The sequence below is a fragment of the Pleurodeles waltl genome, chromosome 6, assembly GCF_031143425.1.
Source record: "Pleurodeles waltl isolate 20211129_DDA chromosome 6, aPleWal1.hap1.20221129, whole genome shotgun sequence".
NCBI classification, from domain to species: Eukaryota; Metazoa; Chordata; class Amphibia; order Caudata; family Salamandridae; genus Pleurodeles; species Pleurodeles waltl.
Window position 1 is genome coordinate 1,654,604,394 of NC_090445.1, and position 72,089 is coordinate 1,654,676,482.

A 72,089-nucleotide genomic window follows, 5' to 3' on the forward strand; every position below is an offset into this window, starting at 1 on the left:
TGGACTTGGATTTACGCAACGTGTTATAACAGCATATTTTTGGGAATTTTGCATAACCAGTGTAATGTGAACTGCTGGAAATTATGCAACATTAAATCAGCATAAAGAAATGTTGCTGGAGCTTAATTACTTTTAATTGGAAATAAGCATTGTTGGAGGTGGCACGCTCTGGTTGGCTGAGGCGAGGTCCTAGCCAGGCAGAGCCTACCACTCCTGTCAGGGGTGGGTGATTACACTCACCGTATAACCTGCGCTCAACCTTCGATAACTTAGCACAGAGCAATCAGGCTTATCACAGGGGCAATGTGTAAAGCAATGGCACAGCACAGCACTTCCACATAACAATTACACTGAGTGCCACAAAAAGACTTCACATGAGGTGTATTTAAATAAAATTTGCACTCAACAGACACATTATAACGCAGCATGATCATCATGTAATTCTGGGTATAAATCACATTTAGAATTATTACTCGCAGTATGTATCCATGAGAAAAACAATACTTTCCCTCCCAGCACCCTCATGTGATGCCAAATGTTGTCAGCATGAGACCCACCCTAGGGATTACCACTAGCAATATGTGCATACTAAGGGGCTGATTTAAGGAAAGTGGTGCTGCAACCAGTGCAGCGCCACTTTCCTTGTGCCTTAGCACCCCCTCTGCCACCACCGTGTGTGTCATATTTAAAATACGGCGCACCATGGTGCAGGGTAGAGGGCAAACAGCTTCATTATTTTTTACGCTATTTATGTACTCTGCAGGAGTAGCGCCAAAATGTTGGTGCTACTCCTGCAGAGTGCAAAAGGGCCTATTGTATTCTATGACATGCCCCTTTCAACGCCTTCTCTGAGCAGGCTCTAAAGGTGACAAAAAAAACTGCGCAAGGAAATATGTTAGATTTACTTGTGCCATGTTTTCAGCCCCCCTAACAGGGGATGTCCCCTTTGCATACATCATGCCTGGCGCAGGCATACAAAGTGGCACAATGCATGTATTGCACCACTTTGTAAATATGGTGTAGCATTTTAGGCCATCTAACGCCACATTAGCATCAAAAGAATTACGCTAATGCGTTGTTAGGATGGCACTAGGGGCTCTTAAATCAGCTCCTAAGACTTGCAGCACTTTTAATTAGCTCCACGGTCTGGACCGCACTAGTAAAACTCAATGTCAACCATGAGAGGCCTCTGGCAAGCAATATTGTGGTATTATTAACAAAACCACCTTTATCATGAGAAGGGAGTTGGCATGGTGAATCCAATGATAGTGAACATCATGAGGCTGCTCCATTGCAATCCACTATTGCAGCTGGGATTAATTATATACTTTCTCCCTTGTTAACCAATGGGCAGAGCAGCCCTCGTGGGCAGTGAGAACACATATGGGTATTCTGCACTTCCTGAGCACATGGGCACTGACACACGCACAAGCCTCCAGGGCAGGCTCAGAACCTTATTGAACACGATTGTGCAAGTGCATACACAGTGGCCTGCAACGACAGGCTGAGCACATAGTAAGAAGCTATTGTGCAAGTGTGCCTAGACTGGCCTGTGGCAGCAGGTCTGTATGCACTGGTATGTGCCACTTCCTAACCAGTGGTGAAAGGGCACACGTACTTCTGCCCTGTACACACAGTGGGATAGTGCCCAGGGCCCTAAGGCCACTACAGAGAATCAGCCCACCCTATAGTAAAAGTTAACCCCTAGGTAGGGAAAACCCACATGGGGGTTCTTCCCTACCAGGGCAATGCAAACCTTAGTGTATCTGCCCTGGGGTAGCATAAGGCCTGAGAGATTAATACCCTGAGCACAGGCGCACATGCCCCCCCACAGGCCTACACTGTCAGGCCTAAGACATGGTTGACAGTCTCTTCTAGTCGGTGGCACACTGTGCAGTGTTCCACTAGTATGGCCGAACCCACCCCGGGTATGTGGTGTACCTTTTTTCTGGGCACACCTGGGTACAGCATGCCAACCACACCCATGAGCTCCCCTTCCTGGCATGTGTAGGAAGTGTGCAACACTTTCCCACTGCTGTACAGTGGGAAAGTGCCCACAGTCCTAAGGCCACAAAGAGACAGCCAGCAAAAAAAAAAAAAAAACTGGGAGAAAAAAGCTAAAGGTTTCAGGAAAATTCCATAAGAAGACAATGTCTAACAAGCATAATTAATTGCATCGCATATACTGTGGTGAACTTGTCAGTCTATATCAGGCACTGGAATAAACTATCACCACTCAAGCTACACAGTCATCACAATCCCACCAATATGTGCTTTAAAACACACTCGTTCTGCCCTCTTTTCTTGACTATTCTTGGCATCCTATTGCGTTAGATATCTCTCTTTAGCCTACCTCCGACTTTTTTCCATTTTTTAAGGTGTATGTCACACTAGATGGCCCCTGTGGCCCTCTTGAGTTACTATATTGTAGTAAGGCTTAAGTGTCATATGCTTAGCATGGAGAATTATGAAAAAAATAGTTTTTTAATTAACGGGTCCAGGTAATGATGCATCCTAGGCTACGAAGAGACACCCTGGAATTCTCCTCCTACCCCATCATTCAGGGGCATTGGCCCTCCCAGTAGAACATATAAGCATGGCCATTTCGGAGACAATACTTGATCTAAAATGCGAGACCTCAGGTAGGCATTAGCTCTTTTCAGAGCCATAAACGCTAAATGTGTTTAATTATCACGAGCACGTTGTGTGGGCAGGCTACTGAAGGAATATCTAATGTATAACTGACACCTTTAATAAACAGTTTATTAGAAGGCAGACGCCCGTCTGTGTGCATAATTACCTTTCAGCATCACAGATTCTTTTATAATGCAATTTGTTCTTTAAAATGGTATTTTCTTTTTTTCCGTGATAATGATTTTTTTTTTTTGCATGTAATGCTGTTCACTGATTGGATTTTAAATAGTGTAGAAGTGATGCTAAATGAAATAAATGGAATTCAACTGAAACTCTGACACTGATTGGAAGACATAATCAAATGGATGGAGCAGTGTATGATTAGAAGGGAATTGTTATTGCTTCGAATGTGTCCGGAGAGAGATGGGAGTGCCTGCTTGAGAAGAGAGGCACAGAGCTTGAGTGAGAGAGAGAGTATGTATTTGTGTGTTATTGCGAGAGGTAACTAGACGTACGTGGAGATTAGTCAAGAATATCCATGTATGATTCATTTTCTGTGCAATTTATGTACTCTTCTACTTCCGACACTCCTGCAATTCCCATGATTAGATTTTGATTTGTGAGCTGTAATTATTTTTGTGTAATATTCCTTTAATATATTCTCTAGATACAATAGCACATTGATTAAAACCGGTCATAGGTGGGTGATTAATACAACAAACTAACCGTCAATCCCAAAATGTAAAATAACCCAACACAACATTCAGCAACACAACAGACCCAAAGTGTCCAATCGTCCTTGATTATTTATCACATATACATGCAAAGACCAAAAAATGAAAGCAGGCGGAGCTAACAGACTTTTTGGAACTTCCCACTCTGCCTGGTGCACAGAGTTATCCAAAAACTCCAGTAGCCCCGGCAGCAGAGCAGAGCTCACCTGGTGCGCACTGTGGGCTGCAGTGTGAACCAGAGCAGAGGCCAGAGGGAGGCAGCCTCTGTAGACTCGTCGCCGTCAGATGACAAGGAGAGGAGGCCCCCCTGGAAGATCCAGGTAAGTCCTTGTCTCTTTCTTTTGTTTTGTTGTCATTGTTTGTGCACACTGGTGCACAAACAAGGAATGAAAAGGTAGCTTTTGACGCCTATGGCCCTGGCCTGAGTTCAGGCAAGGGTCGTAGGCAGCAAAAACTGCTGTTTCAAGTCTCTTGTGCACCAGCCTGACCCGTTTATCCTGGGTCTTTTTTCAACTGCGTGGAATTCTGCAGATTCAGACTCCATTATCTCCACCTAGGCCTACCTGCTACATCTCTCTGCTTCTGCAACTTACCACAATCACCTAATTATTCTTTCACTTCTTTTTGCTGGACTCCCCTATTTCATTTCTGTTCCTCTCGAGCATGGTGCCCAGCAATTCTGTCTCAGGGGACTCCTTCAAATTAGTCTCCTCAACTTTCTCCTCCAGTTTCCTCGGAGAGCACTAGAACTACATTTCCCAGCTGCCCTAAGTGGTTCCAAGCCTGAGGCGAGATCAATACTAGCCAGCCTTCGTATTCTGCCTCATTTGAGGTGGTTACAGAAATATAGCTATTGTTAATGCCTTATGTGCAGAGGAACTGGGGCCTAGTTAGAGGCTGGTTATTGGTAGAGGTAAATATGAACCTACCACTTGCAATAGTGCCCCCACACAACATTAGGTCCAGTCAAGGTCTTAAAACATTAGTCCCTGGCTCAACCCATGGTAGGTTGGCAACAAGCAGGCAGGATTAACTTAGGAGACAGGGATGTAAAGCATTGAAATACACCAATAAAGTGAATAAGTAAGACACAACACACAATAAATGTCCCACACCAATTTATGCAAACAGTAAATATTTTTATCATTAAGATAACACCAAAATGTCAAAATTCCAATATATGGAACCAGAGTTATGAAGCTTAAATAAAAAATGTGCTTTCTAGTGCTTAGAAATCAATAGCGCCAAGCAGGAACATCTGGTCGTTCGTGACTGGAACAAAGTCAAAGTTTGGGGCTGACTGCGATGGAGTGCTGCTTGAATACACTGAGCGGGAGGCCTCGGTCAAAGTTTCACCTTCACACATAGAAACCTTTTTGGAGCTTTCCTCGTTCAACACGTGTGGTCCTCCTTAGCAAACCTATTTAGATGCAAAGTCATTAGACTCTTTTTGTGCGGGAACTTGATCAAATCCTGGAAGTCTGAGCTCCGGAGCTTTCAGCAGGATGAACCTGAAATCCTGCCTGGGTCGCGGTGAGGGTATTTGGCTTCACTCACGATGGTGAGTCAGTCCCCTTATGGAGCTTTTGGAGCCCCAGTTCAATGCTCTGAAGCATGTGTCTGAATCACAAATTCCTTTGTGTAGTCAGAGGCCAGTGACACTGGTGCTTACCACATAGCATAGATGGTCAAATTGCTCTAAACAAATCTTCTATAATATCCAGTCAGACCAAGGAAAGTCCTGGCCTGTGTCTGGGTTGTAGGAGCAGTCCAATCCAATATGGTTTGGATTTTAGCCTGGAGAGGTTGTACATGGCCTCCACTTACAAGGTGACCCACGTACCTAACAAAACTCTACCCTATTTGACACTAACTAGTCTAATAGTCAGGCCTGCCTGCAGCAGGACCTGAAGCACTTCCTTCAGGTGGGTCAGGTGATCTTCCCAGGTGGCACTGTACATAGCTATACCACCTAGATAAGCTGCACTGAACTGTTCCGGTCGAGACAGGACCCTGCTCACCAGCCCATGGAAGGTGGCAAGGGAATTACTTTAAATTGATAATGTACCTCTGGTGTGGAGAATGCTGACCTCTCCATTGCTCCTCTACTTAGGGCAATCTGTCAGTAGCCTGAAGTCAAATCAAATGTACTCAGGTACCCAGGAGCCCCTAACCTATCAATGAGCTCATCAGCTCTAGGTATAGGGTAAGCATCAGTCTTTGTGACTGCATTCAGTCCTATGTAGTCCACACAGAACATCAACTCCTTCTTTTCCCCTTGGGGATTAGGTTTGGGTAGCAGCACGACTGGGCTGGCCCATGGACTGCCAGAAGGCTCAATTACCTGCAATTCTAACATCACAGCTACCTCAGCTTTGATACTGGCTCTGACCTGGTTAGATAATCTGTTCCGCTTGCTTTTGACAGATAGGCTGTTGCCAGTACCAATGTCATGGACACACCAAGTGCTGAGTCCAGAGTTCAGGGAGAATAGACCATCAAACTTCCCCAGCACCTGTTCCCAGCCTCTGCACTGTTGGTCTGTAAATTTGGGAGAGAGTACAACTCACTTCACTGACTCATCCTTCACATTGTCGGAGAGGAGGTCTTGCAATGGCCCAGTTTCCTCTTCTCCTCCTTCATTCTGTGACCGTCAGCATGGTCATGTCTGTCCTGTCATAGTAAGGTTTCAACCTATTGACATGCAGGACCCAGTGAGGGTTCCTGGGGGTTCTTAAAGTCTAACAACTAGGTAACTTCACCATTCTCTTCTAGAATTGGATAGGGCCCAGTCCACTTGTCCTTGAGGGCCCTTGGAGCCACAGGCTCCAACACCCAAAGCAATTGTCCTAGTTTATACTCATGCATAGTAGTCTTCTGGTCATACCAGAGCTTCATGAGCTCTTGGCTGGCCTCCATTTTTCTGCTTGCTTGCTGTACATGTACTCTGAAATCTGAGATCTCAGGCCTTGAACATGGTCCAGTACATTGTCCTTCGCTTCCCTGAGAGGCTTTTCCCAAGACTCTCTCACCATGCACAATTGGCCTCTTACAGAGTGCCGAAACAACAGTTCAAAGGGACTAAAGTCAACTCATTTTTGTGCGACCTCCTTGTAGGCAAACAGTAAACAAGGGAGAGGAAACATCCCATATCCTCCTGAATTTGTCAGATAAACAATTGATCATGCCCTTCTGGGTTTTTTTTTTAACCTTTCAACCAGACCGTTAGTCTGGGGGTTATATGGGGTGGTGAACTTGAAAGTAACATCCAATTCATCTAACATCACCTTCGCACAGCTGGGAATGAAATCTGTGACCCTACTTGAAACAATCTCCTTTGGGAAACCCACTCTGATGAACACCCCTAGAAGGGCCCTAGTCACTGAAGGTGCAGTAAATGTTCTGAGGGGAATTGCCTCAGGGTATCTCGTGGCACTGTCTACTAACACCAAGATATACCTGTTCCCTGGAGTAGTTGGTGGGTCTAGGGGACCAGCAATGTTTACCCTCACCCTCTCAAAGGGAGTCCTGATCACTGGCAGTAGTATCAAAGGAGCCTTTGGCTTGCCCTCTGTCTTGCTACTGGCCTGACAGGTGGCACAGGAGCTGCAAAACACCTTCACTTTGGCAGACATGTTGGGCCAATAGAAATTGTACACCAACTGGTTCCAAATGACCTGCCAAGGGAAGTCATGGCTCAAAGTGAGGAAGAATTCTCTATACTTTTTAGGTACTATCAACCTCCTGGTGGCTCCCTCCTTGAGGTCCCTTAACTCAATCCCAGTAAACTTTATGGGATCCACTAAGATCACCTTCCTCTTGCCTAGAGGCAGTCTGCCTTGCGCTGTCAAGAGTGGGACACTCTCCTTGTACCTCCTCTCTGATGGGTCTACCAGCTCCTGTCAATTCTGCAAAGTTGGGCAGATCTTGCAGGTATGGAATTCCACCTTCAAAGGTCAGATCCTCCCCTCAGGGTTAGATTCCTCTTGCACCTCTCAAGTTCTCTGAGTTGGCTCACAAGACCCAGTGCCCTTTACTCTTCTCATTGGATGCTTGGACCTTTATTCCAGAGTTGAAATGTCCAGCCTTTCCCTGATGAGGAACCTGTGACCTGGTCACAACGCACGCCCACTCAGGGAAATCCAGCATCCTTGCATGGATCATTCTGTCTACCCCTGACCAGTCAAGCAAGGCAAACTCCTTAGGACTGTTGTTCCAGTGTGCAACAGGAGCAGTACTTCAGTGTGCCGTCCTTTGGGTTGCAGACCAGGGTTCCAGCCGGGCAGTTCTTCTTCTTTTTGGCTTCAGGCAGCATATCTGAGTTGCAATGCAGATCAGCCACTTTTATTCAATCATCTTGGGGGACAAACAGGGGGACCACCTTGCCCAATGAGCTGCAGGGTGCCACACAAAAGCATGACAGCTTCTTCCAAAGTGTGGCATTTTTCTTGTCTCATAAGGCTCTGCACTATAAAATTCCAAGATGGACGATTTTCCTTTAGCAGAGTAAGACCTGGTTAAACCAACCTACGGATGTGGCTCATTTTCATTAACACTCTCTCTCTGTGCATCTGCAAATTCCTTTCCTGAGCCTGCTATCTATCTGTGGGTACAGGGTGAGAGGGCAGGCCTGGCTGGAGTTCCTTCTCCTCCTGCTTCCCTTGAAGATCAGTTTGATTTACCCAGCCCCCTTCCTGACCTGGCCTCAGCATCTACCAACCTGCCCAAATCAGATAACCTCTGCTCAGTGCAGGCTAGTTTTCAACTCATCAAAGCAGGCTGGCTATTCCTGCTAAGACTGACCAATCAGGGGAGGCCACTAGCAGGCTGGAGTTTGGCTTACAGAAAAGAAAGTGTATAACTTATTTTCTGTGTTAGTCATGATAGGTTCAACAGTGGCAAGTTGTTGAATTTATCATTACGAAGCTTTTGAGTCCTTTCATGAGATATTTAGGTCCTTCCTAGCAATACCTATGCTTATGGAAAATACCCCCATGTTAGCCTATGGAGCTCAGTTTCTATAATGAGGAAAAAGAAAGGTGCAGTTTTTCCCTCACCAGGGCATATAAAACATTGTTTATAATGTCCCTGCTTATAGCTACATGGCCCCTTCCTCTGGTGCATTTAGGGGAGACCTTAGGAATGGCTTATATATAAAAACAAGGCAGATTATCACTTTGGAAGTACCTTAAATTCCAAAGTCGAATTTGCACACATTTTACTTTTTAAAGACAGCCTGCAAGACAGAGCTGCCTTTACAAATGACAGCAGGAAACATAGCAGGGCACACTCCAGTGCAGGAAATCTACGGTCCTCTAAACTTCCCTGCCCTATCATATATCAGGGACGTATATGTAGTCTGAATTCCCCTTGCCCTTGTATCTACTCTGGACAGGGGTTTGTCATTGCCAAATATAATTGTACCTTTTTACCATATACCTTTTATTCAGAGCCCTGGTCCTGGGCCATTGTGTTTGGTACACTAGCACTGGGCCAGTATAGCAGAGCCAGGGTACAGTCTGGGTCAATTACCACTAGTATCAGTCAGAAACAATGGGATGAACATGCTAAAAGGATGACTTTCTCACAGGCCTGGAACCCAAAGTGGACCCTAATTACTCTTTTTTTAACCCAACAGACAGGGGAAACTCCCCGTTTTCCCTAGTAACTGCTAAGAGGGTCAATAACCTAACTGTCACATATGTGCTAAAAGCTTATTGTAGACTGTCAGCAGTCACCAGAAGAAATTATACCACTATTTATTATGAAAGCACATTGCTGGAATCTGCTCTTAGCACATACCTGAGTGTCTTAGCGCACATTGGCTCACGTACATGCCAGTGCGGTGCCTTCAAAAATGCATATGCTGTCTCCATGTACTGTGGCACACACTGGCTAACGTAAATACCATTGTAGTGCACTAACACATACATGCTCAGTCTCGATGTACTGTTGAATACACTAGCTTGGGTACATATCATCATCATGGCGCACTCAGACATGCATGCGGTGTCTCCTCACATCAGTCATATTGTAGGCCTAGATTGAGCTGAGCACACAGTACTGGAACTTTCTATTAGTGCTCCAGTAGGCCCTACTCTCATGACATAGGTCAGAAGGCCTGTCCATATTACTTCATTACTTACTATAAAATTGTATTTTGCCATCACCATGCCCGTGCTACTCAGCTCCTGATTAAGACAATAGCATTCCATCTTTATGAGAGTAGTGTGTGGTGTGCCCTATAATCAGACTTCAATGTATGAGATAGTCCTAAAACATTTTGCATACACATGATCAGTGTTCTCTGAGGACCAACAATTTCTTACCAAGGATCCAGACATCACAGCAGCAGGGCAATCAGACTGAAGTTCACTTCTACTACAGTCCGAGATACTTTTCTCTCCAGATAATGTCAAACGTTGTCTTCTCCAATTTAGACAAATCCATGATTTGTTTGGAAGAGGAGTGGTCATGTCTATAAGAAACCGTTCTCAAAAGGGTGCAATTTCAAGAGTACTCTCTAGGAGACTTTCAATCCAAGACTAAGTAAGAGTTTTTCTGACAACTTCAGTTCCAGTTTATATAATACATAAAAGGAGGCAAACACAAAATGAAAATGCTTCTCAATGCATTTGTTTCCTATTTATTTCACCTTCGTTATCAACATGTTCTCCATTTTACTCCTTGATTTTTGTTTCTTGCAGCAAAATTCCTTTTTAATTGATCTTGTGGATTTGTTGGCCTTGATTTTTCTCCTTTTCTGATGTCAGTGGGCATTAATGTCTGGCTAACCTACTGCAATTTAGATCTCTATATTCTTGCCTTTGTTTAATTTTCCACGTGATTGAGACCATCTTAAGGAAACTCCTGACATCTTTCATTTGGGTTATACCTTGCAGGGTGAGAACATGGCTACAGAGGGGAGTTGCCTTTTTCTCTGACAGTCAAGAAGAAAAATGAACACACCATCACCACGTCCATTGAGTGCTTGCTGCTAGATGGCTACATTGTTCTTTGTAAACTAGCTGCACCCAGATATCAGGTGTTTACAAAAAAAAATTCACTGCTCTCTGATGTAGGAGGCTGGTCCTCTATGTAGTGTGCAAAACCAGGCACACTGTGTAGAGAGTCCGAGCAACCACTTGTTGGTTTACAGAGGCAAAAACTAGACCACCTAATGCTAATGGAGAAGTGCAAAGCATTTTTTTGTACTCACAATATCAATAAATGAAGACACACACACAAAATAATAATTTGAGATCAATTTACAAAAATAATTCAGATTTTTATAAAACTCTTTAACACCAAGCTCATCAAAATCAGGTAAGTACTTTTTAAGTTATGAATTTTTAAAGTTTAGAAAATGTCTCAGTTATGTGCTTAATTACACACCATAGGAATCAATAAAGAAAGACTTTACAAATGCATATAAAATGAAGCAATGTGTTTACCAATATCTCCTTTTGCATATAGGTTGAGGTCATCAGTGGGCCTTTTGGACCATTTGGAGAAGTTTGGGTGGCTCCTGGTTTCAGCAAGAGCAGCTGCAGAAAGTTGGTGGAGCTGGTGCAAGGCCCACTGCGGGGGACCACTTGGACAAGAACTGCACAGGTGGACTTCAAGGTTAGTCGGTGGGTCCCTTTGGACTGTTGAGGCTGCAAGGGGTGGCGGACCCTTAGAACACAGCTGGATTTTTTGTGCAGGGCAAGGGGTGGCCAGGTGCAGAGCAAATCGGTGAGCCAGGAGCTGTGCTTGGAAGCAGGAGGTAGGTTACTTTGAGGGTCGCTTGCAGGTCAGCAGTGGCACTCTGGTCGGGGGACCTGGTGTTTTCTGAAGTCACTTGACTGGGGATTCCTTTTGGTCCTTTTTCAGTCCAGAGTAGACTGTCCTTCTGGGTGTCCGATGTGAGGTGACCAGCACCTAGGGCCCAGCCAATTTAGGGCGCAGTGCCAACACACTTGGCACACAACAAAGGTTTGTCCTCATGGTCTGATAGGAGGAGGTTGGTCTGGCTGCGGTGTCCAGTTCCTTGGTCAGCAGTTAGTCAGTGAACTGGACTTCACTGGTGTTTTGGTCTTTGTTTCAGGAGAGTGATGTCTTCACTCTGAAGGGGGATCTTCTGTGAAGAGTGGAGGTCCTCTGAGGGTTGGTAGAGTCTAGCCGATGTCCGAACAACCCCTCAATGGCGATTGTCAAGTCCTGGGTGCAGCAGGCAGGGTTTGGCACCTTCATCTTGGTGCAACCGAACTTCAGTTTAGAGCCTTGGATCTCCTTTGTTGCTGGTCTTCTTTTGTCTTTGGAATCTAAACCTCTGGTCTAGGGGTGCCCACTAATTACTGTATTTAGTGGGCGTTTAGGGGAGTACCTTGTTGTGGCCAATGGGTCATCTACCTTTGGGTGGCTACACCCACTAAGTGCCCACTTCCTGTTGACAGAGTTCACTTCCCTACACCTGATTGGCTATTTTCTTTCCAAAGATATAGTAAAATGAAATGGAGGGGTTACCTCACCTGCAACACCTTAGGGGTATTGCAAGCTGGGGCTGACCACTCCTTATGTCCTTTGTGTGTTTTCCCACTGTTGCTCCCACCAAAAGTGGGGGTTTGAAATGAGGGTGGCCATCTGCTGCTCTCACCCCAGGGATCCAGAATCATGTCTAGTGGTGACAGGCTGGGTGTGACCGGCCAGCAACCATGTCAATGTTATTTAAGTTTGCATGGGTCACCTATAAGGTGGCCCCTTGGTACATTTTGCAATACATCCAATACTGGCACCAGTTTGGAATTATCATTCTCAATTGTTTGATACCAAACAACCCAGGGTTCAGAGTAGCCATTGTGTAGCTGTGAAACTCGTACTGACCAGTGTCCAGCACATGTATTTAAAATGGCTGCTCTTTTCACTTACTATGTCCTAGGTTTGGCAAGGACACAGTAGGGGTATATTGCTGATGCATCTATGCCCACATACACAGTATAGTGCATCCTGCCTTAAGGCTAGAAGGCCTGTCAGAGGGGTGAATTACCTATATTGCATGCAGTATTTAGTGGACAGGGCACACAGGCTGTGTGCCATGTCGAGTTTGTATTTTAAGATTGCATAAGGGCACTCAGCCTGCAATGGGAGTGCTGAGTACATCTAGATGCATGGCCCTAGAGGGTGGCACAATCCGTGCTGCTTCCAACAGGGGCCTACCCTTAGTACCCCATGCCCTCGGTACCTAAGTACCGTTTACTAGGTACTTAAAGTGGCAGCTACAGGTGTTCCCTATTGTGCCAGTGCATCACAAGAGTTTTGGGAAATAGATTGGACCCAGGGAACCTGGTTATCAAGGGCCCTTGTCACTAACAGCTTTGAGACCACATCAAATACCTGGAAAAACGTGGGGCTAACCATGACAAAAGAGGCCTTTTCTCACATCAGAACAAAGCATTCAATACCAGTGCGTGCAAGAGGGAAGGAATTGTAATCTAGAGCAGTCAGAAAATACTTGCAATTGGTCACCACAAGTGCTTTTTCTTTTCCGTTTGTGAAGATTCTGAATTCATGTACCAGAAAAAAAATCTTGTGCACACATTCTTGATTGTAGTTTACACAGTCTTGAAATACCTGCAAAAGAAACACCCCAGTGAATACAGGAAATGGCAGAAGACTTACTCCCCAGTTATTAAATGTTAGAATGTCAAGGGGAAAAATAATGTAATACAACATTTTTGTGGCTGCTAGAAAAATGTCCTGAAGGTAGCTACATGCAGGTGAGCATGGATTTTTTGTTTACATCTCCACATCTATGTATGTTGAAGATGTACATATTATTAATGTACATGATTTGATTATAGTAATCCAACTCTTATAAATACGCACTTCCCTATACCATTATTTTTTACAGTATATTTACGCAATAGTATCACTATATTCTTCCCATGATATTCTGGTATAAATCCTCCCACCCCAATGACCTGGACCACTACAAGAGCCAGCGAAAAATTTGCTTTCTGCCATTCATAATTCACACATTTAAGTGCTTATTGACAAGCCCCTTAAGCTGCTTTAGTGCATTTTTTTGACGCTACAGCGACGCAGAACAGCCCCCCTTCCCACTCCATATATACAAACTGGTACAATGGTATCATTGCGCCAGTTTGTAAACCCTTGTGCCACATTATACCTGCACCTGGTATATTGTATGCAGGGGAGGCGTTCCTCCGCTAGGAGGCCCGCAGGAATGGCGCAGTGAAATCTACAAGATTTCACTGTGGCATTCCAGTGTCATTTTTTAATGCCTGCTCAAGGGTTAAACTGAGGCTAGGCTATTTTCAATGGGCCTCCCCAAGCTTTGCTGGTCTAGCATCAACATTTTGTACGCTAGTCCAGCAAAGGGCCACAACTGCATCAGAAATTCTGATGCAGCTGTGCTAACGAGCGCCATGGTGTGCTGTATTATAAATTCAGTGTTACCATGGTGTCATTAAGAGGGACGCAGGGCGGCACAAGCAAACTGGCGCATTGTGATTGATGCTCCAGTTTGTTATAAATGAGGCCCTCAGTTTCTGGAAGGAGGGGATTCAGTGAAGCTTCCTTGATAAGCTAGAAGCCAACAATAAACATTTAGAGGCATATTTACAAGAAAGTTGTGCATCTTCTATAATGCGCCACTTTTCTTGTGTCGCCCTGCACCCCCTAACGTCACTGTGGTAGTGCTGTGTTTACTATACAGTGCACCAAGGTGCACGTTAGCACAAAAGTGTCATAATTTATGACACAATTGTGACACTTTACTGGATTAGCACCATAATTTATGGCGCAAGTCCAGCAAAGCACAGGGAGGCCCCTAGGTTATTATGGGAGCATCAGTTTAATGCCTGCCCTGAGCAGGTGTTAAAAATGATGAAGAAATGGAGCAGTGAAACCTTGTAAATTTCACTGCGCCACGTTTTTTGGGCCTCCTTGCGTGGGAACTCCTTCCCTTGCATACACTATACCTGGCGCAGGTATAATGTGCAGCAAGGGGTTACAAAGTGGGGCAATGCTTGCATTGCCCCACTTTGTAAATATGCCACACGGTGGGGACCTCCTTAACGCCTCCTTAGCATAAGAAAAATACGCTAGGGCGGCGCAAGGAGGCGCAAGTGTCTTTTAAATATGCCCCTTACTTTTTGCTTCATTACACTTGGTTTGGATATGATACATGCAATTGAACTGAAGGTCCTCCGGTACCCACCACAGCAGGCAACGTTGGGCAGTGAGTCAGCCCACTTCGTCCATTGGCTCTTGAGTGTGACTGTCTGCATTTTCCCTTTGCACATGTCCACATCTGCTTTTGCAATGGTTTGCCGTGGGCGAGTTTCTCACCACACATCTACTAGCCCACTCGCTCCCTACGCGGACCTTTGCAGTGCTGCACTTCCTGCACGAGCACTGCTTTCATTGACGGCCATCTCTTAAAGGCAGCCGCAGCCCGTCCTTTAGGGCGAAGGGGCCACCCCCCCCCCCCACCTTTTGCCCCTCATGAAGAGTGTCTGTCAGGCTGAGCAAACGTCAGCCTGACAGACACTCTTAATCTTCAGGTCAGGCAGCCAGGAGCTAGACATGCACGATTTACACAAACTCCTGGCTGCCTGAGCTGACCTTTGCTGGGCTGAAGAGGTCACAGCTCCTATGGGCGTGACCTCCTCGGGTCAGCAAAAGTGCCTCGAGGCCCTTCCCCTCGATGACGTGGGGAAGCATCACCAATTGACTTTGACTTGGGTGCTTCAGGTTTAAGCCCTGAAGCGCCCAGGGCGAGTGTCAATCAATGACACCTCGTCACAGAGTGGGGAGGGGTCAGAAGTCTCACTGACCCCATCCCACGCTGTGACGAGGTTGGGACTGCTGCCTTCCCTCACTGGCTGACCTAAGGTCAGCCAGTGAGGGAAGGCAGCAGTCTCAACCCTCCTGGGACCTCCAAGCTGAAGGTGTGTGTGTGTGTTTTTTTTTAATGAATGTTTGGTGCATGCGTGTATGTTTGAATATTTGATGAGTGTTGTGAATGGATGTGCGTGTGTGATTGAATGAGTGTGAGTGTGCTTCCCACCCGCCCCCCTCCCTCCTAAAATTACTGACCGCCACTGCTTAAAGTTTATCAATAATTTATTGTAGATCGACAATTCCAAATAGGCCGGCAACTTACTTCTAAATGAGTGAACCGTCTTGCAATAATAAAGTATTAATAAATTATACTAAAATGTTAAAATATTACTATGTGCATATGTAACCATGGACTGTGATCATTTAAACGTTTTACAATGTTTTGTTATTGGTATACTCTCCCTGGCAAAGCCCATAGCTCAGCGATGTATTAGTAAATTAAAGACCAGAGCTATTGGGTTTGCTAGTGCTTGTTTAGTAGAAGTACATAATTCGTTAAAGTTTATCCTCAGCTTAAATCAGAGGGGATACATTCACAAAATTCGTTGTAGCAGTAATAGAGCAAGTGTGGCAAAGCTGTTTAAAAGAGGACAATAAACAAATGCAGTTTCATAGCTGGAGAAGGACTCTCCAGCCAAGCATGCCGCACAGATGACTGCAGCAGCAATTGCCAGTTGGATAGATGTGATCTTTAGTATAAGGAACTAATTAAGGAATTCACAGAGGGATAGGAAATAGCCTTTGGTGGCTAGCGAGAGAATAGTTGATTAGCGAAAGGGCATAGTTTTAAAGAAAATATTAATTTCCATAAATTGGCGCATTTAAACTCTTGCTTAAGACAGTCAAAATTTGCAAATCCTCTGGAAGAAGAGCGAGTAGGGCCCCTCACCCCTCCATTGTGAAAAAACCTTACTGGACAATACTGCTGATGATAAGGGCACACAGGTCACTAAACAATGCCTCATTTACAAAGGGACAATGAAGCGATGTCAGGAAATGAATTTTTAGACATGTCAGGCATTGTTCATTGTAGCTAACATGTATCAAGGCTAAACGCACCTGATGTTCGAGCTCAGTGGCTTACACTATCAATCACCTGACATGTCTGTTTAATTAGGATCCAATAATGTTATCAAATCACTTTTTATGCATAGGACGCTGAGAAATTATTATTCTGTTGTGAAATGATTACTGGACGACACATCTAGCACTAACAATTTGAGCAAAAAACACATTCAAAAAGTCTAGGCTCAACATTTTCATGTGTGCACACATCCACACTGACACCAGCATTCCCAAAGACACTGATGTTATGTTTTCTAATCAGCTGTCTAGCTTCCATTTGTGCAGCAGGTGCAGTGGCACCTGGGCCAAAAGACCTGAAGGTCTCACGGCACCCAGATTATTTCTGTAAATTAAAATGCAGCCAAGATGGGGAGGTTGCATTTCTTTCCTTGCTCTTGGGGCCTTGCCTCACTGTATATCCTACTGGTATACCACTGGTTTTAATGTCAATGGAAGGCAATTCCAAAGATGTCTGCCACCCCTTACAAAGCTCTTTCCCCAGTGCAGCATTTAAGTGACGCTGAAATGTCCTGCAAATTGTACGCCAAGTAATCATGAGAAGGTTGCATGAAAGGTTCAGATCTGTTCACAGTGCTGCAGAGAGGTTGAAAGCCACTCTGCCTAAAGTTTAGCTGCACTTCAGTTTGTGATGCTTCCCATGCACAGGTATCCTGTGCAATGCATTAATTCCCAGTGTAGTTCTAGTGAAGTATTCACGTGCCCAGCCGAGAGAGCATATTTATCAAGCTTTCACACAACATAGCAAGCCAGCTTGCTGTGCTGCGCTGTTTGAAAGGGAAAGGACAGGAATACACAGTATTAGACAATATACAGTGCATTTCCTGCCCTTTCCTTGCGCTGGTGCCCTTTTGGCTACCCAGAACCAATGCAGGAACCCTTGCATGATGGTGCAAAGGTGCCCGTATTGTAGGCAGGATTGTTCTTGTGCAGAAAGGGATTCCTTCTTGCACAAAATTAATCTCCAATGGCATTTTCCTCTTTCTATGTGTGCTGAGGAATGAGGAAAAAAACAAGGAGAAAGATAGAAATTTCTCCTTGTTAATCCTCCCTGGGGAGTTGTAGCATTTTTACTCATTCCCAGTTCACTACTAACAGTAAATCTGTGAATGCACCAAAATTCATGAGTGGATGTGTGGGAACACCCATCTTCCACCCATGGAATGCCTTCCTGAGGCAGTGTAATGCAACACAGCAATTCCTGTTGCGTTGCATTACTCTAGATTTATCAAGCCACTCAGAGACATGCAAATCTGACTTAGTAGATGTGTCGCCCTTGCGTCCCCTTGCCTGGTGCAAGGGTGACTCAACTCAATGGTGAATAAGCCCCTAGATGTTTACCACAGTCTTGTAAAATGAAAAAGTAAATGTAAGTGACTGTGAATTAAAAGCATGAGCACAGGTACTCATAGGTGTTTGAAAATATTTGAGAGTAAATGAGGTGAGGATTAAAGTATCCTAGATTTAAGAAGGGAATTGGTTTTCTGGGGATCTAGTCATGCTTGTCAAGTTAATTGAGCCTTTGTGTATTACGTAATTTAAGTTCTGAAGAAGAAAATTACTGGCCAGAATGTACCGAGTTGAATGGGCAGGATTATTGGCATGTCATAAATTCTCAGGTCTTGGATCTGAAAACATTGCAACAGGTAAGATTGCTAAGGAGGTCGGTAATCCTCTGAGAGTCATCCAGGTCACAAGAGGGTGACTTCATTTCAAATTAAAAGGGATGCTACTTCCAGTCCTGAAGGTTCGTGTTTTGATTTTCCTAGTCTTGCTGTGCCTCCTTTGGACGAATTAGGCAAAGACACCTGCAAACAATGATATGTAAGAGAAAAGGTGAGACCTGGAAACAGTGTCCATAATGGCCTATGTGGAGGGGGGCTCACCCTAGTCCACAGGCTCATCTACTGGAATGGCTACCTCAGCTATTTCACAATCAGACTTTGATATGATAACAATAAGACCTAATGCAATAGGAGTTTACTGCTAACTTTGTTGGAATTCTGTGGTGGCCCACAGTGTAGGTGGAAGACAGCAACTGGGGTCCTGTTCTCAATCTGATAGGTGCACTACCAGAATATCAAGCTTTCACAATGATATCCCAAAAATATCAGCTACAGAACATTAGCTATCACTCTAATGCCAAAGTAAGTTCTTATTTAGGGAATTATGAACTTTCAAGTGTAAGAAATTGTAGTCATTTCCTCTCAATTATTCGAAATTTAGGCAAAACTGCTCAAAATTATGCTTAAATATGTGAAATGCAAATGTCATCATTTCATATTATATTTTAGTGTGAACTGAATCCTCTCATAATTTTTTGGTACAAGGACAAAAAGTGCTGCGAACAACAGCCACTCGCATTCTGTTGTTCCTATGCTTTTGCAATAACGTTTTACTGCAAACAACATGTTTGCAGTAAATTCTTACTGTCAATGGCACATAAGTATGTGAAGTAGTTTAATGGAATAATTTCCGTAATTTCACATAACAAACTCCCAAAATTACTCGAATTTTGTCGTGCTAATGTAAATTTCGTCCAGGCCTATTTAATATTCTTTACTCTGAGGCTAAGTATTTTGAGGAGATTTGTATCATATAGGATATCAGAAGCAGAGCTGAGAATACTAAATCTATACTTACCTGTATATAGTTACCTTAACACCTTAACAATTTAGAGGTAATTTGTGACCTCTGTATTCTCATATACACCTTACTAGTAGGCAAGATCCATGTTTTATTACGTTGCTTGATTTTAAGGATATAGCTTGAAAGTATGCTAGCAAGTGGACCTAAGCTTAGTGAACCATTATATTAAAAAAGTGTAATCCGTCTTGTGAACACCATGGAAATCTCTTGGTTTAACCTCGGACCTCTCTCTTCCACTCCCACCACATTGCAAATGTCTTCCTCTGCTTCTTGAAAAACTGTGTCCCGCACCCTAGCGACCTTGAGGCTAGATTTTGGAAATTACATCCCGGGTGGCATTCTGCAGCCGCGTTTAGCCCCACTCTAGACTATTCTTCAGCCTTCAGCCAGAACAGTCTACCACACTTCCTACATTTTCCAAGCGCTCCACTCGCTACCTCTGAATGTCAAGAACACATTCACGATATGCTGCATCGCCTTCAAGCCAATCAAATTGAACAGCTCTCGGTCCTGCTCTTCATTATTGAACAGGTCTGGTTGTGTGAGAAATCTGTGTAGGAGGAACACCCTATTGAATGAGGTGCCCAAGTTCAAAATGTTATTAGATGAGAATTGTCGCAGTGGTGATAGAGCGTTCCGTACTAATAATTTACCTGTATTCGGACGCTCTTTAGGCCGATGAATCTTTTGACTAAGTGGGACTCTCCGTACTCTATATCGGTTAATTTTAACCAAATCAATAATCAATAACGAACATAAGCAATACCTTGATCAACATAACACTTAACAATTAATCCAGAATACATTTCGGCGAACCCTGACCTTTCAGCCAGGAATAACCACACCAGTTTATTCAAAGTTAGTGAATTTTATTTCCCTATATTAACAAAGCTAGCACAATATAGATGTGTCTCAACACCAAATGATAAACGTAAATGAACATTAATAGCTGTCCATAACGGCGAAACAGGTGCAATCTATGCAGCATTTGAATAACAAGGCATTCGATAATAGCAATGCAAATCACTAAAACTATAATCTGTAATGAGCTAATTGCATACATTTAGTCAGCATAACAAGATTTCAAATTGCATCGTGTGACAAAAGGAATCCTCGTCTAACCTCAAATTAGCATCGGCATGTGGGACTTCATGCAAAACAATTTAGCAACATTAATTTAGAAAACTCCTAACTAGGGCTCTTATCAAAATCAGCAGTTGGTTACCTAAAAGAAACACAATGCAATTGTACAATTTCCTTTCATATTTACCAATTACGATCAGCATTCAAGGAAGTCTTCGTCTCGCAGGTACCGTTTCAATCAGCATGGGACGGGGCAAAGGGGGCAAGGGTGGACGGGGCAATTGCCTCACGGCGGCAAAATAAAACTACTACTTCATGCAAAGGGATCAAAGTTAAAGTCTCTAGGGCCAGAATCATATAAAGTCTCTTTCTCTCGATTAGAGAAAGCATCAAAGTCTCTTTCAAAATGGCGTCGCAGCAAAGTGGGCTATAGTAGCTGCAAAGTCTACAAAATGGCGGGATGTCCAATAATGGCTGCTTTCCTCTCGTGCACCTGGTTTAAATAGACAACAGTTCAAATCCAGTAGGGTCTTCCATTGGAGGGTTCATAGGTTAGCTTCAAATTATCCAATCAAAAACAACAGTTCTCAAGCTTTTACTTAAGCATACATTATCCTTGGAGACGGGTACGTAAGTTGCAACATTTTATACCAATTAACTCACTTTCAGAGCTTCCATTGTCCGCACCTGCAGATCGACCTTGGAGTAAAGAGAAAATATGCCAGGCTGGCACGAAACCTTAAGATAAGCATGTGAACGATCTCAGTGGAAAAGTACAGCTTCAAGCAGAAATACACGTTTAATAGCACATTGGAAAAATACGAGCATCTAAACCGTGAGACCAGGCAACTAGGCCGAAGCCTGCACTAAAGTAATGCTAAGCTAAAACATTTTAAACAAGCAAATCATAGCACACGTTTACGATTATGTCGGATTAGTGCAATTCTAATACACCACGTTATATAAAGCACGCTTATAAATGTTGGCAAACTACTCTGAGGGCACATTTTGTCCCCGTACAATCTTTATTAGTTCGGTTAAAGTCACACATGATTATTCCACACTACGTTTATGCGTTAATAAATGTAAAACCTTCATTTTCTGCTTCATCAATCCCTCCTCTGATGACTACTTGTCATCACACCAAATCATGCCCACAAATTTTATTCCATTAAAATTCTGTCAGTTCTTTTTTCCTTTTAATTCCCCTAGTTTTCGCTTTGTAATTCTTCTGCCATTCTCTTCATAATTTTCTCTTCCTTCCTTCTTCTAATTCTTTCCATAATCATTATTATTCCCCTTTTTATTCCCCAAATTCCAAATATGCAAATTAATACTATTAAAATTCCCTGTATTATTTTTAGTAATATTCCCTTCCAAATTCCCCCAATCCAATGTCCCACTGAAGCAAGTCCTTTTCCAACCTTCTCCCACACTCCTGGTTCTTTCAGTTCCTTCAAATCTGCACTCTCTTTTGTTAGATTAGCAAGCATAGTTTTAATTTTCACACTATTGTCTGGAATATACGTACAACAGTGTCGTGCACACAGCATTTTGCAAACGCCGCCATCCTTTGCTAAAAGAATGTCTAAGGCAAGCCTGTTTTGAAGAGTCATAGCTCTTTCCGCTGCAAGTTCAACATCTAACAGTATTATAGCACCTGAAAACTTTGTCAACATGTTATCCACTATAGTAGACAACTTTCTTATTTTGATGGAATTCAACACGACTCCCAACGAAGGAATCATGGCTCCAAATATATCTCCTACCACAGCAGCTGCGGTCTCTCTTTTCTGGATACGATGGGATCCAGGTGTCTTTTGAATCATCGATAGGTCATCCAGTTGATAAACCTTTGGGAACACTATACCCAAATAACATCTCCCCCACCATCCCTTTGGAAGACGATAATAGGCATTATACCCACAAATGTAATATACCCCTAGAATGACAGGGTCAAGTCCGATCATCATGAATGTCCATTTGGCCTTAAAAATAAACGTATGTTTACACTCACTCGTTCCTACAAAAATGTTATCATAATAAGATTCACCTCGATATATACAAAATTTCCCTACATGCCAAGCATCTAAAGCTATTCTCACTTGTGTCTTTATTGCGGCAAAATCATAATTATCTACTGAAGTCCTCTTATGTAGCTCTTTTTCTAATTTCGCATTCATTTGTGCTCTTCTATCATCTGTGCGATCTAAAAAGCTTATTTCTATTGCAGAGAGCGAGCAGGTAAGGTTTTCCCTATGAGCGTGAGCCGTTTCAAAAGGTTGCATTGGCTCGAAAAATTCCCTCATTATTTTAGCATCCCAATCTTTAGCAATCTGACTTAGCTGCGCTATTATAGGAACATATGCAAAGGTAACATCATAATTTGAGTAAAAATACTGTATGTTAGTCTGACCATAAAACCTAGACATTACTATACTACATGTAATCCCGTATGTAAGAGGCATGTGGTGATAAGTCACCCCTTCCTTTACTGATGTCGGTATCTGTGTACACACATAACAATCTTTTGCATCCATAGTCTCAACATATTCTGTTAGCAAGCGATAGAAAACATTATATGAAAGTTCTTTCTTATCATGCAAGAGCCTCTCATCTAATTCTAATCTTTTTAATGCGGTTAGTTCAGTGACAGTAACAGGAGCAAAAGTAGAAGCATCAATCTTCTCATTCTCACCCTTTCCATGCATTCCAAGCACTATTGCAATTATTATTAGTACACATGCAATTACCAAGCCTACACACACATATTTACAATATTTCTTTCTACTATTTTGCGTCATGATCTGTATAGAATCAGAGAGCTGGAAGCACCTGTAAAAGAAACTATTTAGCAATTCAGTTACAAAGCTGAGCGAGCGCAATGTTCACACCGTCTTCTTCAAGAGGCCAGTCACTTATCGGTTAGCAGCATTTGTCTCAATTCGGCAATAACTCAGTCTCAATTCTGCAATAACTCAAAATATTGTTTTTTTTTTTGTTTTTTTTTCCCAAAGTTCAATAACTTACTCTCTCTTTGTTTTTTTCTCTTCAGTTGGCACGTTGTCAAATCGTGTTTAAGAGTCAATCAGGTTTTCAAAAGTCTTATCAGGTTAGCAAATGTCTCATCCGGTTTAGCAATGTCTCAGCTGGTTGTTTCGTATCACGTTAGATTGTAGCAAGCAATATCATTTATTACCCTTTCAATCGACAGAGTCCATAAAACTTTTCTTTTCTATTGGTATCTCTTCTTCTTCGTTCTCGAGGCTAAGAGATACAAATTCGTCAGTCCAATCGTCATTGACTACATATGCCCATTCTGGACCGGAATATCTCCTGTTTGGTATCCTTTTCCTTTTCAATTTTGCTTCTCTTTTCGATTCTGCCTCGCTGGTACTTTCCTCTTTGGCCAAGTCTTTTCCTTCACTTGAGGATGGTACCACAACAGTCACTTCCTTTCTTTTCTCTTTCACTTTTGGCCTTTCTCCGTCGTTCAAACTTTCTTTAGTCCTTTCTTTTATTGGTGATATACTTAGTCTCCTCTTTGCACCGTGTCCATTTGATGGACCTGCGATCTTTTCTGTGGAAGCTTGAACTTTTTCGTTCTGTTCTGCCTTGTCCCCTCCTTCTGGGGAATCAATCACGTTCTCCTTTTCTTTTTCTGTATCGTCTGCTTCTGGGAAAGCCCTCCTCTGATCAGGCTCTCCTTCTTTTTCGCCTTTTTCGAGCCCTTCGTCACTGTTACTTTCGTCAGGCTCTTTATCACTTTCAGCTGCTTCAGGTTCTTTGTCACCTTCAGCTGCTTCAGGCTCTTTGCTACCCTCAGCTGCTTCAGGTTCTTTGTCACCTTCAGCTGCTTCGTCGCTGTCTGAGGATTCTCCTTGGTCTTCCCCAAGCGAGTTGGTCTCTTCGTCCTCAGAGAATATCTCTCTCTCTCCCGTTTCTGCCTGTTCGCTTTCAGTTCGGTTTTGCTCTGTCTCAGCACTCAGCACTGTTTTATCAGGCACTGGCAGTTTCAGTGCTTCAACTTCCTCATCTGTGGGACACAACACTTTCTTTGTGTGACTGGCGTGAATCCAGTTGGGAACTCCCGCACACTTCACAGCGGTAGTTGTCGTCAGGATCACTTGGAAAGGGCCTTTCCAACGGGGTTCCAGATACGACTTTCTCACGTGCTTCTTTACCACGACCCAGTCACCTGCTTTCAGTGTGTGTCCTGGACCTTGAATCGGTGGCAAGGTGGTCGCTTCCACCTGGTGAGAGAAAGAGCGAACCACGTCAGCTAGACTCTTGCAGTAGTCTAACACCATATCATCTGTAATATTCAAAAGCGCGTTTGCGGGAACTGCAGGAAGTCTCATAGCCCTGCCCATGAGAATTTCGTGCGGAGACAAACCAGTCTTTCTATCAGGGGTGTTTCTCATTGACATTAGCACCAAGGGCAATGCGTCAGGCCATTTCAAATTTGTCGATGCACATATTTTCGCCATTCTCGATTTCAGTGTACCATTCATCTGTTCCACCAGTCCTGAGGCTTCAGGGCGATAGCTACAATGCAGCTTTTGCTCAATGTTCAGCGCTTCGCAAAGTAACTTTATCACCTCGTTATTGAAGTGACTTCCCCTATCTGATTCTAAAGAGATCGGGAATCCGAAACGTGGTATTAACTCCCTCAACAATAGCTTTGCAACTGTAAGGCTGTCATTTCTACGTGTGGGGTATGCTTCAATCCAGTGACTAAAAATGCACACAATCACCAACACATACTTCAGACCTCCATGCACAGGTATCTCAATGAAGTCCATTTGCATTCGACTAAATGGGCCACTGGCTCTGCCAATGTGGCTCGCGCTCACAACTGTTCCCTTTCCTGGGTTCATCTGCTGGCAAGTGACACATCGATGGCAAACTGCTTCTGCAGCTTGACGGAATCTGGGTTTAAACCAATCAGTTTTGAACAATCTTATCATGGCATCTCTCCCTAGGTGAGCCTGCCCATGATAGAACCTCGCTAGCTGCGATAAGAGACTATTTGGCAAAACAAATTTTCCCTCATTTGAAACCCATAACTCATCTGGTCTTTTTATACATTGTGATTTAATCCAGGAATCTCTTTCATCCTCACTGACATTATTCTGTAATGCTTTTAGTTCATCTATTGTATCTACGACCTTCAAGGCAAATGCTTCAGCTGGTTCGAGTTCTGGTTCACTTATCGAATTCCATTCATCTCTGAGTAATATACAGTTCAAGGCACAAAATCTTGCAACTTGATCCGCATATGCATTTCCCAGAGAAACATAGTCCTGTCCTTTTGTATGAGCACTACACTTTACCACTGCAACTTCGGCTGGCATTTGAATGGCGTGTAACAATTCCCTTATTCTCTCCCCATTTTTCACTGGGGATCCTGAAGAAGTCAGGAAACCTCTCTGTGACCATAGTTGTCCAAAGTCATGCACAATCCCAAACCCGTACTGACTATCAGTGTAAATGGTGACTTTCATCAATGCAGACAGTTGACATGCTCTTGTAAGGGCTACAAGTTCTGCTACTTGTGCAGAATAGACTCCTTGAAGCCAGGCCGCTTCCAAGACACCTGTTACAGTACATACAGCATATCCTGCTTTCAAAATTCCCATCCCATCTCTTAGACATGAACCATCAACGAAAACAATTTGGTCATTTTCATCAAGCTTAGTATCCTTAATGTCAGGTCGAGGTTTTGTGCAAAATTCAGTCACCTGAAGGCAGTCATGCTCGACGTCTTCAGCGTTCTCAATTTCAGCATTTTCTCCAGGAAGCAAGGTTGCTGGATTCAACGTAGTGCACCTTTTCAGCTGCACGTTCGGTGAGCCCAGAATTATCGTTTCATACCTTGTGAGTCTTGCTCCAGTCATGTGCTGCGTTCGGGAGCGGGTCAAAAGTATCTCAACTGAGTGAGGGACCATGACTGTTACTGGGTGTCCCATCACTATTCCTTCACTCTAAGTGAGGCTGATACCAACTGCTGCTACGGCGCGCAAACACCCTGGAAGTGCTGCTGCGACCGGATCCAAGGTAGCTGAAAAATATGCTACTGGTCTGTTTACGCCACCATGGGCTTGGGTCAAGACAGACAAAGAACATGCATCACGTTCATGACAAAACAATGTGAAAGGCTTTGTGTAATCAGGCATACCTAAAGCTGGAGCCCTGCACATGCATTCCTTCAATTCAACAAAAGCATCCATCTCGTCTCCTTTCAGCTAAGTTTGATCCAAGGCATCCTTCTGGGTCAACTTCAGTAAAGGCTTTGCTAGAGTCGAGAAGTTGGGAATCCACTGGCGACAATAACCCACCATTCCCAAAAACGTCCTCACCTCCCTCCTTGTCTTTGGTGGACTCATTTGAAGTACACTCGTTATTCTTTCCTTCATTATTCTCCGTGACCCTTTCTCTATCTGGTGACCCAAGTATTTCACTTTCTTCTGACAGAACTGCAATTTGGAAGGAGACACCTTATGTCCATTCCTTCCCAAATGGTTCAACAGAGCAATGGTATCGGCTGTGCAGTCACTTTCTGTCTTTGATGCAATCAGCAAGTCATCAATGTACTGTACTAGAGTTGACTCGAATGGCAATTCTAATGCTTCCAAATCTTTCTTTAGGATCTGATTGAAGATTGACGGTGACTCAGAAAACCCTTGAGGAATTCGACACCAACTGTACACTCTGTCTAGGAATTTGAAACAAAAGAGGAATTGGCTGTCCTCATGAAGAGGCACCGAGAAGAACGCTTGTGACAAATCGATGACTGAGAACCATTCGGCCTCGCAAGGGACCTGGAACATTATCACAGCTGGATTAGGTACGACAGGGCAGCATTTGACTATGATGTCGTTTATTTTCCTCAAGTCCTGCACTAGTCGGACCTTTCCACTCGGCTTTATTAGTCCCATGATTGGTGAATTACATGGACTGCTCAACACCTCCTTCAGCACTCCCTGCTTTACAAATTCGGCAATGAGTTGGGCAACTTTCATGGGGGTGTCTTGTGCCATGTGGTATTGTGGGGTCTGGGGAAAGATTGCATTGGGCTTTACAGTCAATTTCACTGGTTCCACTCCTTTCATCAATCCCACCTCTTTCCCTGTCATATCCCACACTTCCCTTCCGACTGTTTCCCGTAATTCAGCTGGGATATCTTCTTCAGTTATCATTGGGAACAGACAAATCAGAGGATAATCTTCATCGACAGTTTCCATCTCCTCCCCCTCTACACTGTCCTCTTCTTCCCCATCACTGCTCGTCTGAATTTTGATTCCCTCGTTCGAACACATAATCGAACATCCCAATTTGCACAATAGGTCTCTCCCTAATAGTGCTATCGGGCTTGAGTCACATACCACAAATTTGTGTAACCCTTGATAGTTACCAATGCTGACTGGTACCGGATCTGTAATCGGGTTTGTCAGGTGCCTGTTTGCTACTCCCACCACTTGAACTGTACTCCCTGAGAGTGGCAGATTTGGTACTTCACTGCTCTTAACAGTTGAACGTGTGGCTCCCGTGTCAACCAAGAATGAGACACGATGACCCATTACTCTTCCCTCCACGTACGGACCCTTTTGATCAACTTCCAAGGATGCTGCAAGCACACAATCTCCTTCTTCTTCTGAACTTTCACTCTCCCATACATTGTTTATTCCACTCTCACTGTGCAATGGGAACTATTGTACGGTGCCATTTGTACTCATTACCTGACCCGAGACCTGTGGAGGAACCATCACTTGCTGCTGACTCATTGGTGCCAAAGGTATTTGCATTTGCTGATTAAGTACCATGGGTAACTGCTGTTGCATTGGCTGCATTTGCGTCATCTGCATACGAGGCATCTGCATCTGCTGCGGCTGCATAGGTTGTAATCCCTGCAACTGATTTACGGTCTGAAAATTTGGGTTTGGACCTCTCATTTTCGGTCCCCTCATTGTCTGAAATGCATTGACATCATTGTTTTGCTGACCGACACCTGCACCTGCACCTTCCTGCACCACCATCGGGCACTCGCGTTTCCAATGACCGACGATCCCGCACACGTGACACGGCATCGCCTTCTTCATTGCCTGCACACCATTCACAACAGTGTTCAAATCCGGACCATTATTCACAAAACCTCCTCTGCCTCTGCCTCTCCCCTGTGGCTGAAACGCCATGGTTCCCTGCAACTGCGGCTGCGGTTGCGGTACCTGTTGTTGGAACCCTTGCAACCCCTGCAGACCTTGCAAACCTGTCTGAGCTGCCTTAAGCTGCATCATCATCACCTTCTCTTTCAACCTTTTCTGTTTCACCTCAATTTCGTCGCTGCAGTATTTCGCATAATTCAATACTTCGTCAATAGGTTTCGACTGCCAGCAAATCAAATGCGACTTTATCATCTGACTTATCTCTGGCCTCAGCCCTTCCACAAATCTAAACACAAAATGAAGCATGTCCTTCGCCTCTATTGTTTCCGTGCCACTGTAGTTTTTGAACGCCTTCAACAACCTCTCATAGTAACTATGAATCGATTCTTTAGCCTCTTGGGCAGTTCGATCAATCTTCTGCCAATCCACATTTTTCGCGGCAACCTTCGTCTTCAAATGCTCAATCACCTTATAGTACAAGCTCATCACCATAGGTGATGGTGCACCCGTATCCCTATCTCTCTCCGGTTCACTTGTCGGCCAACCTACCGCTCTTTTGCAATCCTCCCACAAATCTGCCGGAACCACAATCTCAAATAGAGTGTTCAGGTCTTCCCAGAGACATTTTGCAAGCTTCACAAACCTATCAGTCTGTTGATACCATTCAATCGGCTTCTCTCTCAGTTTGGGAAAATCGTCCGTAAAAGACTGAATATCGCTTCTGTGCCATGGTACATGTATTAATTTTCCCCCTGCTGTTTCCCTCATTGGTAACATGGTTACTGCCTCGCTGCTCTGTGGTCTTTTCTCATTGTGCTCTGTAGCACTGTCCCTCCTCTTTTCCTTTCTCTTTACCCACCTGCTTTCCCACTTGTCTAAGCACCTCCACACTTGTGCACTCTGTAGCAGTTCTCTAAGGTGCGCCTTCATGCCTGCTGACCTCATATGTTCAAAATCTGTGGTCCCAAAATCCAACCTGTAGCTCCTGCTCAAGTGTTTTGTCTTGTCTATATCAACCCCGTTTTTGTCGGCTATTTCCTGCAAGCTCTTATGTACCTTGTTCACTTCCTTCGTAATCCTGGGACATAGATACCTCAGTTCTTCTTCCGAGTAGGATTCTAACCTATTCACACCCATAGTCCCTTCCACCAATTCTTGTGCTTCCATGTTCAGCCTCATCCTATTCATATAATCTTCTCCCTTCCCACTGGCTGAGCTTTGTGTGGAATTCAGACTGTTGAACCACTGTGTCAGCTGTTGCGCATTCAACCCCATAAGTGTAGCATTTACATCGACTGCCATTGATGGTTGCGGCAACTTTTCAGTGTTCGATGTTAGAGGTATTATCAGTGGGGGGCTCGACCTCACCAGTGTTGACTGAGCACATATGGGACTAAACTCCATCAAGGATCTGGATCCAGTTGGCTGAGCCGCTATCGGAGTTATCCCTGGAGTGTTTTCTATGCACCTTCTTTCTGTCCCATTCTGCAGCATTGATCCTTGACTGCTCATACCTAAGTTAGGCTGACTATACAAAGGTACTGGTGGACCTACAGTAATGGGCAGTGATATCGCGTCTGGGTTCTGTCCATTTCCCATGTTCTGAGATATGTTCATTCCCATATTATGGGTCATCATTGCCGGCATGCCCATCTGACTCCCCGTCATTTGAGCATGTGCTGTTACCCCCTGCATCTGCTTTTGAAGCATCAAAAACTGGGTTGATTCAGCTTGTGCCATTGTTGGGTTGTGACCATTCTGTACTCCCCTTACGGTTGGATCTAGAATCATTCCTGCACTGTTGTCACTGCTGTAGTACCCTGGCATCTGCGGCTGATAATTTTCTGCTGGTTTCAACATGGGTACATCTGGATATATTCTCCTGACCGGCGGTATCTGCGGGGTGAACAGTAAACTCGGGTCCTTAGATCCCGATGATGCTCCTGAACTCTGAGTTTCGCTGTTCTGTACCGGTGCCGGAGGGGCAGAACTGGTACTTGGACCTTGTCCACTCTCCGCATAAGGTGGTGGACGGTCGTTCAGCAATTGCATTATTAGCTCCTCATCCTCTAACTCCTCTTCTCTTCTCAACTTTTCCTCGTCCTCTCTATCCTTGGAACACCTCCTGTTTGTCTTACAGGTAGCTTTCTTACCTGCCTCCCCTTCTTCCTTAGTAATTGCGGGAAACAATTTTATCCCCTGCAATACATCTGACCTCCACACCTTCTGTGCATTATCATACCTAGCGTCCGCTGGTGTCTTTTCTACCTTCCTCATCCTGGTCTCGAACTTATTTTGCTGCTGCTGTCTAGCCATTAGTTCCCAAATTGCTAGAGCCTCAAACTGTGCTGGCCTTGGAGGTACCTTCATGTCGTACATCGTGAATCTCAAATTCTCTAGGATCCTTATATTGAATGTCCCATGTATCGGGAACGCTACGCTCCCATGTTTCTCTGTCAGTTTGTGCCATTGCTTTAGCCAAAGACACGGAGCTACCCCCTTCTCTTCCATTACAATGTAAGCTGGTGGGCCTTCGGGCGGCGTTTCCTCTCCTACGCTCGCTTTAATGTATGTCTCCCCCTTCATCGCACTCCTTAATGCTTTAAAAAATTTCATTTTCTCGTCTTTTATTTCACAAAGTTTGTAATCAATAGGTGACTTTAATTCCCGGAATACTCTTCGCTTGCCTTTCCCCTTCCAATCGAGCCCCACGGACTGCGTCCAATCCATGCACGACCCTTCTCTGCAACCAACCTATCCCAGCGCGGCTCCTAGTGACGTCACACTCACACACACTGCGGCTGACAAAGCCTCGCGGCTAGTCCTCCTTCACTCAGCTCTTTTCGTAACAACTTCTTGCATGTATCGCGAGCTACCAAAAATATAAAACAGATCTGTCGGTTTACTACAGGAAGGGTAACACAGTCGCTTCAGGACCTTAGGGATTTTTCACTAGCCTCGGCAGTTATTCCATCTTTCTCGGTCCCCACGTTCGCAAGCAAATCTGACCCGCAGACTCTGCTCTCAACTTGTCAGTGATCTATGCTAGTGCACTTAGAATTTTGTCAAACCCCGAAGTCGAAGTTTCTTTCACTCCCTAACACACGTACCAACTTGTTGACCACGCCCGATCAACCTACGAAACCGCCCAGACCACAACATAAAACAACATACTCCGGAGTCTCTTGACCTCGCAGGGCCCGTCTCAACAACAACAACCACGTGGACCTTTTTTATGCACGAAGCGCCACATGCACATGAAGTTCGACGACTTCCCTACTCTCACACTCGGAGTCGCACCTCCGCTATTTCTATGAAGTTCGACGACTTCCCTACTTCTACACTCGGAGTCGCACCTCCGCTATCCTCTAAAAAGAAAAAAAATTCCTCGCAACCTTCTCACACATCTGCGGCAGTAAGCTGTGCAAGCGCAAAACCCTAACTTCTCTCATACCGTCACTAGTACCACCAACGCCGATTCCACACCTCCATTCTCTTCATTCGCAAGCTCCGAGATCCCGGGAAAGTCGCGGTGGACCTAGCCCATCATCATTCTGTCAATCTATTTTACCCAAGAAAAATCTAATTCAACTTCTCGAATGGGGTCTCAAAGGGCGTAACCGTTAATTCAACACCATGTACTTTAAGAGTACGGGGTCCCAAAAGACAAAACCGTCCTCTGCTACCATCTACTGATAGAGCGTTCCGTACTAATAATTTACCTGTATTCGGACGCTCTTTAGGCCGATGAATCTTTTGACTAAGTGGGACTCTCCGTACTCTATATCGGTTAATTTTAATCAAATCAATAATCAATAACGAACATAAGCAATACCTTGATCAACATAACACTTAACAATTAATCCAGAATACATTTCGGCGAACCCTGACCTTTCAGCCAGGAATAACCACACCAGTTTATTCAAAGTTAGTGAATTTTATTTCCCTATATTAACAAAGCTAGCACAATATAGATGTGTCTCAACACCAAATGATAAACGTAAATGAACATTAATAGCTGTCCATAACGGCGAAACAGGTGCAATCTATGCAGCATTTGAATAACAAGGCATTCGATAATAGCAATGCAAATTACTAAAACTATAATCTGTAATGAGCTAATTGCATACATTTAGTCAGCATAACAAGATCTCAAATTGCATCGTGTGACAAAAGGAATCCTCGTCTAACCTCAAATTAGCATCGGCATGTGGGACTTCATGCAAAACAATTTAGCAACATTAATTTAGAAAACTCCTAACTAGGGCTCTTATCAAAATCAGCAGTTGGTTACCTAAAAGAAACACAATGCAATTGTACAATTTCCTTTCATATTTACCAATTACGATCAGCATTCAAGGAAGTCTTCGTCTCGCAGGTACCGTTTCGATCAGCATGGGACGGGGCAAAGGGGGCAAGGGTGGACGGGGCAATTGCCTCACGGCGGCAAAATAAAACTACTACTTCATGCAAAGGGATCAAAGTTAAAGTCTCTAGGGCCAGAATCATATAAAGTCTCTTTCTCTCGATTAGAGAAAGCATCAAAGTCTCTTTCAAAATGGCGTCGCAGCAAAGTGGGCCATAGTAGCTGCAAAGTCTACAAAATGGCGGGATGTCCAATAATGGCTGCTTTCCTCTCGTGCACCTGGTTTAAATAGACAACAGTTCAAATCCAGTAGGGTCTTCCATTGGAGGGTTCATAGGTTAGCTTCAAATTATCCAATCAAAAACAACAGTTCTCAAGCTTTTACTTAAGCATACATTATCCTTGGAGACGGGTACGTAAGTTGCAACATTGTATACCAATTAACTCACTTTCAGAGCTTCCATTGTCCGCACCTGCAGATCGACCTTGGAGTAAAGAGAAAATATGCCAGGCTGGCACGAAACCTTAAGATAAGCATGTGAACGATCTCAGTGGAAAAGTACAGCTTCAAGCAGAAATACACGTTTAATAGCACATTGGAAAAATACGAGCATCTAAACCGTGAGACCAGGCAACTAGGCCGAAGCCTGCACTAAAGTAATGCTAAGCTAAAACATTTTAAACAAGCAAATCATAGCACACGTTTACGATTATGTCGGATTAGTGCAATTCTAATACACCACGTTATATAAAGCACGCTTATAAATGTTGGCAAACTACTCTGAGGGCACATTTTGTCCCCGTACAATCTTTATTAGTTCGGTTAAAGTCACACATGATTATTCCACACTACGTTTATGCGTTAATAAATGTAAAACCTTCATTTTCTGCTTCATCAGTGGCTCAGCTTGGTATTCACTTCTCAACGCCATCAAATTCTAGTCTTTGTGCTTCATCTTCCGGAATCTACTTAAGACGCAGCTCTTCAGTGTTTTGCTGGACTGAATCAGACTTCTCACTACTTGTTCTTTTTCTCTGTTTTATTAGCCTCCTTCACTTCCCTCTTGCTAGGTACCATTGACTTCTGGAAGCTACCTAAAATGCATCTATGCATCCACTTCACATCATCCCTCACTGTATCAATTTGCTATCTCTATTTTTCCATCCTTCAGCCCCTCTTGCCTCTGCCAAACCTCTATTCACTCTCTTGTCCTTCGTGATTTCTATTTTGTTTCCTTCCATCAGTTCGTTTGTCTATTTTGTGCTATGCATATTGGTTCTGTTTTCCGGTAAAGCGCTTAATTATCCTCTGGTGCTAAAGGACAATAAGGAAGAATAAATACATTAACTGCATCTCATGCATGTACTAACAACAGATACAACCTTGTCTGACCATAAGAGAGTGGCCACTCTGTGTGCATACGCCAGCACGTGTCACCTGCCAAAATGGCGGTCAAGGCACGTGATAGGGCCTGCTCAATTAATCTCAGTTGTAATTCCTGGTCTGCATGCAAGCCTGCTCTCGGCCTTAGATGTCAGATAGGCTTATAAGAGATCAAACTACCTGGGATAAAATGACACCAGTTTCGCTAGTGTTTGCCCTGCCTTTCTGGATGTTGTTTTGAGTCTGGTCCGTCAGTGCCAACACAACTGCAAAATCGCCCAACACCGGTTATTCAGCCGCTAGTTCCTAATTCTATTCAATGCTTTCTCCCTGGGCGGCTGACCTGATGCTGCAGGAGAGCTATTTCTAAACTGAAATAATGGAAATCATACCTCTTCCTGAGGAAATCTGGATCATCCGAGCCTCAGTCGCGATGAAAATGTAAGGTCTAATGCATTTTTCATCATCTTAATGAGCACATGCTTGTCTCAAACCAGTTTATGCAAAGAGAATGCCGTCCCTTTCCCTCCCCCATCCAAATCCCTCACGGGGTTTAGAATGGGTCATTAAATTGCTTCTAATCTGAGCACTTGTCTGTGCCATCAGCAAATTATAAAGGCAGTGCGGACATCTCCACGGGACTCAGGAATGTTAACGGGTGGGCATACATCTCTTCCATCTGTGCATTCATGGGAAAGTGTTGGTTTTACAAAAAACAGGAGCGTTGTGGCAGCACCATGCCTGTTTCAGACTGCTAATTCACTAGTTTGCTGTGGGAAAGAACTATTGTTGTCAGTTCATGTCTAACATGACAGCGCAGGTGTCTGCTGCTAATTCTTTAAAATATACATAGAATGGGCCATTGCTCTTTATAGACAAAAAATGTTTGGACTTGGGCCTTTCTGCAGGGTCATCCCCAAATTTTTGCCTTCTCTCTTCTTTTTTTCTAAACTTGCTTTTGTTGGCTTTTGGGACTTTACTATTTCTAACCAGTCCTAAAGTACTTGTGCTCCCTCCTCTAAAAATGGTAAAATTGGCCAACACCCAATCACCGATTTATTTTCTGTGTAAGTCACTAGTAAAGTGGTACTGCTTATACCCAGGGCCTATAAATTAAATGCTACTACAGGACCTGCAGCACTGATAGGACCAAACATTTAATTAGCTCTTTAAACATGTCCCTGGCTTGCCATTGCAGCCTGTGCATGCAGTTTTAAACTATCATTTAGACCTGGCAAAATATACAATTTGTCATGCCAAAACGTTCCTTTTTAATACATATAATCCACCCCTAGCATAGACTCGAGCAGCCCAGAGGGAAGGGAGCAGTGTATTTAAAAAGTAGGACATGTACTTTTAAGTTTTACATGTCCTGGTATCGAAAATGTCCTCAAGTTATTTTTCACTACTGGAAGGCCTATCTCTCCCATCGGATAACACTGGAGTTTAATAAGCAGTATCCTTCCAATTGGGAACAGGGAGACAGGCTGAGGTTGATGTCTAAAGAATTTTTAATCACAATTCTAAAATTGCCAATTTTAGAAAGTTGACATTTTCTTGTACTAATAATTTAGTGCCTGAAGCCTGTTCCTGGGTCACATCACTATGTGTTGCTGGCGGTTAGTATTTCTGTATTGCTCCCAGACACTGAGACAAAGAGAAGGTAGCTGTAGACAGGATGGGCCACTCCAAGTTAAGGAGTAGTGGGAGGAGCTGTCATATATCACACTTGCACATCACAAAAGCACTGCCTGAGTACTCTCAAAAAAGGATTTTCACTAGTTTATTGTGACTCTAGATAAACAGGGTGAGGACAGTGAGGAAGGGGATGCCTAACACCTCAGGGGGTAGAAACTTATGGAAGCCTTTTCCACTTCAGAGTCAGCACCAGGTAGAAATATCGGGCCTCAGACCTTCAACTTTTCAGGACCTGTGGGCTTTGCCAGGAAGAAGAACTACTGTGCTGCTGTAAGGACGAACACTCTGCTACACTGCTGCTCTGCTCTGAAGGACTGCTGCCTTGCTGTGGTGTCCTGCTGCCTGCTTCTCTCTTGCCAGGATGAGAAGGACTAGACCTGCATCGTTGAACCTAGGACCCCAGAGTGAGTCAAAGGGCTAGTTGGCTGACTTCCTGACTAGAGCCTCAGGGATAGAGGGCTCCAACAACCTTGAACCCAGCACCTGCCATCTGTGCATCCTGCCCTGCTAAGTGGTGCCACTGCAACCCTGGATCATTGGAAGTGCACCTGAATATGCTCAACTAGCCCACCGGTGGTTCCAGCAGAACCAACACATCTCTTCTCCTGCATGGCGCAACCGTGAGCAGAACTAACACATCGCCTCTGCTGTATGGACTTTCCCCATATCAAGGACGTAGCATTGCAGCCCACACCCCATCAACCTGCTGCTGCACAACACATCCCCAATGCAGGCCCTTGGATCACAAGAATGTAATTAACAGCATGGTAAACGATGACGCAGGACCTCGCATTGCTGCCTCGCAGCTCCTTGTCAACGGACACTGAAAAAGGGCTTCGCATCGCCATGACTGTACAATACATACTTGACTTGTGACTACGCAAATCTTCACAACCAATAATTAAGGTACTCTTGCTCAGCAAGCCTAGCTAGGTCCTTGTATCCAACCCACACTCCATCGCAGTTGGGTTCAACTTGTGACTTTGTCCGGTCTAACTTGACCAGATATTCACAGATGGTTCTTTGTACTTTTTGACACTATCTTAATGATTTTTTTAAATTACATATCTCTGGTTCTACTGATTGGATTTTGTTGTTTTGGTACTGATTTATTTACTAAAATGTACTCAATTTTTCTAAATTGGTATGGGATTTTTCTTTTTTTGCACTTTCACTTTATTACTGTTTAAAGTGCTGCTTAAATACTTTAAATGTTGCCTTTAAGTTAAGCTTGATTGCTTTTTGTCGAACTACCAGATGGTTGAGCATAGGTTAATTTGAGGTTTGCTTGTGGCTTCACTCGGACAAGGCCTTCCCTTGCTGCTTGGGTAGTGTTTTACCGCTTGCAACCAATAACCCAATTTCTTATAAATATACTATCATACCTCATGTTATGAGTATCATTCTTCTACTATACAATCTCTACATTGCAACGCATGAAAGGCTATTTTACAGCTCAAAAGTAAGCTGAAACTTCACTCAGACATTGTTTTATTTCGCATATAATATATACATGGAGCAGCCTTTTTGTTTGTTTAGTTATTACATCAGAGGGCACAAGCACACACTCACAAATACATATCTGTGCATGCATAAACATAGACACATAAACACACACTCCCTCTGCTCTTCCCTATACATCACAATAGGGCAATGATGTAAAGGTGAAGGGGAACAAAACAACAGAAAGGCATTCGTCACTGTCTGTGAAACCAGCTCAGCATCTTTGAAGGCATACAGGGGTTCTCAGAGTGTGTGGGCCTCAGAAATGCTTTTGTGGCCACACACACCTACCAATTTTAATGCACATGGAATTTTTCTGTAAAAGAAGGTTACATGATCTGCACACAACCGACTGGAAGGTGCCTTCTGGTGCAACCGCACATGTCCCAAGAAGATGCCAAAGTGCAACATAAGTCGCTGTTGCTAGTGGAAAGAAGGTGATTAAATGTCAAAATAGCATTGAGCTTGGGATACACAAATCCCCTTCACGCTCAGAAGCATTGACAAAGACAATAGGGCTTCCTTTAATGTCCTAAACCACCCAAATAGCATTTGTGCATGTTTGTGTTTTCATGTGCTAGTGCATTAGAGCCAGATTTATTGCCGTTTCAAATGCTTGTTTTTATGTTGTCAACCTGTTATACAGATCAATAACACATGGCAATTAAGAGCTAAGTCCACTGCAAAAAACAAGAGCGAACAATAATGAAGTAAACATTGAGTTGCATCACGTGATCTGTGAATTTTCTGGGTCATTCTCACAACTGAGCACACATTTTCATAACACCACTTGGGGCCAAACAATTAAAGTGTCCTTAGAGTGCAGAGGGTGTTATTAGCTGCGTTTCAACTCACAGATGCAGTTTCATGTCACAGGAAGGCAGCAGCTCCTGTGCTACCCTCCTTTAAATCCACAATGGGTACTTTATTCGCATGCAAGAAGGGACCGCCAAAGCTCATATGCTTACGCTACAGTAAAGATGCAGGGATGTGGTGTGTCAAAATGACTGTGGGGATAGGCCTCCGATGCTTATGCAGCCCCTTCTGTAGTACCCATTGCCAATGATACATATCTTACACTTGCAAGTGTAAACAGAGACTTCCTTTGTTTGCAAGGGAATGAGGTCCTATGGAAAGGAGAAACGTAGTCACTCACCTATGCAATACAACAGATGTGGATGCAAGGGGCAGGTACTCCTGGAAGCACATTAACCATGCGCCATCTAGGAAGGGGTAAATAATAAAGGGTGAGAGTAATGCCAAATTCATGAATCAGACCATAAAAATGTTGAGAAACTGATTAGAAGGGTTAATATGCAGAAGAGGCTAACTCAGTTTTAAATGCTTCTGTCTTTTGAGTTATCTTAACTTTTTTATACATTGAGTTAAAATACCAGGTAGTCATGTAGCAATAATCAAAAAATACCAGTGATAGGGCAGAACTGAAACTTAACTTACAATTTCAAATCACCGTAGGCCCTGCTGCTGCCTAACATCGTGTGGACTTTGTGTGGTTAGGATCTGGTATGGAACTTTTAATGCTTCTATTATGGCATAGCATTAATCGGTTATCACTCGAAATGATATATAAAATTATGCCTACTCACTCTTGATGGTATATTGCATGAAAAATGTGTGTTCAATGGTCATGCTAGAGACCAACTAGGAGACTGAGTTGAGGAAAACTGTCTTACGCAAAGTCATTTTCTACATGAACTAGTCCCTAGCAAGTCATTTTCTTATCAAAACTATGAAATGTGTATAATATAGCAACAAAACTGGATAACACCCAACAGAGACCTGTGAAGGATCACAGTAGGCGTAAAGCCCACCCAACGAGGGGCTAACATACTACACTCCCCTTCCAAAGGTAGGCTGAGCATGTCTACTATGAAAGAATAGCAGACTGCTCGAGTCACCACTTCATCCTGTACTACTGCATTCTCATCAGTGCATTGAGTAAATATGTGATGGACAGGGCACACTTCTTTGTGTAGTTAGGTTATTGTCCTAATCTGCAATAGAAAGTCCCAGCGAGGGTGCAGCGACTGGAACTATGCACCTAATTGGTAATTAGGAAGCCTGGGTGGAGTTCGCGGAGATCCGGGGAACTCTGGGAAGTTACCAAAAAACTCTGCTGCACTAAGGGGAGTACCGCAGGTGGTGGAGTGCATTAGGTTGTGCTGTTTGTAATGATTTTTTTAGCACCGGTTATTTGTCTCGTGATGTAAAATCAGCACAAATGGCACCCCGTGCAGCACAAAAGGACGCTTCTTCTTTTCTACTGCTCAAGTAGATTTTATACTCGAGCAGCAGCTTCCTCAACGTGAACAGAAGGTTCCTCTACGCAAGCAGTAGCAACCATCCACAACGTCCCGCATTCAGAAATCCTGCAGGGAGGTGGTCTGGGGTAAGATTTTCCTCATTCGTGGTAGCCAACTTAATTGCGAGTGCGAACAAGGAAAAAAACTCTGCTACTCTGAGTTTTCAGTTTTCACAACTCTACACTCTACGTGGAGCGCAGAGTGGGAAAAACTACACAAACTCAGTGAGGGGAGTGGAGTTCACTGCCCACCCCTAGTAATTAGGCACCTGAAAGCCACATTACCATGAGGGTGCAGTGTTCTCACCGCTGCTCACCTTTGTGCCAGTAGCAGACCAGGACAATGCACCCTTTTAGAGTGCTCAGCTTATAGGTGCACATTTGCGCCTGTGCACTGAACAGTAGATTAGTGAAAGGTGGGCAGGTTGTGTAAAGCCGCCAGTATGCCTTTCACTGAAGACAGAGACGCGTCCTCACATTTAAACAGGGAGTGTCCCGCTGCAGGCGTGCGTAGTGGGTGACTGCACCTGCCTGCAGAGAGATGCATGGGAGGCCGTATGACCCCCTATACCCATTCAAGGGTTGCAATCAGGGACACACCCAGGGGCATATTTAACCAACAATCACGCAATGCAGCAAGTCTCCTTGCATGCTGCATGACAGGGAAAGGGCAGGAATGTGCTGTACTTAACACAGTATGGTGCATTCCTGTCTTTCCCTGCACTGGCACAAAATGGTCTGCCTAGTGCTAATACGGGCAGCCTTGCACAATGGTTGTTTTACATGGGAAGAGGCATCTTCTGAGACAAAAACAATCCTGAGAGGCATTTTCCCCTTTCCACATGTGCTGCATTTCGCAGACTGCAGCGCACGCAGAAAGAGGAACTAATGAGGAGAAATAAAGACATTTCTCCTGGTTACGCCTCTCCTGGATAGACGTAGGACTTTGCAGCATTCCCAGCCCTACCAGTAATGGGAAATCTGGGAATGCACCAAAATCCGTGGGTGGATGTGTGGGAACACACACTCTCCACCCATAAAATGCCTTCCAGGGGTAGAGCAATGCAATGCAGCAATTTGTGCTGTGCTGTGTTCTTTATCAAGCCAGGCAAGGCCATGCAAGGTGGAATACAAACAAAAAATCAGTAGCTCTGACACATATTTCATTTGTGCCCTGCATGGAGATGTTAATAATAATTTTTCCTGTCCAGTTTGCCACACTATGTATAGCGCCCTATCTGAATAGAAAGGGCCTTCTGATGCATTGACCCATTGGCCCTGTGGCGGATGGGCCACTGAGTCAGAGGTGTCTGAAAGTGGAGCTAGCTAATACTCAGTCATTGGAAAAATACTAGCGCGGTCCTCTCCAAATGAGGCAGAGGAAATACAGACTTAGCACCAAATGCTAAAGTAAGACGTGTCTAATTAATGTGTTCCATATATCAGGACAACACCTTAGGAAAATTATGAAATAATCTGATATTTATGAAAGAGGTTTTCGACTTTTAAATTGATATCAAAAGGGGTGAGCATATTGGCAAGACTTTCAGTGAGGAATGAAGGCCCAGATTTACAAGGAGTTGATGTAACACAGGACATCAAATAGCAGTGCTGCATGACAAGAATTGAGAACTGTGTCATATATGTAAAATAGTGGTACATTTCATCTTTCTATCTGCACTGGTGCACTTTCAGCAGCCATACACCAACACAGGTGCCCTTGAGCCATAGTTCTAGGGTGTCTGCATTGTGGTCAGCATAGTTCTTTTGCAGTAAGGGATCCCTTCTTGCGCGAGAACTATGCTATAAGGCAATTGCACTTTTCTCTGCTGTAGAAGGCCCTTCTCAACTTCATTAACACATTTAATGTGGTACAGCACATCACCCAACCACCAGGCTTTAAAGGTCACATCCTCAAGCTATTCACCTAATCATCACAAACAATCCACTTCAAACCATCCATAACCATGGACTGGACCAACCATCTCGTCATCACTATCTTCCTGCTTAGCATTCTACCAAAAAGCCAAAGTCAACCCAACACAGAAGAACCACAGCTTCTAAGATTTTCACAGGAAATCAGCATGCTTGGAACTAATATCCAAAAGTGCTCTAGAAACTGTACCAGTGCAGCAGCTGCAGGCTATACTCTCAAAACAAGAGACCTTGACCACACTCATAAGCATAAGTATTGAAATGTCACTCTTTAGGACGTGGTGGAGATCAGGAAACAAGGATTCTAGATGGATATGAAAGATATCCATCTTTTAATTGCAAAACATGCAAACCTACTTCAAATCTGCCTGCACTTAAATGTATGAAAGATAAAATCTGTTTTGAATCAAAACTTCAGACTGCATGTATACCAGTAAAGTTGCACTAGGAAATATAGCAACAGACGCAGAACGATAGGGGATACCGCCTCCTGCCATGTTGCTAGAAAACTAAGGGGCATATTTACAAGAAAGTGGTGCATCATAAATGATGCATCACTTTTCATGTGCCCCGTCCCCCCCACGGCATCTAACAACACCATGGTTGTGCCGTATTTAAAAAAATACAGCGCACCATGGCAGTTGTTAGAACAATAGCGCCAACATTTTTTACGCTATTTTGGCTCTTTGCTACACTAGCGTTAAAAATGTTGACGCTAGTGCAGCAAAGCACAAGGAGGCCCACTGACTATAATGGGTGCGTCATTTTAACACCTGCTCTAAGCAGGCGTTACAAATGACGGAAAAAATGGAGCAGTGAATATTGTAAATTTCACTGCGCCATTTTTTCTGGCCTCCCTGCGCCAAAATGCCCTCTCTTGCATACAATATGCCTGACACTGGCATAATTTGGTGCAAGAGTGCCACCTTAACGTCAAAAACATGACACTATGGTGGCGCTAAGGTGGCGCAAGGAGCTTGTAAATATGTCCCTTAGTTTCAGGACTTGCGCATTCCTTTTCCAAATCATTATCAAGAATTTTAGGCCAATTGTTTCAAGGCAAATAAATCATGACTACAACTCCCAGAATGCACTCCGCTGTCACCTGAAAGCCCTGGACTAGAAATATGGTATCCTGTCAACATGGCGTGAAGTGAATCAAAAATACAACTCCCAGAATGCATTAGGTTGTTACACTAAGCCACAGACGTGGCGCACTGTTCAGGTGCTGTAGTTTTCAAACAAAAGGTCCAAATGTGCCCAAAACCACTGAGGCATTGCCTTCATTACATATAATAAAGACTGTTGTTGACAGTGCGTTACTCATAATTCCATATTCTTGAACTATTTTAAATAAGAAAAATACCTCTTCATCACATGTATGTCAGACATTTTCTAAAGTATCAGTTTCCTGGTTTATGCTTCTTTTGATTCTTAAATTGTGTTAGAAAAATGCATGTGCATAAGTGACAGTCCATTAGGATGTAGCCATCAAAAGCTGAAACGGTGAGCACGAACCGTATTCTTAGCTCTGCTGTTCCTGGGTGAAGACAGATGCTAATGCATCGCCTTTTAAGAGATCCATTGATGCTTAATTCCATTGCACTGACACAGATTAGCTTAAAAAAATCGACTCTGCTGTAATTTTGCAAATGGGCGTGTGTTCTTTTTTATTTGCTTTCTATCAGAGGAAAAAGCTGAATTAATTTTGAATCAATGCAGTAAAGTTAGATTGATTCCTTTATTAGCAATGTTATGGACAGAGCCTTATGCTCAGGCACCACTTCACATCTCCTGCATCCGTTCGCCATTTTCGAGCCATTCCCTGACTGTGGTGTGTGCAATTGGTGGCAATAAAATTGGAAATTTGCAGTTTCGTTTCTTTAATAGACAATAAATGAATCACAGCCCAGGGGATTGTGCTGGCGGAGCTCCTAATAAACCACCTGATACTGATGACTTATTTTCAGACAGAAAAGAAGAGGGATAAATAAACTTGGGTTACTAAGTGCCTCCGTGTTACCAGGGTGCCGCTTTCCCAGTCCTAAACATGTCTTTTAAAGAACATTGTTTTCGGGTCTGTTTGACACATTTAGCTGAAGCCAAGCCACAATTCTGCGAATGCACTGCTTTTTTAATGGCCGTCCAGTAGTGGAAGTAAGATGCCCCAGTGCCGTGCACTATTTGAACAACCTGGAGAAGGATGGAATCAGTTGTGTGCCCTACCATCGTCTGTGGAACTGTACAATTTTGGACATCACTGCTGTTAGACCTCACATCTTTGCCGTGGTATTCCCCCTGACTTTTTGCCTTCGCTCCCCTTTTTTTGCTGAATTATTTTTTTAGGTTTTAGGACTTTCTGCGCTTTACCCCTGCGACAGGTGATACAGCGCTTGTGCGCTCTCCCTTAAACATGGTAAAACTGGCATACATCTAAGTGGCACCTCTAATATGACTTCTAAGTTGCTAGAATATGGTACTACCTGTACCCAGGGCCTGTAAATTAAGTGCTAGCAGCGGGCTGCAGTACTCATTGAGCTTCCCTCTAAAGTAGCACTGCAACGCATATCTCAAGCCTGCCCCTGCAGCCTTTAGGGCAGTTTTAAACTGCTTATTGGACAAGGCAAAATAAACCTCTTGCCAACCATAAACCTTCTTTAAAACTTAAAAGTACATGTCCAACCTTTTAATTACATTGCACCCTGCCCTATTAGCTGTATAGGGCCGACTTTATGGGTGGCTTTGTGTAATAAAAAGGGAGTTTAGGGCTTGTTAAGGAGGTTGTTTTGCAAAGCTAAATTGGCAGATTGAAACTGCTAACAGGCTACAGAGGCAGCTCTGAGACATGTTTAAGGGCTGCTTAGGTGGGTGGCAAAATAAGTGCTGCAGTCCCACTAGTAGCATTTAATTTACCAGCCCTGGGTATATGGTGTACCACTCTACTAGGGACGTAGAAGTAAATTAAATATGACAATCAGTTGTAAGCCATTTTTATCATGTTTAGGGAGGAAGCACAATCACTTTAGTACTGGTTAGCAGTCGTAAAGTGCACAGCTCTAAGGCCAGCACAACTCAAACATATAACTTACCTCATGCATGAGCTATAGAGACACAATAAGCTTCCAGAGGCCTCCCTGCAACTACCTAACTGACCAGAACTTCCTGGTCCTGCCTGAGCCCTGCTTATGGCCTCTTCTGGAGTGAGTGAGTGAGTCCTGCTCCCCCAGAGGTGTCTACCCAAGTCCTGTGCCCTTGGCTGGTATCAGAGTGTACTTCTCCTGCTGCAAAACATATTTCAAGGTATAAATCCAGACATTTAGGGAGCTTCACGACTCCATACTCCTTGCATCATCACTGATCACTATGTATCCCTCCAATGCAAAGGTCCAATGGCAACCTGCTCTTCACAGCAAACTGTGACCACCCGTGTTTCCCACCAACACGAAGCTCCAGCAACAACCTGCTCCTCACACTGACAGCGACTTCCTAGAGCCCCCATACAATGCGAAGCTCCAGCTGAGGCTCTTCACATTGACTTGGACACTGAGTAGGTAAATCCTTCACTAAGATAAACCTGATCCCTTTATCTGACTCATGCTCCACAGCAGTCAACTTGAACGTGTGATATTGACCCAGTCAAGGACAACTAGCTGACCTCGAGTTGTGCTTTGTGATTTTTAGTAATATTTTCACTTAGAAATTCAGAAATTCATGACTCTGGTTCTATTTGTGGGATTATTTTGTTGTTTTGGTGTCATTTTATATATTCAAATAAGCTTTATTCGGTTATCATAGAAATCATAAAAGCATCACAGTTCATAGAATAAAATAATACATAGATATACACATACAAAGTCAGATAAAAACAGATTTGAAATTGAAAAGACTTTGAGCAGGCCTTGTATGCCTCACTATGTTCAGTCACCCATGGAGTTCCTAAATCACATTGCAGGCTCTAAAAAACTAGCAACATTAAAAATTATATCAGTAGTTAGCATTTGTAAAAACAAAGAGCAGGCCTAGCTTGTCTGAATTGGCGAGCTTTTAAAAGAGAGGTGATATAGGCATTCCTTGGTACTTTAAAATATTTACAAAACATAACAAAGTACATTGTGTTCCGAGGAGACATCTGGTCGCAATCGTAGTCTGCTAATGAGTGGATGTCCTTCCAGCCTCGAGGAGGTGCAAGCAGCTGCGGTAACAGGTTAAGCCTAAACCTTGTAAGCAGGTACCAGTCATAGGTAAGGGCTCCAATAGTAACGTAAGGCTACATAAATGTGAGCACATAACCTCACCTCGATGGCTTGTGTAGAGCCACACGATCCCTCTCCAATAGCCTCTTCTTTAAAAAGGTTTCATTAACCCATCTGCCGTCAGCCATAACAATCCCCCCAGGGTTAGTGTTGAGCTCCGCCATACCTGGACTCCGAAAAGTTGTGTTGATATTTTTAAACCATACTCAAGAGACAGGCAACCAAGCAAAATCTCTTATTTAACTGGGGTCCCGCCTTGGCCCAAATATTTATCCAGCATATAAGAGGGCGCAAGGCTATAATGTCCGTAAGATACTTAGCCCCGAGTTCTTCATGAATTACAAAGGACTGAATACATTGAGGGACACTAAAAAGTTGCCTAAAGAATTTATTTCAGATTACTTGCAGAGCATCGTATTTGACATACCCCCCCCCACACAAAAGTTCGCTCCCATACGAGACATTTGATATGCATTTTGCCAAGGAGACCTGCATAAGGCTCTGATCATCTTCCTGCCCACTCTAGAGCCAAACCTTCATACTGCCACATTAGCCCTTTGTAAGTTAGCCTCTTTCCCATTTAGCAAGGCGGTCCAGTGCATCCCAGATTCAAACATGACACCCAGATATAAAAAGACATTGATCCGAGTTAAGGCCTGTATCCCAACCTTAAAGGTTTGTTTTTTTGTGGAGCTAGAGCTTACCATCCTCCGCATTGAGCAAGACTGGCAACGACCAGACTCCAATCTGTGGACAATCTGCCTGGGCATTCCCTAGGGTATGTTCAATGTTGTTAATATATAATGGAAAGAGAAAGGGAGAATACAAACTTGCCTAACCCCCCAATGGTATTAAAGGTGCATGCACAGTTTGAGTCACTGGTATACCTAGCAGCTTCTACAGGGTGGGCATGGAGGGCCCTCAAAAAATAAACTATGTCCCAAGAACTCCCATTTCTAGAATGATCCTCAATAGTTTGTCTTGGTTCCCTCAGTCAAAGGCCAAGGTGAGATTCATGAATGCACGATGGGTGAAGTCTTTAAGGGACACCGTATATTTGCTCAATATCATATACAAGTTCAGGCACTAAACCCAAACTGTAGATCAGAGATGATTTCATGCTCCTCAGCCCAAGGCAAGTATCTATCTAAGAGGACAACGCTCAGAACCTTAACTATAGAGTCAATCAAGTATATCGGCCTGTAGCATTGGGTGTTGTCCCTCTCGCCTTATTTTTTTAAACACATAATAAAAGAGGTAGCCCAAGAGGCAGGAGGGCCCAAACTAAGTGCAGCATTTATTGTATCTATTAAAGTCGGGGTCCAGAAGTCAGTGTCACTAAAACAGAGATCAGGTGGGATCCCATCAGGCCACGGTGCTTTATTTTTAGTCATTCCCAATATTCTCTTGGTCACAAGAATCGAGATCCCTACTACTAAATGTGTGCCCACAGTCATTTCTGCCACCGACCCACCATTGAAAACCCCTTCAACATGGGCGATCCAATCTTCCTCTGTTGTATGGTGAGATAAAGAGATGGCAACTGGGGCTAAACCTGGGTGGTTAATCATAAAACAAAATATTGCATCATTCTTGAGGCAGGTAGGTACCAACAAGATGGCCCAAGCTGCATCTCTTAAATAAAGCGTTCTTCCGCCTCTTTACTTTAAAGCTTGTATTTCCTATGACCAGTCACTACATGGGCAGGGTCTCTTGGGTAATCCTTTAGTGCCCTTCTTAAACCTCTAGAAACTTGGGAGTATCTTTTATCCAACCCTTTGGGTCCAGGCAGGGGCTTAGCTCCTGTCGGGAGGCAAAGGAACTCTAAAATTGTGAATGCGATGGTGAAACAAGCATCCAGAACCTCACTACGAAGGGAGTCATTATTTATGCAGGTTGAAGACTCGCTTGTGTACCTGGCGGACAGATCCTGACTAAAACACTCAGCAGGTACCAGGCTCCCCCGAAGTGTTCCACCCTGGCTTGTTAGCTTCCAGGATCCACCAACCCTATAAACCTTTTTCTCCTTCCTCTGTCCCAAACAGAAAGATAAACAAATGGGTTTATGATCACTAAAAAGGCTATAATCAATTCTAGCCCCTGAGCTCGTAAGATAGATAGGGGGCATTGATTAAGGCACTCCCCCTGCCTGTAAAAGTTGGGTTAACCTCCCTCATGTCTGAGTGGGCAATTATTTCAAGTGAAAAAGTAAGATTATGTTAATTTAAGATAGAAATTAGAAGACTCCCACATGAGGTGTGTTCCATGTGAAAACCTTCCATAAACAAACATCTTTGGACCTGATGGATAAAGGTATGGGGCTCTCACACAAGTGGCAGTTAAAGTCCCCTGCCCGGATGACATGTGTCAAAGCCCATTTAGGCCCCTCTAAATTATTTAGGAAAGATTCCAAGAGGTTTAGGTTATTTGTATCTTGGTAGGATTTTTTTCGGCATTTTAACAATTAAGCAACAATGTTTTAGGGGCACTCACCAAGGATAGTGATAATGCTTATAGGGTGGGAGTCCTAGTAGAAAGAATCTTGATGTCTCCTTGTAATGCAGGAGACACAAAGGTAACCAAATCACCCTTGACCTGGCTTGAACTGGATTCACCTGCGTTAATTAAAAAACAACGATGCCCATGTCTCTTGCAAACAAATCACACCAAAACTCTTTACATAACTAAGCCAATCTAGCTTGTTGATTTTAGCTGCAAGATCCACAATCTTGCAGCGAATCACATTTAAAACATTAGAATTGATTTCTAAGGCGTCTACATGTAAAGGTTTACTAATCTCCCATGTCCGGCTACGAGAAATAATGGCAAACTGAGTCAATTACAAAAGTCCAGGGAACTGAGGGGGGGCAAATCTGTTCTTGGTGTTCAATGTAAAGGTGTCCAGAACACCCCTGACAGCCCCTCCTTCTCCACCGGGTGTTCAGGCAAAACTATTGCTTTTCATTTGTTCACTTCATAGCGCACAATGCCCCACTTTGGAAAATCATGATGAAGGAGTGGGGGCCTGAGCCAGCCGGGTATGGACTGGCACAGACGGCCCGCTCTTGGCCAGGTCTTCACCCGGGCACACTCCGGGCACATCCCGTGCACGTCCCACACTTGCAGCAAACCTTCAGCACTATATAGCGTGGCCTCTGGTTTGTGCCTTCCTCACTTCGGTCAGTCAGCAGCAGGGCAGAGTGGTAGTATGGGACTCATAGCCCCCAAAGCACATGCTCAGGGCAGAGTTTATTTATTCAGTTTTACTCAGTTTTTCTAAATTAGTTTCACATTTTTCTTGCATTGTGTTTCCACTTCATTACTGTTTGAAAGGTACATTCATACTTTACACATTCACTCTAAATTAATGACTGCTTTGTGCCAAGCTATCAGATAATTAAGCACACGTTTATTTAGTGACTTTTGTGGTTCACCCTTACAAGAATTGATTTTATTTTAGTTGGGTTCTCACTCGTCTCAAATAATAACCCAATTTCTTACAATTGTCTCTTGGACTCCTTCACTGTAAGATCTAAACTCTACCGTATCTGGCAGCAGACTACAGAAAACATAATTTTATTGAGTTTATTTCTGCTTTTAAATTAATTTTACTAAACGTTATCCCTGTACTCTGAGTCTGACGACAGGACATAGACATCAAATGTAATTCTTTCCTGCAGTTCTGAAACCAGCCCAACATTTGTGGAAGAGGTGCTACACTGCAGTCACCCCTTCAGGGCAGAGTAAGAACATGCGCAGACTGGATAATTAGGAAGTTAGCAGCTAAGCCCCCAAAGGAGAGGGAGGATGCGGAAAGCTGGGGAACAAAATGAAGAGGAGAGGTGAAAGGAGCAAACAGAGGGCGAAGGTCTGAGGTGAGTAAAAGGAAAGGGAAGAGAAGAGAGTAGGAGATGGGGAAAATCATTGAACTGGATGAGGTCCCCAGGTGCAGACTGGAAGCTCCCAAGACAGAAACGTGGAACTGAATGAGCGAGGAGGCTGAAGTGCCCCCTATCGTCAGCTATTACACCTAATAGTTGGTTCTCTTACAGTGACAAGCTGACTTTGTGGGGTATCTGATGACTTAAGATGGAGTGCTTCTGATAGACTCAAGAACTGAGACTGGACTGGAAATGAATTAGCCACGTGTCAGGCCAGTGCCTCTGAATGACTAGTTGTGATGGATATTGCCCATGCCGCGTCACAGTGGTGCTAGTGAGGGCCAGCGAGCTAAAATAATGCTTCCGTCACGATTTTCACATTCTTTAGCCAACCCAGAGTCACCCTTCATTCCAGCTATCCAAGGAGCTTTCATTTAACTCTAAACAACAACAAAAAATGCATTTTATCTAGCGATCATAAGTACCCCTAATAAACACACACCACTTCCAACGGGCTCAGAGAATCACTCCACTTCCTGTGAAGTGGGAGGCATTTAATGCTCTGTGTTAATAGTAAAGGACAGCCGTCACTTTTGTAACCAGTTCAGACACCCTAAACTCTTCCATCCTTTTCAGAGGGATTCACAAGTGCACACACTACTACAGTACACAAACTTACCAGCTCACTGAACCTAAACTCCAGTCATTCGGGGCCACTCACAACACCCAAAATAACAATAACAAACAGCTTCACCCTTATAACTAATTAGAATAAACAGATTCTTACAATCAGAACAGAGGCATTCACATCACTATGAGACAGGGAAGGAAACACTAAAAGAACGAGCAGCTTCTTTAATCTGGTCTCCATCATAAAACCACCAATATCATTAAAGAAGACACTTCCTTTAAGAATATCACGACAAGTAAACCTAAGACTGTGGCACTCACCTTGGTGCTGTAACAAATGCCCTTATGAACTCTTAGTAAATTTACTTTTTAACATGTTTAGCTGATGCTCCCATGCGGGTCCGCGTATGCCCGGTGGTCTCAGGGACAGTGCAACTTTCTGACCGACAGTCCTCTCTTCCTTGCAGGGCGTGGGTGATGGGCTTTCTACTGTTGCACTTCTCTGGAGCAGGATGTCACAGTACCAGTTCAGTACTTTAAAAAATCACACCCTCATGTATGCTGAAGCAGATGTCTTAATTCGAAATTATTAGTGAGTGTTTACGTATTTTGAATAATGATTTATGTAGAAAATGCATAACGCAGAGAAAAATAATGTGCACGTTTGAAAATGTGACCTCGAAGAATGGCCACCAGTTTTCACAAATTGTACTCATTTATGATTATTGCTTATGAAATATTGAAAATGTGTTAGATTCATGTAGTAATATGCCATATTAAGGATCATGAAGTATGTTCTAATTTATTAATTGCAGGCCTTAACTTAGCGGATGTCTTGGCCTAGTTTTGCCAGGCCCCATGCAGAAGCTGTATTTCTTAGCGTTTAATAAAAATGCTGACAGAGTGAATTAACTGTGAAATGCTCATTTTTTTATAAAATGTTTAGCAGAATCTTTTCCTGAGAACCGACTAACAGGAGATAATGTCTCCAAAATGTATCTACTCGTGTGTAATGTGTGCCAGAGGTTCTTTCTCAGGACGCGAACAGTGAAGACACTGACTGGAGAGAAAGATGCAACAATTTCGATACCTGACGAGCTGGATGATGAGAACATCGTAAAGCAGACCAATCAACGACGTGTGAAGCATAAAATTTTAGAATTCATAGATTTGGTATATGAAAATTACTGGACAGAGTAACAACGTACGATTAATTGACCAATAGGGAATTAAGGGACAGTTTGGCTGACTTTGATATAACAATTTGACAGAGGAAACGAGGTTGAGATTAGACGAGATTGCGAGACTAGAGATCGAGAGTGACGGTGGGAGAAGAGATTCGAGATTCTGTCACTGGGCTCATACTCTCTGACTCAGAGCCTGATGTTTTGCTGATTGACTGATGACCTGAGGACAAAGACTGATTCTGCTTACTTACCCATACCGTGGATAGGTAGCTATGACAATATGAGTGAATTGCATTTTTTTACCTTTTCTTCCCAGGTACCAAGTGCACTATTTTAATAGTTTGCCTAGTTAGACGTTTTCCAAATTGGTGTTCTAAATTGTTTTGCATGAAGCCCCACATGCTGATGCTAATCTGGGATAGATGAGGCTATTCACATGACGACTGACACATTGCAGGGACGAATGTTTAACGAGCTATCTCGCGGAACTCTATGTACGTGATTACTTCATTGCAATTGACTTTGCTATTGATCTGTACCAGTGTTTTAGAATGTTTTGTGATTCAAGCCTTGGTTAGATTGCGTTTCTTCTGTCACTTTGGTCAACTAGTATTGTTTTTATATGTGTTTCATTTGGTCTTGAGATTAATCTACATGACTTTAGCATTGTTAATATAAGGGAAATAAATATACTAAACTTTTAATTAAAGGTGTGGTTATTCATGGCTGAAAGGTCATGGCGTGTGAAATTTACTGACTCCATTGATTATTGATTTGACTAATGATTATTGGTTATTGCGTATTGAATTATTGTTCCCGTTCTGAAACTATGGCAAGAACATCTTAAATAAGTCAAAAGGTTAATCGACCTATACGTGCCCCTTGTAAGTTTACTTATTAAGGACTGACGCGCTAACAGGTATGTTGCGTTCTTTGGGGGTGGTCCAGTGGGAGACTGATGCACTCCAATCCTGTCTTAACTTACCTCCCAACTTTTTCTAACACCATTTCTGAAACATCTTTTGGCCCATAGACTCAGCAAAATATATATATATATTAACTATTAATTACTTTTTAACAGTTTTGCCTGTCGCACGGGCACCAAAAAGATAAAGATGTTCTTTGCAATGTACATTAACTACGAGGTAGTGGTTGACAACGTACAAACGAGAAGAAATGAGGAAAAGGGCTGGGAGGGATGTTTGCCAGCAGGGAGAGTAAAAGGCCTCAGCAACATTTTAAATAGTTTGGTGTAAATTTGGGGATTTCGCTGTACCCTTGTTATGCTAAATTTCTGAAATGATGCAATTACACCATTTCATGAAATTATGTGCCATTCATGGTAACCTTTTATTGTGAATTCCCTCAAAATCTCTTTGTGACTCTCTTTCCTGGTGCTTCCATGACAAAATAGCCACTATCAGCAATTCTCTCCCTGCAAAGGAGAATCCAGTTCCTCATATTCCTATGCAAGAAACATGGCTTTAGCTACTTTTTCTGGGCCCTCTAAATCTACTTTTTTCCATGCTCTCTTGACACTACTACTCAACTTTGTTAGGCATTAAATCCAGCTAGCTACTCAACCATTGTACTGCTCATGCATTTTTATCAAACATCTAACAAGGTCATATAAATTCTACAAGAATTATGCATTGTCTCTGTGGCCAGAACTAAGGCACTGTCGCATAAGCTCTCATTATTCTAATGAGACTACTGGATTTGAGTGGCAGAATCACTTGCAGGGGGGGGGACTGTATCTGAACCTACTACAGGTGACTCCTGTTGGCCCAATCCGGGTTTTGCTCCGGCTAACTAGCAGTGCCTCATCTCTACCCAAGAGCAGGGATGATTGGGCAGCCAAGCGCATGAAAATCGCAGTGCATTCGTGATCACTCAGATCGCACCCGTTTCAATCAGTTACATTGGTCTTACATATACAAGGACAGTCAGAGGCAGTGTATGTTTCAATAAGGTTTTAATGAAGCAACTGCATCTTGGATAATAAAGCATGTACTGCAATAACCAGGACGATGGAGCATGACAGGATTAAAATTGTGACAAGGAAAGTAAAGCATAAAAATAACGCTGCCATGTTGTCACTAGAATCATTAAAATAATTCCTACCTAGCCTATATTAGAGCACAGCATGTTAAGCTATAGTTCTGCCCTTCAGGTTCCCCTGGGAAGACATCATCCCTCATACCTGAGCAAGAGGCCTGTAGCCTACAGAAGCAGCTGTAGCAAAGCGTTCAGCAATCAGCACACAGTTGTGGTCATTTGGCTGGAATCTCCCTCTAACGTGTATGGGACAGAGAAGTGTTTTTTGTAATGATACAGCTGATGTTCTGAGAAAATGTCCCTACGTAAGGATGTGTATGTTTATATGAACACTAGAGAGAAAGCATTACCACTTTTACCAGCAACCTATCTTACTGCAGCCTTGAGACAAGCACAGCGTTAAAGAAATGTCTTGTTTAAGAACACAGTGCTGACCTAAGCAAAGGACAGCTAGATAGAGAAAAATAAAACAAGACCGCAAACGTGACTATTGTTAAAATAATAAACAAAGCTGTATAAAATATATCTAGGTTAAAGTACAAAGCTGCAGGCCTAGTTTGCTAAAATAACGTGCATGGAGCTATAACTAAAATGGCTACACAACACCCTCCCTTTGCCAGTTCAAAGGTGATTCAAAGCCTAATAATATATAAAAGCTATTAAAATCTAACCTAAGGCATTTATAAAAACGTCAATAATGACGAGTTAAAAAGACATTTGGTCATATGCAAAAGGACAATTTAAAAAGGTAACTGTGGAGTCAGAGTCATTTTGGAAGTTGCCAATCGAATCTGGAATAATTGTAGATAGGAAATCTTCCACTTCAGCAGGTGGTAACATGGGAAGTTCATCGCCAAGAAAAACAAAGGAGCATTCGTGTTCCAAAGCCTGAGCTCCAGCCAAGGTAGAAGCATTCTGTGATGTGCCCAACAATGAGTTCAGAGCTGCATCCTCTATGAAGGGCAACTCATAAGCAGCTTCCCGTAGCAAACGCACCTTCAACGCACATGTCTGATAATGAGCACTCAGCAAGAACATCAACAGATCAGCATCCAATGAAAGCAAGCGTTGCGTCGAAAGACAAACTTTCAGTGCATGTTCAAACGAGCACCAGAGGCACCAAAACACAGGCTGCACATAATGCAAAACCGATCTGAATGATGAAGACCAGTACTGCATCATTTGTTCATGACACAGTTGCGCTGGTGGGAGCACTTTCGGTCTTCATTATTGCCGCGGGACACCCATTGCGCAGAAAAAAATAGCAATAGCAAAATGCCACCTATTATAGCCAAATTTATTGGAAATCCCACAAAAATACTGGAGAATATTGAGTGGATGGCTGATGGTATTAAACCGAATATAGAGCAGAAGGTGTGAACGAAACCAGAACCAGCAGCCGTAAAGAGATTTGCGATTCCAGTAGTACTGGAGGCATTAAATATTCGTCCCATGAACTCTCCAAAGTGTCTCCGAAAGTTAGTACTTAAAAGGGACTGAATCCTTGCAGATGACCTCGCCACCTGAAGCACATAGGTCTCGCGTGCAGATGTAGATGCCACATGTTTTTGGAACAATAAAGCCTTGAGTCTGCTCAACTTGTCAAAATTCACATTTAAAATAGCGATATGGGGCCAAATCTCAGCTACTTCCCTTTGTCTTGAAGGAGAAAAAAGTACGTTCCTGCAGCATGTAACAATCTTAGAAACCAAAACAACGCAAACTATTCTGGCTTGCATCACACAACAGTTTTCACTATTGAGGAGGATTTAGCTGCCATTTGAGAGCACCTGGAATGCAGGTCTAATCAAGGGGACTGGAACTCCCTTCAGATAACAAGCCAAATTTGCTGCTGAAGAGTTACACGCTCCGTGCAAAGACAGCTGTTTACAGACCATCGAATGGCTGACAGATGTCTCGCATTCACTACCTCTAACAAATACCTTTTTCATGCCACTGAGACATTTGTACAAGAAGGGCAGCTCCCACATCTCATGGATGTTACTATCTCCTAGCCTTTCATATCTGCCTACTGGAATGTGTTTTAAGCAGGACGTAAATTGAAGTATTGAAATAGGCAGATGAATTACCCCATGTATTAACCATTCAGCAGATGGTATTTCAGCCACAGTAAAAGGCAACTTTTCTAACTTTCCAATGTTTAACATGACATAAGTCGTGTTAGAAATGGGGTCTTTGGTTGACAGTCAGGTTACCCCCTGTTTAAGCAAGGACCCTCACTCTAGTCGGGGTAAAAGAGAATCACCCTCAGCTAACCCCTGCTTATCCCCTTGGTAGCTTGGCAGAGCAGTAGGCTTAACTTCAGAGTGCTAGGTGTAAAGTATTTGTACCAACACACACAGTAACTTAATGAAAACACTACAAAATGACACAACACCAGTTTAGGAAAATAGGAAATATTTATCTAAACATAACAAGACCAAAATGACAAAAATCCAACATACACAAGTCAAGTTATGAATTTGTAAAGATTTAACTCAAAAATAGCACTTAGAAACAAAAATGCTTCGATGAGATGTTTACACGGCGTTGTGACGGAGTCGTTCCCAACAAGCCGACACCAGCGGCGCCGGACACGGAGTCGTGTAGACCCCCAAGTACAGTACCTTTGGTGAAGAGTGAAAACAAGTCGATGCGCGAAGTCGGGGATCGCGGCGTCTGTACGAAACGTTGAATCCATGCACTTCGAGCGGCGTCGGTCACAACGTGGTGCGGCGACTTCCACGGAGTCGCGGACTTCAGCGGGGCTGCCGTGGCGTCGGGCCTGCGAAGAGCGTCACGTTCCAGCGAAGGTCACGGCGTCGGGTGCAGGCGGCGTTACCGGATTCAGCAGCGGCGTCGGTCCGAAGTCGTCCGAAGTCGATTTCCTTGAATTTCCACCAGCTTTCCCTTCAAGGGCCCAGGGACTGGATAGGGCACCACTTGTCAGAGCAGGAGTCTCTCCAGAGACTCCAGGTGCTGGCAGAGAGAAGTCTTTGCTGTCCCTGAGACTTCAAACAACAGGAGGCAAGCTCTAAATCAAGCCCTTGGAGATTTCTTCACAAGATGCAAGGCACACAAATTCCAGTCTTTGCCCTCTTATTCTGGAAGAAGCAGCACTGCAGGAAAGCTCCACAAAGCACAGTCACAGGCAGGGCAGCACTTCTTCCTCAGCTATCAGCTCTTCTCCAGGCAGAGGTTCCTCTTGGTTCCAGAAGTGTTTCTAAAGTCTGTAGATTTGGGTGCCCTCCTTATACCCATTTTAGTCTTTGAAGTCTCCTTTCTTCAAAGTGGACTCACACCTACTTGTGAAATCCTGCCTTGCCCAGGCAAGGCTGCAGACACACACCAGGGGGTTGGAGTCTGCATTGTCAGAGGCAGGCACAGTCCTTTCAGATGAGAGTGACCACTCCACCCCTCCCTCCTAGCAGAGATGGCTAATTAGGAAATGCAGGCTACACCCCAGCTCCCTTTGTGTCACTGTCTAGTGTGAGGTGAAAAACAACCCAACTGTCAAACTGACCCAGACAGGGAATCCACAAACAAGGCAGATTCACAGAATGGTTTAAGCAAGAAAATGCTCACTTTCTAAAAGTGTCATTTTCAAACACACAATCTCAAAACCAACTTTACTAAAATATGTATTTTTAAATTGTGAGTTCAGGGACCCAAACTCCACATGTCCATCTACTCTCTAGGGGAATCTACACTTTAATCATATTTAAAGGTAGCCCCCATATTATCCTATGAGAGAGACAGGCCTTTCAACAGTGAAAAACGAACTTGCCAGTATTTCACTGTCAGGACATATAAACCACATTACTACATGTCCTACCTTATCCATACACTGCACCCTGCCCTTGGGGCTACCTAGGGCCTACCTTAGGGGTGCCTTACATGTAAGAAAAGGGAAGGTTTAGGCCTGGCAAGTGGGTACACTTGCCAAGTCGAATTTACAGTGTAAAAATACACTCACAGACACTGCAGTGGCAGGTCTGAGACATGATTACAGGGTTACTTGTGTGGGTGACACAACCAGTGCTGCAGGCCCACTAGTAACATTTGATTTACAGGCCCTGGGCACCTCTGTTGCACTTTACTAGGGACTTAACAGTAAAACAAATATGCCAATCATGGAGAACCAATTACATACACATTTTAAACAGGAGCACTTGCACTTTAGCACTGGTTAGCAGTGGTAAAGTGCCCAGAGTAATAAAAACAGCAAAATCAGAGTCCAGCACACATCAATAACCTGGGGAACAGAGGCAAAAAGTTAAGGGAGACCACGCCAAGGATGAAAAGTCTAACACGTGTCCCCCCCAGCTAAAAGTGGGGAGCAACTACCCAACCTCATGGGAGTTCTCATCACTAAGGCGGAAGAACCTGGACAGACCATCAGCATTGGCGTGCTCTGTACCAGGAAGGTGTTCCACCATAAAGTCCATCCCCTGTAGGGAAATGGACCACCTCAACAGTTTTGGATTCTCACCCCTCATCTGCATTAACCATCTGAGGGGCCTGTGGTCGGTCTGAACTCAGAAGTGAGTCTCAAACAAGTAGGGTCTTAGCTTCTTCAGTGCCCAGACCACAGCAAACGCTTCGCCTTCTATGGCACTCCACCTACGTTCCCTGGGTAGTAACCTCCTGCTAATGAAGGCTACAGGTTGATCTAGGCCCTCTTCATTAAGCTGTGAGAGTACTGCCCCAATACCATGCTCTGAGGCGTCTGTTTGCACAACAAACTCCTTGGAGTAGTTAGGTGTCTTCAGCACAGGTGCTGTGCACATGGCAGCCTTAAGGGCATCAAAAGCGTTCTGGCAAGCCTTTGTCCAGATCACTTTCTTGGGTTGCTTCTTAGAAGTCAACTCAGTTAAGGGGGTAACAATGGTATCATATCCCTTAACAAACCTCCTGTAATCTCCTGTGAGACCTAAAAAGGCTCTCACTTCAGTCTGGGTCTTGGGAGGCTCCCAAGACAGAATTGTGTCAATCTTAGGCTGTAGGGGTGCCACCTGGCCACTCCCCACCTGGTGTCCTAAGTACACCACAGAACCCTGCCCTATTTGGCACTTGCTCGCCTTAATAGTGAGGCCTGCCTTCTGCAGGGCCTCTAACACTCTCCAGAGGTGTTGCAGGTGTTCCTCCCATGTGGAAGTAAACACAGCAATGTCATCCAGGTAGGCGGCACTGAACTCATCCAGTCCTGCCAACACCTGGTTGACCAACCTCTGAAAGGTGGCAGGGGCATTCTTCATCCCAAAGGGCATCACGTTGAAGTGGAAGTGCCCATCTGGGGTAGAGAATGCTGACCTCTCCTTTGCCCCTTCAGTTAAGGCAATCTGGCAGTACCAAGATTTTAAATCAAACGTACTGAGGTACTTGGCAGTTCCTAACCGATCAATGAGCTCATCAGCTCGGGGGATGGGGTGTGCGTCAGTCTTGCTGACCGCATTGAGACCCCGTTAGTCCACACAGAACCTAAGTTCCGGAGTGGCACCAGGAGCAGCAGCCTTTGGGACCAATACCACTGGGCTGGCCCAAGGACTGCTGGAGTGCTCAATAACCCCTAGGGTTAACATTTTGGAGACTTCCTCCTTAATGCAAGCCCTGACCCTGCCAGTCACCCTGTAAACCTTATGTTTAACAGGTGTACTGTCCCCAGTGTCCACATCATGTGTGCACAGGTGTGTGACCCCTGGGATCAGAGAAAATAGCGAGGCGAACTGTCCCAACACGTGGCGACAGTCTCTCTGCTGTTCCTCAGTCAGGGAGGGGGAGAGGATCACTCCCTCCACAGACCCATCTTTCTCTCCTGCAGACAGGAGGTCAGGAAGAGGCTCACTCTCTTCCTCCACCCCGTCATCTGTCGCTAGGAGCATGGATAGCTCAGTTTGCTCAAAGTGTGGTTTGAGGCGGTTGACATGTAGGACCCTCAAAGGGTTCCTGGGGGATTGCAAGTCTACCAGATAGGTGACCACGCTCTTTCTTTCCACCACCTCAAAAGGCCCAGTCCACGTATCTTGGAGAGCCCTAGGCCTCACTGGTGCCATGACCCACACTTTTTGTCCAGGCTGAAACTCAACCAGAGTGGCATTCTGGTCGTACCACCGTTTCATATCCTCCTGGCTTGCTTCCAGGTTCTCCTGAGGGAGACTCCTGAAGCGGGCAGTCTGGTTTCTTAGTGCCAGCATATAGCTAAATACATCCTGGGGTGGTTTATTAGGAGCTTTCTCCAAAGCCTCCTTCACCAGACTGAGCGGTCCCCTCACAGGGTGGCCATAGATGAGCTCAAAGGGGCTAAAGCCAAGTCCCTTTTGAGGCACCTGCTTGTAAGCGAACAGAAGGCATGGCAAGAGGACGTCCCACTTACGCCTCAAGGGCTCTGACAGGCCCTGAATCATGCCTTTCAAGGTGCGGTTGAATCTCTCAACCAGACCATTACTTTGGGGGTGGTAAGGTGTGGTGAACTTGTAGGTTACCCCACACACCTTCCACAGAGACTTCATATAAGTGGATATGAAGTTTGCATCTCTATCAGATACCACTTCCTTGGGGAACCCCATGCGGGTAAAAACTCCCATCAAGGCACGTCCCACCACGGGGGCAGTGACCGTCCTTAGAGGAATGGCTTCTGGGTACCGTGTGGCATGGTCCACCAAGACCAGGATGAACCTGTTGCCCATGGCTGTCTTGGGATCCAGAGGCCCCACAATGTCAATTCCTACCCTTTCAAAGGGAGTACTGACTACAGGTAAAGGTTGGAGGGGAGCTTTGCATTTCCCCCCACTCTTGCCACTTGCCTGACAAGTCTGACAAGACCTACAATAAGCAGCTGAATGCTTGTGCATCAAGGGCCAGTAAAAGTGGGAGACAAGCCTCTTATAGGTCTTGTCCTGCGCTAGATGTCCTGCCAAAGGCACATCATGAGCCAAACCCAGTAGGAAGGCCCTGAAGCACTGGGGTACCACCAGCATACGAGCTGACCCAGGCTCAGGAACCTTAGGCTCATTATACAGGAGGCCATCCTTCCAATATATCAAGTGAGTACCTGGCGCCTCGCCAGCCGCCTGGGCTGCAGCCTGCTGCCGCAGCCCCTCAAGAGTAGGGCACTGCTTCTGCGCTGTGCAGAATGCTTCCCTGGTGGGTCCCCCTTCCTGCTGCCACTGTGACAGCTCAGGGACCTCCCCCAGTTCAGCCACCTGCTCCCTTGTAGGTTCTGGGGCGTCACACTCAGGCTCCGCCTCCTCCCGGACTGTGGGAACCTCTGGGGCCAGTTTCCCGCGCCCCCTGCCCTTCCTCTTCTTGGCAGTCCCCTGGGCCACTGTTTCAGGCTCCAGGGGCTCTTGACTACCCTGATTGGCTGCCATAGACCGGGTGGATACGCATACCCACCCAGGCAGACCCAACATCTCCAAGTGAGACTTGTGTTCCACCTCCTTCCAAGGGGAATCCTCCAGGTCGTTACCTAGCAGATAATCAACAGGCATGGTTGGACTCACAGCTACTTTCCAGGAACCTGAGACCCCCCCACCATTCAAAGGGAACCTGTGCCACTCTGCAGAGGCGCTCAGAGTTGTCTACCGCAACTACTTGGTGAAGTACCCGGGGATCAATCTGCTCTTCAGACACCAGGTGACTCCTCACTGTAGTCACACTGGCTCCTGTGTCTCTCAGAGCCTCCACCCTCTGTCCATTGATGGTCACCCATTGCCTGTACTTCTTAGTGTTATCAGGCACTAGGTTTCTCTGGACCATCTCACTGTCCCCTAGTGATACAAGGGTCATTTCTGCTGGTTCCCACCCACCTGAAACCAACTCCTCCCCAAGTGCTACACTGGCCAAACCCTGGATGGTGCACCAGTGGGTGCCGGTGTACTTTTGGGGCATTTGGGGTCCCCACTCACATGACCCACCTGGTCACATGCATAGCACTTACGTGGGGGACCACCTGCCACTGGCTTCCCTTTGGACAACCATGGCTTCTTTTCACTGGGGGGTTGGAAATCCTTACCCTGGGAATCAGTTTGGGGCCCTTTAGAGAACTCCCCCTGTTTGCCCTTATGCCCCCCCTTTCTTCTGAGAGGGACCCTGCCCACCCTTGGCGTGGTCTCCCCCATACCTCTTTTGGACCCTGGTGCTCTCCCAGCGGTCCGCTTCCTGCGCAAGTTTCCTGGGGTCAGTCAGCTTGCTGTCAATGAGGTGCTGGCGCAGCTCTGGAAAACATAAACTGTACAAGTGCTCCCAAGCAATTAAATTGTAAAGCCCCTCATATGTGTTTACCTTACTGCCCTTCACCCAACCATCCAGTGACCTGCAAAAAGAATCAACACATTCCAATCATGTTTGGGATTCCTTTCTCTTGTAGGATCTAAACTTCTCCTTGTACTGCTCAGGGGTGAGACCATACCTGGTGAGTAAGGCCTCCTTCATGACAGGGTAGGTGAGACCCTGAGCATCCCCTAAGGCTGTCAGTGTGTCCCTCCCCTCTGCCTCAAAATGCTTCCACAGGGCTGCCCCCCAATGAGCTTCAGGGACCAGGTTCATGTGGAGAGCTGACTCATAACCCTTGAACGACAAGTAGATATCATCCTCCCTCTTATAATCCCTCACAAGGTCTTTTGGGATGTGTGCCCTTCTCTCAGGCTGCACTGTAGGATTGCTGCCACCATCCCTACTGGACTGACACCTCTGATCTATCTCTTTTAAACTGAGCTCATGAGCTATTGCTAACTTCCATTCCTCAATGGCTAGCCTTCTCTGTTCCATCTCTAGACTGAGCTTTTTCAGCTCCAATTGGTACTCCCTCTCTGCCTGTCTGTCCTGTAACTCTTCAGGTGTCAGACCCTTGGAGGACACACTGCTACCTGCCCTGGAGACTCTCTCCTGAGACATAACAGGCCCACCCACTACATCAGTGTGAGTGACTTGCAACTCCTCCTGCCCCTCTGGCTCCTCATCTGTGTGCCCCTCAGCTGCTTTGGCTGTCACCCAGGCCCTCAGCACCTTTTGCAGCTCATCCTTCCTGTATGAGCTCTTAATGGGACAGCCAACATTACTACAAAACTGCTTCAACTGAGCCACTGTGTAGCTCTCCAATTTCTCCAAATCAAAAGCAGCTCCAGCTAGGGCATCTCCAGACTGAGACATGATGAGAGGTTAAAAGAAGTGCAAAGTTCCAAAAACAGAAAAGCAAGTTCTCAAATGAAGTTCCAGAAATGTCAATCACAGGATCAGCGAAAAAAGAAACTGAATGCAGAGCAAAAACAGTCCAAATAGAAAAAAACTAAAATCACAAGACTAGTAGTATGTGGTCACGTAGTGGTCTGAACTCAAACAGTAGTGTACACTTAGGGGGTCATTCTAACTCTGTCCCCCCTCCAGAATACCGCACCGCGGTCAGAAGACCGCTGCGGTTATTCTGTGTTTCCCGCTGGGCTGGCGGGCGACCGCCAGGAGGCCGCCCGCCAGCCCAGCGGGTAACCCCTTCCCACGAGGAAGCCGGCTCCGAATGGAGCCGGCAGAGTGGGAAGGTGCGACGGGTGCAGTTGCACCCGTCGCGAATTTCAGTGTCTGCACAGCAGACACTGAAATTCTTTGTGGGGCCCTCTTACGGAGGCTCCTGCAGTGCCCATGCCATTGGCATGGGCACTGCAGGGGCCCCCAGGGGCCCCACGACACCCCATACCGCCATCCTGTTCCTGGCGGGCGAACCGCCAGGAACAGGATGGCGGTATGGGGTGTCTGAATCCCCATGGCGGCGCAGCAAGCTGCGCCGCCATGGAGGATTCAGCAGGGCAGCGGAAAACCGGGGGGTTTGAATGACCCCCTTAATCACTGTATGTCAAGTACAAATACAAGTCCAAATCCCAACCGCTGATCACCAATGTTAGAAATGGGGTCTTTGGTTGACAGTCAGGTTACCCCCTGTTCAAGCAAGGACCCTCCCTCTAGTCAGGGTAAAAGAGAATCACCCTCAGCTAACCCCTGCTTACCCCCTTGGTAGCTTGGCAGAGCAGTAGGCTTAACTTCAGAGTGCTAGGTGTAAAGTATTTGTACCAACACACACAGTAACTTAATGAAAACACTACAAAATGACACAACACCAGTTTAGAAAAATAGGAAATATTTATCTAAACAAAACAAGACCAAAACGACAAAAATCCAACATACACAAGTCAAGTTATGAATTTTTAAATATTAAACTCAAAAATAGCGCTTAGAAACAAAAATGCTTCGATGAGATGTTAACACGGCGTCGTGACGGAGTCGTTCCCAACAAGCCGACACCAGCGGCGCCGGACACGGAGTCGTGTAGACCCCCAAGTACAGGACCTTTGGTGAAGAGTGAAAACAAGCCGATGCGCGAAGACGGGGATCGCGGCGTCTGTGCGAAACGTTGAATCCGTGCACTTCGAGCGGCGGCGGTCACGACGTGGTGCGGCGACTTCCACGGGCCGCGGACTTCAGCGGGGCTGCAGCGGCGTCGGGCCTGCGAAGAGCGTCGCGTTCCAGCAAAGTTCACGGCGTCAGGTGCAGGCGCGTCACCGGATTCAGCAGCGGCGTCGGTCCGAAGACGGCCGAAGTCGATTTCGTTGGATTTCCACCAGCTTTCCTTTCAAGGGCCCAGGGACTGGATAGGGCACCACTTGTCAGAGCAGGAGTCTCTCCAGAGACTCCAGGTGCTGGCAGAGAGAAGTCTTTGCTGTCCCTGAGACTTCAAACAACAGGAGGCAAGCTCTAAATCAAGCCCTTGGAGATTTCTTCACAAGATGGAAGGCACACAAAGTCCAGTCTTTGCCCACTTACTCTGGCAGAAGCAGCACTGCAGGAAAGCTCCACACAGCACAGTCCCAGGCAGGGCAGCACTTCTTCCTCAGCTATCAGCTCTTCTCCAGCAGAGGTTCCTCTTGGTTCCAGAAGTTTTTCTAAAGTCTGTAGATTTGGGTGCCCTTCTTATACCCATTTTAGTCTTTGAAGTCACCTTTCTTCAAAGTGGACTCACACCTACTTGTGAAATCCTGCCTTGCCCAGGCAAGGCCTCAGACACACACCAGGGGGTTGGAGTCTGCATTGTCAGAGGCAGGCACAGTCCTTTCAGATGAGAGTGACCACTCCACCCATCCCTCCTAGCAGAGATGGCTAATTAGGAAATGCAGGCTACACCCCAGCTCCCTTTGTGTCACTGTCTAGTGTGAGGTGAAAAACAACCCAACTGTCAAACTGACCCAGACAGGGAATCCACAAACAAGGCAGAGTCACAGAATGGTTTAAGCAAGAAAATGCTCACTTTCTAAAAGTGTCATTTTCAAACACACAATCTCAAAACCAACTTTACTAAAAGATGTATTTTTAAAAAGGGAGTTCAGGGAGCCCAAACTTCACATGTCCATCTACTCTCTAGGGGAATCTACACTTTAATCATATTTAAAGGTAGCCCCCATATTATCCTACGAGAGAGACAGGCCTTGCAACAGTGAAAAACAAGCTTGCCAGTATTTCACTGTCAGGACATATAAACCACATTATTATATGTCCTACCTTATCCATACACGGCACCCTGCCCTTGGGGCTACCTAGGGCCTACCTTAGGGGTGCCTTACATGTAAGAAAAGGGAAGGTTTAGGCCTGGCAAGTGGGTACACTTGCCAAGTCGAATTTACAAAGTAAAAATACACACACAGACATTGCAGTGGCAGGTCTGAGACATGATTACAGGGTTACTTGTGTGGGTGGCACAACCAATGCTGCAGGCCAACTAGTAACATTTGATTTACAGGCCCTGAGCACCTCTGGTGCACTTTACTAGGGACTTAACAGTAAAACAAATATGCCAATCATGGAGAACCAATTACATACACATTTTAAACAGGAGCACTTGCACTTTAGCACTGGTTAGCAGTGGTAAAGTGCCCAGAGTAATAAAAACAGCAAAATCAGAGTCCAGCACACATCAATAATCTGGGGAACAGAGGCAAATAGTTAAGGGAGACCACGCCAAGGATGAAAAGTCTAACAAGTCACTTCTTTCTTAGCCATTAGTTGTTGATGTCGCGATAAATTAAATATGGAAAATATATACCTTGCGCTAACGTGTTGCCAGGTAACGCAACCTGCCTTCAATGTTTGTAATGTCCAACCCAACTGCATAATGGGCCATAGTTGACTCTGTCAATGGTGTAAAGAAGACACATCACTTTTTATTATGTCTATTGCAGAAGAGACAATGTTGTTTAAGGTGTATATCCGGTCGGACAGGGTATTAATCCCATTATCTACAACAGCTAATGCCTTTTGTAAGTTTTCCTGGTCTTTTTGCCTTAATCAGGCAGCAGCTTCTTGTTGGGAAAGCTTCCAAATGTCATTATATACTGCGTATAAGAAGTGCTTTCTGTGTTGTTTTCTGGGGCCTAAAAGAAAGTCCTGTAAGTAAGTGTTATTAGACAGGAGACTGAGGTGTTCTCTAACAGCATCTAGTGAGGAACTTTTCAACCATTGCAGGCATGGTTTCCCTACACTGTATGTTCTTACTATACCCGCATGTTCGGATGACACATAGTGAGGGTCCGGCCTACTAGTTCTAAAACCCCCACGTGGAGTTTATAAAACATTTATGACACCCATTGGTGTCTATTGGCCACAATAACCACCCACCAGGACGTGACAGTGAAGCATTAAATGTGCCATTCTGGACCCATTCATTGGGCTGATCTTCAGTTTAATTTATATACTTTTGCCATTTGTAAAATGTTGCAGGGGCAGGAATACTGGGCACATTCAATTACTTAATTTTTGCTAAGGCTAAACAACTTGTGTGTTGTACAGTTTCATTTAAAAATATTATTTGAATAGGTATCAGGCGTGCTCTACATAAAGCTTCCTTCCTACTTATTTGCCAATGTCTTGTTCCCCACACACTTTTTAAGTCAATCAACTTCAACCAATATTCATAGCCTTCTATAGCCAACCGGGAAACAAAGGAATCCAAATAAATGAATTTCGTATCTGTCAATAATGTGTGTACATTTTCCATTGATGGCAATTTAAAATAATATGACTCAGGATTTTTAACATTGTGCCCAGAAAAATATCCAAATTTTCCCAATATGTTTTAAAACTCCCTTGTGGTATAGTTGGACAATGTTCCCATTGCGTGTAATTAAAAATAGTCTTTGGGGAACTTGCTCTGTGAATTAAATAGTGCCCATCACAATTATAGCAAAACATATCACCATAATTCTCTTTAGATTGATAAACATCTTCACATTAAAACGCAGTAAAACACTGCAATTCAGTCATCATAGAATCAACTGTTTTCACATCCTAATCATCAGAAACAACTTCGGGTATTATTACATCGTTCATTGAAAGTTTAAACACATATGGTATTTGAACGACCTCCGTGGGGCTGTATATATCAAATGTGACTTTATCCCAAACTAGCCCATCAGGAATTGGTATAGCGGAAATGTTCACGAAAAACAGGTCTCTGCGGACCCTGTGAGAAGCAAAATGGGGTTTTAGGACCTCATCCACCAGTTCAACTATTGATCTTTTATGAAGAAAATGACCATGTATTAATAGAGAGAATGTTATGAGAAAGCCAATCCAAAGGAGGAAAGCTAATACAGTCAAGGAAAGACACAGATAGTTCCATGGAAAAATAAAGTAATTTGTTTTAAGCCAGTTTATCAGCTTACGTGTTTTCGGAAGTTCAGATGTAGAAGAGGCAAATAAGTCCGAAAAGGTGTCGTTGACATTTGCAAAGTATCCAGAAGCAATTTGTGCAAAAGCTGGAGCCGTATTTGTAGGAGGAGAACTGGTAGTTGTCTCCCTCTGTGGTTCATAGTAAATGACATCATCCATCTGTGGTGAAGTTGTGTCAAGTCGATCAGTAGTTTCTGTATTGTTTGTTGTAACAGATGTTTGTGGAACTAATGCAAGATCATTTTCCACCCTCCCCAAGCTCGGAGAGATGTCAGCGTTGTTGCTCAAAACTTGTAGAGGGACTTCTTGACCAGTAGTGAGAGGGATTCGGGAACTACTGGCTGCTCCTCTTGGTCTGCTGTGCAGGATTGGCCATATGGTGTAACTTGACATTGTCAATAGATACAAAGGGCCATATTTATACTTTTTGACGCACAACTGCGTCAACGCAGTTGGGCGTCAAAAATGTTAACGCCGGCTAACGCCATTCCAAAGCGCCATGCGGGCGCCTTATTTATGGAATGACGTTAGCCGGCAGAGCTGACTGGTGTGCGTAAAAAAAAATTACCCACATCAGGCAGCGCCGGCGTAGGGGAAAATGGAGCTTGGGCGTCAAAAAATGGGGCAAGTCGGTCTGAGGCAAAAAAAATCTGCCTCAACCCGATTAGCGCCATTTTTTTTGACTCCCACCCTCCATTGACATGACTCCTGTCTTAGCAAAGACAGGAGTCATGCCCCCTTGCCCAATGGCAATGCCCAGGGGACTTATGTCCCCTGGGCATGGCCATTGGGCATAGTGGCATGTAGGGGGGCACAAATCAGGCCCCCCTATGCCACAAAAATATAAAAAATAAATTACTTACCTGAACTTACCTTAAGTTCCCTGAGATGGGTCCCTCCATCCTTGGGTGTCCTCCTGGGGTGGGCAAGGGTGGCAGGGGGTGTCCCTGGGGGCAGGGGAGGGCACCTCTGGGCTCCTTCTGAGCCCACAGGTCCCTTAACGCCTGCCCTGACCAGGCGCTAAAAAATGACGCAAAAGCGGCTGGAAGTAATTTTTTTTGACCCGACCACTCCCGTGCGCCATTTTTGCACGGGAGTTTAAATAAGGCGCACATGCCTTGGAGTCATTTTTTAGACGGGAACGCCTACCTTGCATATCATTAACGCAAGGTAGGTGTCCACGCTAAAAAATTACGCTAACTCCAAGATCTTTGGCGCTAGACGGGTCTAACGCCAAAGTATAAATATGGAGTTAGCTTTGCGTAAAAAAAAACAACACAATTCCGGCGCAAACAGAGTATAAATATGCCCCAAAGTGATTTTCTTTAGCACCAGCCAATGTTGGTAGAATGACAGTTCTGGTACTGTGTATTCCCAAGACTGGGACCGGTGCATGATAAGAAGGACCAAACTCCTTTTTCACAGCAACTTTCTCATATACTCGATCCCCAACTTTAGGAATCCAGCCAGTAGGTGTTATTAGTACATCCTTAATTCCTGTGGAGGCAGCACTGGCAGAAGCCTTGTCGTCACAGAACTGTTGTAATTCCTGCAAGACAGTGACCCATTTATTTATGTCAAAAGGTGTCTCTGCCGCCGCCACGCCAGAACCATCAAGATCTGGAACAATCATTTGAGTTCCGAACATGCACTCGTATGAAGTGCAAACCCCCAGGGACCTTCTAGGCAGATTGTTAAGTGCTCCCTGGACTCCGTACAGGTGATTAAGCCAACTACGACCCATACCTAAGACTCTGGCTGTTAAGGACTGCTTTAAATCACGGTTTCGTCAGTCTACAACACTATTCCTCTCTGGATGAAATGGAGACGAGTAATTGAGACAAAGCCATGGCGTCCATGAATGCCCTTGATGCGATGGCAGGGCCATTGTCCTAGTGGAAAGCCACAACTTCATATGTACTGATAAAGACTCGCAAATCTTTAATAACTGTCCGAGCATCAGCTGAGATTTGTGGCCACACCCATAGAAATCTAGAGCAAGAGTCAACAGAGACTAAAATGTATTAGTATGCACTGTCTGGTGTTAGGGGACCACAGTGGTCCAAGTACACACATTGTAATGTTTTTTTAGAAATTAGGAGGGGTGTCTAGGGTGGGCGTTTGACGGTGGAACCCTTAATTTGTTGGCAGATGTCACAACAAAGTACATACCGCTTTGCCTGTTTATATAGACCTGGTCACCAATAACGTGCTTCCAATAATACTGTGGTATCCGCCACACCAGCATGGGCAGATGCTACTCCCTCATGCACTGCTTTAAACAATTCTGATCGCATGTCTTTGTTGGGAATTACTCGAACCCCCATGCTTGGTCTTTTTACTTTGATGTCAAGGCAGCCTCCCATTCGGTAGGAATACTTAGCGGGAAATGCTTTTGGATAGGACGTGCCTTCAGCCATGGCTTTTACAGCAGCCAATGTGTCATCGTCTGGTTTCGTTCCAGAATGGGTTACTGCAGCAACAGCAGCCGTAGCTATTGCTGATTTAGAGGCTTCATCAGCCAGTGTATTTCCAGCAATGTGTATTCCAACGTGCTGGTGTCCAAGTGTATGTACAACATGGACGCTTGATAGCGTTTCCTTTAGATCTGCTACTTTCCCCCACAGAAGTCTGTGTTTAATGGTGTTGCTTTTAGAATCTCTGAACCACTTCTGGTGCCTGTACTGCAGGTATTCATTGAAGGAATTGACACAGTACTACGAATCACAGACAATCAGTGTTAACTGGGCAGGATCCGTATGTTCCAGTGCCACCACTAGAGCATTTAGCTCTGCTAATTGTGCTGTGCAATCCCCTAGGGTTTGTGTGAATTTATGTTGGGGACAAAATTTATTATCCTCCATGTAGCCACTTACAACCTCTCAAGCAGCGGAGTATTGATGTTTTGTGCCTATTGCAGGTTGTGCTGAGCCATCGGTGTACATGACTCTTTGATATTGATCAATAGGCAGTGTATTTGCCGGACCTGATTATTCTAGTTCATATTGCACAAATTCTTGAGTTTGTAATTTTGGGTAAAAAATATAGTCAACATCAGTGCCTGTCAAAGACGTTGCCCCTTGAATCCAACGTGGATGTAATGCTTTGGTGTTTGGAACACTGGCTTTGGTAACAGCCTCAAGGCCTGTGTTAGACTTTTCATCCTTGGCGGGGTCTCCCTTAACGTTTTGCCTCTGTTCCCCAGGTTGTTGATGTGTGCTAGACTCTGATTTTACTGTTTTTGTTACTCTGGGCACTTTACCACTGCTAACTAGTGCTAAAGTGCAAGTGCTCCTTTACAAAATGTGTATGTAATTGGCTTATCCATGATTGGCATTTTTGATATATTAGTAAGTCCCTAGTACAGTGCACTAGAGGTGCCCAGAGCCAGTAAATCAAATGCTACTAGTGGGCCTGCAGCATTGATTGTGCCAGCCACATAAGTAGCACTGTAATCATGTCTCAGACCTGCCATTGCAGTGTCTGTGTGTACAATTTTAACTGTACCCACTTGCCAGGCCTATACCTTCCATTTTCTTACATGTCAGACACCCCTAAGGTAGGCCCTAGGTAGCCCCAAGGGCAGGGTGCAGTGTATGGTTAAGGTAGGACATATAGTAATGTGTTTTATATGTCCTGATTGTGAAATATTGCTAAATTCGTTTTTCACTGTTGCAAGGCCTGTCCCTCTCATAGGTTAACATAGGGGCTACCTTTAAATCTTATTAAAGTGTAGATTCCCTTTGGGAGTGGATGGACATGTGGAGTTTGGGGTCTCTGAGCTCACAATTTAAAAATACATCTTTTAGTAAAGTTGATTTTGAGATTGTGTGTTTGAAAATGCCACTTTTAGAAAGTGGGCATTTTCTTGCTTATACCATTTCGGTGACTCTGCCTGTTTGTGGATTCCCTGCCTGGGTCAGTTTGACAGTTGGGCTGGTTGCACCTCACACTAGACAATGACACAAAGGGCGCTGGGGTGTAGCCTGTATATCCTGATGAGCCATCTGTGCTAGGAGGGAGGGGAGGAGTGGTCACTCACACCTGAAAAGGCTGTGCCTGCCCTCACACAATGCAGTCTCCAACCCCCTGGTGAGTGTCTGGGGCCTGGCCTGGGCAAGGCAGGATTTCACATTCAAAAGAGACTTTACTTTGAAGTAGAGCTACTTCAAAGGAGAAATTGGGTATAAGAAGGGAACCCAAAACCACAGACTTTAGAAACACTTCTGGAACAAGAGGAACCTCTGCCTGGAGAAGAGCTGAGGAAGAAGAGCTGCCCTGTCTGTGCTTTGTGGAGCTATCCCGCAGTTGCTGCTACTGCCAGAGTAAGAGGGCAAAGACTGGACTTTGTGTGCCTTCCATCTTGTGAAGAAATCTCCAAGGGCTTGAATTAGAGCTTGCCTCCTGTTGTTTGATGTATCAAGGACAGCAAAGGCTTCTCTCTCCCATCACCTGGAGTCTCTGGAAAGACTCCTACTCTGCCCTGTTGTGCCCATCCAGTTCCTGGGACCCTGAAAGGAAACGCTAGCAGCCTAAAGACAAGGAAATCCACGCACAGAGCGTGTGCGAGGAAAAGATGGACGCGACTCTGATCTGCGGCTGAAGAAACGACGTGCCGCCGGCTCCGCAGCTGAGAAACGACGCTCGCAGGAAACGTGACCGAAGAATCAACGCACGGAGCAGGAGAAATGATGCGCAGCATCGCTGACGGAAGCTGGGAGATCACAACCTGCGCTGCGAGGTTTTCAGATCATCGTGCGGCTGGATTTCTGACTCAAGTACCGCTGTGCGTGGAAAAACAACGCAAGGCCTGCCCGGACCCGAGAGTGCTGACCGAATCAATGCAATGCAGGCCCTTTTTGATGCGCACTCGCCCGTGCGGGGTTATTTTTGACACGCACCAGGT